Source organism: Nicotiana tomentosiformis, chromosome 4 (assembly GCF_000390325.3).
Source record: "Nicotiana tomentosiformis chromosome 4, ASM39032v3, whole genome shotgun sequence".
Lineage (NCBI taxonomy): Eukaryota > Viridiplantae > Streptophyta > Magnoliopsida > Solanales > Solanaceae > Nicotiana > Nicotiana tomentosiformis.
Genome location: NC_090815.1, coordinates 21,919,489 through 21,991,577, shown reverse-complemented (window position 1 = coordinate 21,991,577; position 72,089 = coordinate 21,919,489). Strand labels below are relative to the sequence as shown.

The 72,089-nt window shown below is 39.7% G+C and overlaps 1 protein-coding gene across 1 annotated transcript; it reads right to left on the bottom strand.

Annotated features, from left to right (window-relative positions):
- Nucleotides 1-43,583: 43,583 nt before the first annotated feature.
- LOC138909356 (uncharacterized) lies at nt 43,584-44,123 on the bottom strand. Its single transcript, XM_070200551.1, has one exon. The coding sequence runs from the start codon at nt 44,121-44,123 to the stop codon at nt 43,584-43,586; it is 540 nt and encodes a 179-aa protein (XP_070056652.1).
- Between the last annotated feature and the right edge of the window lie 27,966 nt (nt 44,124-72,089).

The window sequence follows — 72,089 nt, the reverse complement described above, 5'->3', positions numbered from 1 at the left end:
ACTTATTGTTGTTGAGAATAATAATGTTGGAATGTGGAAAAGAACTTGAATAATGAAATACGGCCTAGCACCAAGAATAACATTATAATTGGGGCCAATCGTGCCATTGCATTGAAAGTATGGGAAAGAAATATGATTTGAGATGACTGCTTGAATATGGTTGATGTCTCAAATGAGATGGCCTAGCCAATCAAGCCTCGATCAGACTCTGTGTAAGAATATGGTGGTATTGTAGATGTAATTGTGAAAATGGTTGATTTCTCAAATGAGATGACCTAGCCGATCGGGCCGTGATCGGACGCCATGCCGCACACATAGTGGTACTGTGCTGGAAATCATAATAAAATTGCGGTAATATCTCAAATGATATGGCCTAGCCGATCGAGCCGATATCGGACTCCGTATAAGAATACGGAGGTATTGTGAATAGTGGAATATGTGCACTAAACGTCACCCAACCTAATAATGTGGAAATTGTCTTGAAAACGTATATGATCCTTAACTCGTTGTTTTACTATTATTTGAAGCCCTTGTTAAATTCTTGACTGTTCCTCTTGTATTATTATTCATTCTATCGAGTGGGTGTTTAGCTTTACATACAAGTATTATTCGACGGTACTAATGTCCCTTTTGTCGGGGCATGTGGTTACATAGCAGACAGTGTTGATCATAGATAGTGATGCAGGCTCTTATTAGTGGACTCGGTGAGCCCCTTTCCATTCCAGGTCATGTATTGTACCTTTTGTTTATATTGAGGTCACCTTTGAGGTATAGTTGGGGCCTTGTTGCCGGCACCATCTTTACTCTCTTTTGTATCTTTAGAGGCTCCGTAGACACTATGTTTTTTATATGGGTGTTGGGAATGTTAAACAAGTATATGTTGTGTTTGCTCACTTGTTCCACCTAGACTATAAGAATGTGTATTTGAGACTTAAAGGCGCAATGGCTAATGAAACGATTTAGGATTTTATGAATGAGCTTCCTACTGTAAAATTAATGAAATCATATCTTTTCTTGATCATTGGTTAATTGCGTAGAAAGTATCTAATAGGCTTGCTCGGTCGGTTCACTTGGTTGAGCGCCGGTCGCGCTTCCCAAAGTTGGGGCGTGACATAAGGGTTTGACAAGATAGGTGCAAGATAGCTATTTAGGATTTAACTCTAGGTAATTCACTCTAATATTTTAATGATTCTCATGAATTCACTCGATGATTAGTTCAAACGTGTAGTCAAGACTTTTCTCTCGATTAAATCTCAACTCTACAAGGTGAACTAATATAAGCACTTTGAAAGTATGCAAGCATGCGTTAATGAATTAGTCTTTAGGAGAATGTCCCTCGAATATTCTCTTATCTTGATTTAATCAACAATTTAACAAAATCTTTCGATTACTTAAGAGAATCAATGAATCTTATCAAACAAAATAATGCAAGGATAACAACCAAAATATTCCTATTTCGATTAAATAAATTGGTGAATAAAGTTGCAACAATTCAAAATTCCATTAACGAATTCAAGTAAGAACTTGTTGAAATATTTATCAAATACCATATCTGTTAAACCCTAATGTAAACTACTCCATAATCATCGAGGAAGTCATGACACTTATGATTAAAGAGTAAGAATCGCTCTAACGTTACAATCCAAACTCCCATATTGAATTGATGGACAAATGATGAAATTATGTTTCTTGTAGCGTCCAATGCTCTCCCAAAGCTTCCAAGGTAAACAGTCCCTTCAAAAACGTCGTTTTGGGGCATTTATACCATGTAGGAGTGGGCCCGAATAAATCTAACCTTTCAAAGCCGAAACAGGAAAAATACTCTGAGAAATATGTACAAGTGCGCCGCCCCATGCGGGGCGCTAATGGGAAAGTTAAAAGAGCAACTTCTGACAGACAACAACACCAAAGCACTACCACGCCGCCCCATGCGGTGCGGCTATGCAGTTTTCACAGAGTAACTTATGTTCGTCAATTTTTTATATCGAGACATGACTTCCGACCTCCGAACACGATCCCGGTTTAATCCCTTGGGCTTTTACTCAGACTTCTAAGCTCCACATTATTCGATTTAGTTCCAAATTATCTTATTAAATCGGAATCACTTTCTGCACAGTATAAAACACATAATAAGTGCAATAAACTTATATTTAAGCTCAAACACAGGTACAATGCAGTAATTGGAGTGCAAACTATGACTAAAACATGAAATTCTAGCCTACCATCATGAAAATGCCCACACCATCGCGAACATGAATGCCATATCCCCCAGGCCTGGCTTCTTCATTGCGAACACATAGCATTTCTGTCCAAACCATCACGAACGCGATACTACAGTCGCGAACGCGGAGAACAAATCCCTAGCAGTCATAATTCCTTCTTCGCGAATACATGCCTCCCCTCGTGTTCGCGAAGAAAAACATCATGCACCAGCACCAGTAGTTGCCAAACAAGGAACAGTGGTCCGAAACCACCTGAAACAGTTTATTAGGCCGAGTATGTCGCGTTATGGTGCACCAGTATTGGTTTTAAAGAAGAAGGATGTGAGTATGCGGATGTGCATTAATTACCGCCAGCTGAACAAAGTCAATCAAGAATAAGTATATGTTTCCGTGCATTGATGATTTGTTTGATTAGTTATAGGGTACTGGGGTGTTCACTAACATCAAATTGAAGTCTGGGTATCATAAGTTGAGGCATCGTATTTTGGATGTTTTGAAGATAGCTTTCCGGACTAGATATGGGCACTATGAGTTTGTAGTTATGTCCTTCAGCTTAACTAACGCCCTGGTGGCGTTTATGGATTTGATGGATCGGGTGGTCATGCCATATCTTAACTTATTTGTCATTATCTTCATGTCAAGACCCCAATTTTCCACCGGAGGATATCGTGATGGAACTTAGTCTTTAAGCCTAGGTAAGCCTAACATGCATGGAAAAATAGTAGAAATAATAATAAAACTTCAAAACTAAACCATCTAAACTATTACTGTATCTATATTGCAAAATTCCTAGTACAACATTGTCTAGGTAAATAGTAAACAGTAACAAAATAAGGACAAAAGGTGACTCTGAGGCCTACGAACGGTGGGCAGGTATAGCATAAAGTCTCTGAACTGTATGATCCAATCACTGCCTAGCCTCAGTCGAGGTACCTGAATCTGCACAAAAATGTGCGAAAGCATAGTATGAGTACAACACAATGGTACACAGTAAGTGTCAAGCCTAACCCTGGTAGATTAGTGATAAGGCCATCAAGACATCTACTAGGACAAGAAAAACTGCGCATGGACAATATAGATAATAAAAATGATGAAATAGTGATGATAAAACAATACAACAAGGTGAGCTACCACTAAATTTAAAGCAATAAAGGTTTGGGAATTATATGTTAGCCTAATGAGAATGTGTATTCTATATCTAATAAGATTTTCTTGCTCTTGCACAAGTGCTAAAAAAGGAATATCATCAACCGGGATGCATGTTATTTGCGCCTTGGTCTATGTTATGTTTTTCTGTCTTATGCTATGATGGTTTGGGACAGTTACATGATTATTCGCATGCATATTGTAATTTCGTTTAAGCCGTATGTCATTATGGCCGAGATGGCCCTCATGATGTTGATTTTCTTATTGCACCATAGTTGTGCATGTCATTAATAGTATTGTCTGTGCCTAATCATCTTCCCACAATTATATTTGTGCACTTTATCGTGATTGATGTTGACACACATGTGATTAGTGAGCCCGAGCATTATGGCTTGATGGGTACCCCTATGTGGATTGCTATGATTGGATTGAGGTTGCGCGTTGCAATGGTACAGTGATGAGATGTAACTCGTGTGTTTTGCTTTTACTTTGTTGAAAATAGTTCATATAAAGATTTTAATATTACCCATCTGCTTAAATTGCTTAATAGCCTTCTTATTTAGCTTTCTTACTATTATCTATCATGTTTGAATTATCACTTGTTAGGTATATAAAACCACGTTGTGTGGGGATCCATATGGTTTTGGTGTGACTTGTTGGTTGGGCTGCTTGTATTGGCGGAGATGAGGTTTCTAGACATGAGATTTGGACTATCATATTTGGATGAAGAATGTTGGGAGAATGACACCATCTTTCCGTTTAGAATTTTGCTATAGTCCTTGTTGGATGTGAGAGCTCCATGACTTGTTGATATGATGAGTTGTTATGAATTTTTGTGTGTTTCTTTCCTCATCGGCATTGTACGAAAGTTTTGAACGAGGTTTTATTTGATATGAGGTTTACTACCGGTACCTGATTCATTTTTGGTCAACTATCATGGTCAGAAGTTAATGCTGTGAGTATCTGAGTTATGTGGTATATCATGTGATTACATCTTGGGTTATGGTTATGTCTTAGTACAGTTTGTTCAGACTTATGCAGTGTATGTATGTGAGAATTAGGTCATATAATGAATTTCGTATGTTCGAAATTGGGTTCCAAGGTTTATGGATTAGGTTGAAGGAAGAATTTTCAGTTATGTTGAGTTGGCAGACTTATATGCATTGGGGTGACGTGGCATCACCCACGGGTAAGTGTATGATTTGATGGCTTTGGAACGACTCTTGTCACGTTCGAGGATGAACGTATGCTTAAGTGGGAGAGGATGTAATGACCCAACCGATCATTTTGAGCATTTGCATTCCGTTCAGCTGTGCAAATCGTCGGCTTTGGTTTTCAAGATCGATTTGGAAGAATGAATCTCATGTTAGAAGCTTTAAGTTAGAAGAGTTGACCAAGTTTAATTTTTGTGTATTTGATATCGGATCGATTTTTTGATGGTTCCGTTAGGTCTGGGTGGTGATTTGGACTTGGGCGTTATGTCCGAATTTGCATTTGGATGTTGCTTGAAGGTTTTGGTGTTAGTTGGCAAAGGTTGGCAATTTGAAGGTTTGGAAAGTTCATAGGTTTAACTGGGAGTTGACTTTGATGATATCGGATTCAGATTCAAGTTCTTTTTTATGATATGGGAGAAAAATAATATTGATATATCTTGATGATGATATTAGTAATAAACTAATGTTCATGCAGTAGAGTAGTCCCAAAAGTTTAAATCTCCTAGTGGGAAAACAGTACCTGTCACAATCCCAATATCCAACTTTAGGATGTCTCATGGAACCTAGTTTATAAAACTTGGTAAGTCAAACATTCATTGATAGCTTGACAGAAATAACAAAACTAATATAACAGAATAAACCGATAAAGCTCAAAATAACTCCAAAATGGAACATCAGTAACAAAATTCCCAAAACCAGTGGAACCGCGTCATAAGCTCTATCGAATGTACAAAACATCTCTAATACAACACTCTTCGATAATAGGAAAAATAGTAGCAAAGGAAATAACAGAAGGTGACTCTGAGGCCGGCGAGCGTCGAGCAGATATACCTTGAAGTCTTCAAAAATAATGGTATGATCACTGGTGTTCAGCATGAGCAGATGTACCTGGATCTGCACATAAATGTGTAGAAGCGTAGTATGAGTACACCACAATGTTACCCAGTGAGTATCAAGCCTAACGTCGGTAGAGTTGTGATAAGGTCAGGTCAAGACACTTACTAGGATAAGAAAAACTGAACAAAGTATAGTATAGTCTAATAATGGAAAGCGAGGAAAATAAATGACAATATGGAAGTAGAATAATGTAAGCTAACAAGTGCAGAAGCGTAGCATTAGTACAGCACATCGGTACCCAGTAAGTATAAAGCCTAACCTCGGTAGAGTAGTGACAAGGCCAGGTCAAGACACTTACTCGACAAAAGAAACCGGAACATAATACAATAAAATCTTATTACGGAAAGCAAGAAAGAAATGACAACAAAGCAGTACAATGATGTAAGGCTAACAACGGATATTAAAGCAATAAAGCACAGTAAGAATGAGCATATGATAAGAGGAACAAGTAATCAAATACAGTCAAATACAAGTAAAAAAAATAAGGAATAACAGTAACTGTTCAATCAACAAGCCTCATCAACATAGAATGTACAACAAGAATTAAAACCGAGGCACCACACCTCATATCCACATTTCACATTTTACAGTCATGATCTTCCTCATATCGCCACGTGAGCCTTGCATTTATATTTTTAAAAACATTTTTCCTGAAGTATCTACACGTGCGTTAGCCCCCTTATGTCACCACGCGGCTTCAAGAAAATCCCTTACTAGCAACACACGTATAAATCCCACCTTATCTCTCCACATATACATAAACACCTATCCTTATACCGCCGCATGCGCATCAATATTACAACACAATAATGAACTCTTACCACACTTGCCCATATGCCACAACATTGCCAAAATCAACAATACCAATGTTACCACAATACATAGCCCATGGCTCAACCACAATTGTACAAAAATCTAAATAACAACAAAATGAATGAGAAACAATTCAATGAGGGAAGATATCTCAAAATCAACAACATCAACCTCAATGTGTTCATAGATTTCACAACTACAACTTCACTAACTCACAATGAAGGTATTCCATAAAATAAAAAATTCTAGTGCAAGTATATAACATAATCTTAATAATGAAAGAGATAGCATGAAATATCAACTAAGTCTAAATACATGAAAGTAACTCAACAATGATGAGGATAGCATGTAACCACATCTACGAATAAATGCATAGAAGAGTAACTTTGACAATGGAAAACTAGAACATGTATTAACAGCTTCAACTAAGGCATGTAAGAATAAAATTGACAACGAAAGATGGAACAAATAATAATAACTTCAATTAAGTGCTTATAAGAAGAGTTTAAACTGGTCAAATATCACATATAAGCTAGTGTACATACATGTCACCTCGTGTACACGTCTTCCACATAATTCAAATAGTACAGTCAAGCCAAATCCTAAGGGGTAGTTCCCTCGCATAAAGTTAGGCAAGATACTTAACTCAGCTAGACCAAATCAAAACTCCTAAATAGCTTTTCCATTAAAATGTCCCTCCGCACGTCTCTAATCTAATAAAAACAAGTTAATATCATCAAACCGTGCAAGAGAAATCAATTTTGATTAATAAAGCTAAGATCTTTACACAATTCTTCAAAAGTCAACAAAAGTAAACACAGATCTTGCCTGGTGAAAACCCGAGTCCAAAGGTAGCTCTCGACTACCCATAACCCCACGAGTCCATATATGTTTTTTATTATCAAATCCAAGTCCAATACGACTATCAAATTCCAAGATTTTATTTTTCAAAACATAGACAAACTCCCCTAAAATATCTCTTTGATTCTCAAAATTTTGATGTTAAATCATATATATAATCATGTAATATTGTTGAGAATAGATCAAAATCACATACCCTATGATTGTAGGTGAAAATCTCCTCTCCAAATCGCCTCCTACCAAGTCTAGGGTTCTAAAGTGAGATAAATGAGATCAAATCTTGACTTCTCATCCCTTTTGTTCAGATATAGATTCCGCAATTGCGATACCGGTCTGCATTTGCGAACCCTCGCAATTGTGAAAAATGGCTCACAATTGCGGCGCCTAACAACATAAAGGGATGTCACAAATGCGACATTGGCTTCACATTTGTGAAGCCTGCTCCCATTGCAAATGCGACAAAATATTCGCAAATGGGAACCTACCCAGTCTAGCCTACTCTTTGCAAATGTGATCAAGGTATCGCAAATGTGATCAAGGTATCGCAAATGCGATACCTGAGGCCCCTCTGGTATGATCTCAATTGCAATGCTGGTGCTTGCAACTGCGATACCTGAGCATGAGCAACCTGGCATTGAGTCCAAACCATTCTGAAACACGTTCAAAACTCACACGAGCCCTTGGGGTTCCACACCGAACATCCACACAACTCTAAAAACATCATACATACTCACTCGTGTGATTAAACCACCAAAATAACATCTATTACCACTAATAGGATATCGAAATGTATGATTTTAAAAAGAAAACTCAAGAACCTATTGAATTGCAATCAATCGTGCAAATCATATCAAACCAACTCCAATTGACACCAAATTTTGCAGACAAGTTGCAAATATACAAAAGGACATATTCCAAGTTGTAAAACAAAATTCCAAACCTGATAGCCATAAAGTAAATATACGGTCAAACTTGAGAAAACATCTAAATCTCAAATTTTGAACTTTCGGCAAAACAATTCAAATCAACTTAGGGACATCCGAATTCGATTCTAGGCATAGGCCCAAGACCAAAATCACAATACAAACCTATCGGATCCATCAAAACACCATTCTGGGGTCTTTTCATAAGATTCAAACTTCGGTTAGTATTTCCAACTTAGGCTTCTAAACCAAGAAACCAAAAGGTCCAAATCAACCCAAACACTTAACGGAAAGAAACTAACCAACCCTGTAAGTCATAAAACCACAAATGCTCATGTGTGAAGATTCAAAAGGGAAACAAGGCTCAAATACACAAAACGACCCATCCTCGAATGTGTATGGAGACATACCTGAAGTGCCAAAAAGGTGAGGTTAACGGCTCCGCATGTCGTGCTCGGTCTCCCAGATCGCCTCTTAGACCGGTTGATACCTCCATTGAACCTTCAATGAAGTGATGTTCTTTGACCTTATGTTTCAGACGTATCTGTCCAAGATAGAAACAGGCTCCCAACATAACTCAAATCCTTGTCCAATTGGACTGAGCTGAAATCTAATACATGTGACAGGTCACCTTAATACTTTCGAATTATGGAAATATGGAACACCGGGTGAACTGCTGATAAGTTAGGCGACAATACAAGTCTATAGGCCACCTCACCAACCCTCTCAAGGATCTCAAAAGGCCAATATGCCTAGGGCTCAACTTTCCCTTCTTCCCGAATCTCATCACACCCTTCAAGGGTGAAACTCTAAGCAAAGCTCTCTCTCCCACCGTAAATTCTACATCACGAGCACTCCGGTCAGCTTAACTCTTCTGCCTAGTCTGTGTTGTACAAAGTTAATCTTGAATGAACTTGATTTTCTCCAAAGCATCCCGAACCAAACCAGTTCACAACAACCTAGCCTCTGCGGCTCAAACCAACCAACTGGAGAACGACATCGCCTCCCACATAAGGCATCATAAGGAGCCACCTGAATACTCGCTTGGTAGCTGTTGTTGTAGGCAAACTGTACAATAGGTAAAAATTGATCCCATGTACCTCCGAAATCCTTAACACATGTACGTAGCATATCCTCCAAGATCTGAATGGTGCGCTCAGACTGCCTGTCTGTCTAGGTATAAAACGATGTATTTATCATGACCCGTGTGCCTAACTCACGCTGCATAGCTCTCCAAAAAATGTAATGTGAACCACGTGAATCGATTGGAAATAATGGACACCGGCACACCATAAAGATGAAAAATATCCTGGATATTGATTTGAACCAGCTGCTCTGAAGAGTTGGTAGTCACAACGGTAATGAAGTGTGAAAACTTGGTCAGTCTCTTCACAATAACACATACTGCGTCAAATTTCTTCATGGTCCGTGGGAGTCCAATAATAAAATCTATGGTAATACACTCCCACACCCACTCTGAAATCTCAAATCTCTGAAGCAAACCTCTCATCCTCTGATGCTCGTATTTCACTTGCTGACAGTTCAAACACCGAGCCACATACTCTACCATATATTTCTTCATTCTTCTCCACCAATAGTGTTGCCTTAAATTCTAATGCATCTTAGCGGCACCCGGATGAATGGAATACCGGGAACTGTGGGTCTCCTTAAGAATCAACTCACGCAATCCATCTACATTGGGTGCACAAATCCAACCCTATATCCTCAAACACCCTCATCATCTTCACTAGAAACCTCCTTAGCATCACCGTGTCCTTAAGGACAAGCAAATGGGGGTCATCATATTGACGTGCTATGATGTGCTCATACGAAGACGACCGAGAAACCATGCAAGCAAGAACCCGACTAGGCTCTCAAACATCCAGCCTCACGAACCGATTAGCCAAAAACCTTAATCCCCTCACATCCATCCTGAGCTACCTCCACCTTCTTCATATCCACCTTAATCCCCTCACTAGACACCACATGGCACAAAAAGACCATTGAATCAAGTCCAAACTCTCACCTTGGGAATTCTGCATGTAACTCCTTCTCCCTCATGGTCTGGAGCATGATACTCAAGTACTGCTCATGAACCTCCCAGCTGCGAGAATACACCAAGATGTCGTCAATGAACACGATGACGAAATGATCAAGATATGGCTGGAACACACTGCTCATCAAGTGCATAAATGCTGATGAGGCATTGATCAGATCAAATGACATTACTAAAAGCTCATAGTGACCATACCGAGTCATGAAAGCACTCTTTAGAATGTCTAAATCTTGAATCTTCAACTGATAGTGCCTCGATCTCAAATCAATCTTCGAGAATACCCTAGCACCCCGAAGTTGGTCGAATAGATCATCAATACGCAGTAGTGGGTACTTGTTCTTGACTTTAACCTTGTTAAACTACTTGACTTTAACGTTCTTAAACCTCTCAAACCTCTTCTTCTCCTCCTCGGATGCCTCTGGCCTAACTCAGGCTGAATCCGAATTATGGGTTGTGTTGGCATGACACCCGGAACCTGATCAATATGGAATTGTTGGTCTAGGGTGTGGTCCATGGGAGTATGACCTCCTCCCCCAGCCTGATATGTAGCTGGTGCAGTGGGAATCAGCCCCCCTGAGCTAAAGTGTCGATCATGCTCAAAACGTATGTTAGGGTTTATTGAAGCCCAAAGGTAACAACAGGCGCTTCGGGTGCATGTCCTCAGTCATTGCTCGGGCAAGTGCTTTGGCCGTAGCACGTGCCCCTTCTCGGTCTCTACGGATGTCTGATCATCGGATCCAGTAGTGCGTGTCCTCACCATCTGTGAGAGAATAGAAAGACAAAGGCTCAGATTTTGAAATCAACAAATTTGCACGATAAAGAATCAAAGAAGTAGAATTTTCCTAATAGTTATGTAGCCTGTCGAAGATAAGTACATATCTCTCTGTATCGATCGGCAAGACTCTACTAAACTGGCTTATGACTCGTAAAACTTATGAACCTAGAACTCTGATACCAACTTGTCACGAACCCAAATTCTCACCTTAGAATGTCGTGATGGCACCTAGTCTCTAAGACTAAGTAAGTCTAACACATAAGAAAATTTAAAAGAAATAGCGACTATGAACATTAAATTAACCGATAAATCTCATGATATAATTAATACTGAATAACAATCACAAAATTCCCCAAAATCGGTAAAACGGAGTCACAAGCTTGAAGAAGTACACTAGATATCTCAAAATTAAATATTGTTTGATGTAAAATAAATAGTAGAAAGGACAATAGTATAAGGTGACCTCGAGTCCTGTGGGCATCAAGCAGGTATACCTTGAAGTCTCCGGAATATCTTGTCCAATCACTAGCATACTGCACGAGCTAAAGTACATGCATTTGCATAAAAATTTACACAAGCATAGCATGAGTACACCACAACGATACCTAGTAACTGTCAAGCCTAATCTCGGTAGAGTAGTGACGAGGCTAGGTCAAGACACTTACTAGTCAAAACAAACCTAAACAGAATACAACAATAATAACAGTAACAACCCAGTAAATTCTCACAAGTGTGATCTGGGGAGGGTATAGTGTGCGCAGACCTTACCCCTACCCCGAGGGGGTAGAGAGGTTGTTTCCAGTAGACCCTCGGCTCAAGAAGACAAAAAGAGAGACAATATATCATTATTATCAACATAAAATAATAGAAATAATGATAGCAATATAAGAAACAGAGAATAGGTGCAAAACACTAAAAACAACTAGTAGATAAGGCCAGCACAATGAAAAACGGGAGAATAGTGTGAAAATAACATTAACCACTAGCAGTCTAAGACAAAATTCTATCAGACTAGCCTAACATATGTACAGAGTAGAAAAATGCTCAACTACCTCCTAACCTACAACCCTAATGCTCGACCTCCACACCTTCCTATCAAGGGCCATGTCCTCATAAATCTGAAGCCTCGACATGTCCTATCTTATCACCTTACCCGGATACTTCTTAGGCTGCCATCTACCTCTTCTCGTGCCCTCCACAACCAATCGCTTACACCTTCTTACCGGGGCGTCTGGACTTCTCCTCCGCATATGCCCGAATCAAATCTGAGCCTCGCTTCCCATATCTTGTTATCCATGGGAGCCACGCCCACCTCTCCCGAATTTCTTCGTTCCTAATCTTATCAATTCTAGTTTGCACGCACATCCACCTCAACATCCTCATTTCTGCTACTGACATCTTTTGGGTATGTGTTGCGACCCAAATTCCAACTAACCGTGATGGTACCTAACCTCACCCTCTAGGAAAGCCAAATAAAACAATCAGATTCAATTGATATTTAACTGACTCTAATACACTCCCCAAGGACTGGTATAACAAATCATGAGCTTCTAAGATTTAAAATTTACAAAGCTGGTGTGAAATACAAATATGTTATCTGTTTGAATTATACATGAACAAATTAAAATTTTAAAGCTACCATGAACAAGAGGCAGCAATAACTGGGACGCATGTACATCTTAAGATCCAGCTCTCACTGTAGGCAGCTACATCAGCATCCAAAATTTTTACGTTAGGTGCAAATGTGTAGTATAAGTTCAATCGATCCCATGTACTCAATAAGTAACAAGACTAACCTTTGGGATGAAAGTAGTGACAAGCTCAACAGGTATAGTCCAATATAAAATAACAGTACATAAATGTAGGCATTCTTCCAAGTTCAATAGTTAAACTTAACACAAGTAAAATAGCTCAATTCTAAATGATATGGGGAATATGGCATCTCTATATCTATATGCCAATGTACATACTGTATGTGATGCACTTCAGTGGAAAACCCGTATGCTCAAATCTCAAAATACTCAATCACTTAGTACTGTATATGGACAATCCAGTCCAGGGAAGATTCATCCCATATATATATATACACTTCGACTGATGGTCAGTCACTCAGTACTGTATAAGGCCAATCCAACCGAGGGGAAGATCCATCCCCAATATAAATGATTCAGACAAGCTCCATGTCCGGGGAAGATCCATGCCTAGGAAAGATCCATCCCTTTATATAAATGCTTCGGGCAATATCCATGCCCAGAGAAGATCCATCCCTCAATATAAATGCTTCGGACAAGATCCATGTCTAGGAAAGCTCCATCCCTTAATATAAATTCTTCGGACATGATACATGTCCAGGGAAGATCCATCCCTCTATTTATATCATATATGCTCATTGTGGGGGGTGCAGACTCCGGAGGGGCTCCATCAGCCCAAGCGTGATATAAAGCTAATATGGCATGTTGCAGGCAGGCATGAAACTCACAAAATCCAACAACACATTCAATTACGAGTTCAACCATACTAATTTTATTCAGATTTGACTCTGAATCGGTAATCAAAACTCAAAAATTTGTTTTGTGAAATTATAGAAATTTCTTCCGACTTCTTCTTGAAATATCAATAATCTAATGCTAATAATGAAGATTAATCCATGAAATATAGTCACAAGGGAGTCAAGAATGCTTACCCCAAGTTTTGTGGTGAAATTCCCCTCCAAAATCATTAAATCCCGAGGTTCCCAACTAAATATTCGAAATAATGGATCACAGGTCCGAAATAGAGGACTTATAACACTTCCCCGACTTCCTTCTTCGCGTTTGCGAGCCTCCAATCGAGGTTGCGGTGAACAAAATTCTCAAAAGCCATTTCCAAACTCTTCTTAGACAACTTCTAGTGTAATAGTCATAACCTATGGTACAAAACTCCAAATGACAAATAGTTTAAATTTCTAAAAACTAGACACCAAAAGATACAACTTTTGTTTTTGGATCATCTCTACATTCCTTATAGATTGTAAGATGTACATTTCCAAAGTCAGACGACGGATAGCAGGAATTCCTTCTTCGCGAACGCGAAGAATAAAGTCCCAGCAGCAAAATCCTTCTTCGCGAACGCGAAGAACAACACTTGACATCATAAATCCAGCAACTAAAGTAGCCCAAAATGATCCGATAACACCAAAAACATACCCGAAATACACCCGAGTCCCCTGAGACCCCAACCAAATATACCGACAAGTCTTGAAATATCATACAAATAGTCGAGGCCTCACATCACATCAAACAACGTTAAAAACGCGAATTACACCCCAATTCAAGCCTAATGAAACTAAGAAATTCCAACTTCTACATTCGATGCAGAAACCTATCAAATCAAGTCTGATCGACCTCAAATTGTGCACACACGTCATAAATGACATAAAAATCCTATTTCAATTTCCAGAATCGGATTTCGACCCCGATATCAAAAAGTCAACTCCCCGGTCAAACTTCCAAACTTAAATTTTTATTTTAGCCATTTCAAGCCTAATTTAGCTATGGGCCTCCAAATAATGTTTCCGATCGCTACTAAGTCCGAAATCACCATACAGAGCTATTGGAATCATCAAAACTCGATTCTGGAGTCGTTTACACATAAGTCAACATCCGGTCAACCTTTTCAACTTAAGCTTTAATGCTTGAATTTCATTCTTCCAAACCAACTCTGAAATACATGAAAACCAAATCTGACAACTCACACAAGTCATAATACATCGTATGAATTTATTCAAGACTTCAAATAGTTAAAAGGAGCTTAAATTCCCAAAACGGCCGGTCGGGTCGTTACATTCTCCCCCACTTAAACATACATTCTTCCTCGAACGTGCCAAGAATTGTTTCTAAGCCATCAAATCACTATTCCACCTTACCACGCACATACCCGGGGTGATCCCATGCCACCCTATTCTATATAGGCCTGGCAATACAATATAATTGAAGACCATTACTTTAACTTTAGTTTGTAAAACTTAGAACCCAAAATTCCAACATCCAGAATTCTTTTCAAGACACGATCTCACATCTACACATTGTATAAGTCTAAACACATTGCATAAAGCCATAACCATAACACCAGATATAATCGCATAACATACTACACAATTCACATACTCGCAACACCATTATTAATCACAGTAACTACTCAAAACCAACCCGGTATTGATATCCATATCAAACAAAATCTTATTCCAAAACCTTCATACACTACTGATAATGAAAGAAACACGCGGAATCTCATAACCCCTTAACAGATCAACATGTCATTGAACTCTCTTTCCCCAACAAGAACCACAATCACTTTCTAAGACCACTTTCAATATTATCATCCAATACACCAAAATAAAATCTGATAGTACCCATTCTAGGTCCAATTACCATATATTATTAAACACAACTATCCCACAGACACGCCACACCAATATAACTCAAGCCACAACTGCGCAATCCATGTACTCAAAATGGAAAAAATATCTCAAAGAAGAGAGTCGTATTGCATGTTCAACAAGCACTGCCACAACTGAAATGCTATAAGCTCATCATATATAGTAAAACAAAGAAACAAAAATCTAATAACGTTAACCAGCTCTTCTAGAGTTCACATTAACATCACCCGCACGGACAACTCACGTGCCAATAACATAATCCGCATGGCATGGTCACATTCCTCCAGTCCAAGCATATCATACAAGAGAAATCAAATAAGTACACATGTATATGATAAATGGATTAAGATTTATATGCTCCTGGACTGGTATAAACAACACGCCATAGAGTAGGCATGTGCAAGGTGTGCTATCACAACTCAAATCAGTAAGTTAACACAGAAATAGTAACTACCCAGTTTATTCAGGGAAATAGCCTCTTTGTAACATCAACTATAGCACAAAGGTATGAATATGAGAAATATTATAACTTTATGCTTAACAGTCAACTCTAGGCATATCATAGCCTAAGCATTCTTCCGAGTAGGAATACTTGCCCTGATACCCACATATAGTCTCAAAACATCACATATATACACACTTGTAGCACGCTACTATCACAAATAATTTACGCAACTAGTGCCTCCACTGAGTTTAAATAAAATATTCGCCTCAAACAAGCCGCAACCCAAAAACAATATGCTTTTGAGAACTCTCAGTCTCCACATTCATAGAATACATAAATCACCATAACCGATCCAAACTTTAGCACTCGAATGACTAACACATCTTTCACGCACGAACACCTCACGAGGAATACTTCTATAATTCTTCTGTGCCATATAGAAAAAATTCTAATACCAGTAGTCTATCAACCAAGTGAGTACCGCAAAACAAACGAACATACATAAGTCAAAACACAATGCGCCTTTTGAAATGCACACCATTCTCAAGGATTACCGAGTAGTTATAACATTCATCTAAATATCTGAAATTGACCATTCTGTCCAAATTTCATGATCTTCCTTTCAAGAATGAAATGCCACCTTGTACATGTAAATCTAAATCCCGCACAACACACTACATCTATCATGTGAAAAGCACAAGAATCTCATTATAAACTCTGAGTGACCAGCAAATTACATACCTGGTTAGTTAGAAATCTTTATCTTGCTTCTTTCTAGGAGGAAATCACAATACACAATACGTTCCCCACACCGATAGAAAATATCCGGCTCAAACCATGGTAGAAACCATCAAAAAAAAATTGCAATAAATTTGCACATAACCAAGCTATCAGAATTGAATTCCTCTAACTCGACCAAGCCACGCAAGTCATCAAATCCAAGAATATTCCACCAAATCATCTATAGCCCCACAATACCACAACCGAAACGCCCACTCTAAAAATATCTTATATGGATTTAAAATTCTTCCCTTTTCCTTTCTTATACTGGAACATAGAATACATAGTCATACAGAATTACCGCAAGTCCCGACACCATCAAATGTAAATCTCAAATTCTATTGTACACAAGTCCGAAAAACTTTTCAGTTGCTATATATAAATTTTGAATCCGTTATAACCCTTTTGAAAGTCATACACTCTGCTCAGATCTAAATTGCTCCGCCCAAACAGGCCGAAAGACACGTGCTCCTTTAGCACAATCAACCCTCAAAGAAGTTACCCTGCCTTAACACGATCAATAAAATTCATACTTCGTGCGCACAACATCCTTCAAAATAACAACTTAATTATTTTATAATTTTCATATTTTCATTAAGTGCAATATAACCCGTATCCAAGAATTTCCTTACTCGAGTCATCCTCGATCTCAATCTCTGCAGTCATAACTGGTCCACAAGTATGTCTCAGACCAAAACTAAAATCTAACATATAACTATGAAATTGAATTGTCAATAGCACTCTCCCCCACTTGGCTCAAAGCCATAGATTAAAACACTTGATAACTCACAATACTCATACTCTATTACTTCCATAATACTGGAGTCAGTTCAACGAAAATTCTTCTCAAGGTCATGCAACACCAACCACAATATACCTAAGTCATCCGCTAATCTCGCATTCATTCTCTTGACAATCAAGTCAACTTTCTCAACTAGAATCAAATTCAAATCTCAACACGTATACACCGCTGGTAGAAAAGAAACTCCCCACTCAACATTATAAGGGGCACACCTACGTAGGTTACTCCGCAGGAGACAACCCATCTGCATGGCCTCAAATTGGCATCTTGCTATACCCTTTCGCAACCACAATTACTATGCAATCACTAAATCTTCCTGGGTCTGAACTGACCACAATATATGAGAATTTAATTTGTCCCACAATTTAACAATGTAAAAGTTTCTTTAACACACTCACAACTCGAGACTATACATCAAAACGAAAATCAATAACCCAATGGCCTTCTATTTTTGTTTACATCTCAAGGAAACACTTCTCGTCACATTAAAACTACTTAAACACATCCCGCAGTCACATCATACTTCTCATCTAGCCATTCAACCGCTCATCGAGCCACAAATTCCACTCAAAGGGACATTACTGGACATATGAGTCCAAATGTACAAGTTTACCCAACTAAAGCTACCGAGCCTAAGCTGAGGTCTAAGCCTGGCCTCAAGTCCTGCAGACTGGTCCATCACCAAAACACAGAATACACATCTAGAACCTCGTTCATAGAATCATAAGCCGGCGATGCACATCTGATATCGAGCGCTCACATGCGCACACGAATGCGTGGAAGGAATTCAAGGAGTTATGCTTCAAGCTGAATCAATTCTGCATGACAAGTAAAGAAATATGGCAAATTATCCTAAATGCCCTGTAGTTTCTCGAAGATAAGTATGGACATCATCATACTAATCCTCACGAATCTACTAGACACTTGCTCATGACTTGTAGAACCTATGAACCTAGGGCTCTTAACGTCACCCGCTAGGTAAGCTAAATAACATAATAAGATTCAATTTATATTTAGATGACTCTAATACACTCCACAAGGACTGGTAGTACAAATTATGAGCTTCTAAGATTCAAAATTTACAAAGCTGGTGTGAAATAAAAATGTCATCTGTTTGAATTATACATGAAGATATTAAAATTCTAAAGCTACCATGAACAAGAGGTAGCAATAACTGGGACGCAGGTACATCTTCAGATCCAGCCCTCGCCGAACGCAACTACATCAACATCTGAAATCTGCACGCAAGGTGCAGAAGTATAGTATGAGTACAATCGACCCCATATAATCAATAACTAACAACACTAAACATTGGGCTGAAAGCTCAACAGGTATAGTCCAATATAAAATAGTAGTACATAAATGTAGGCATTCTTTCAAGTTCAACAGTTAAACTCGGTACAAGTAAAATAGCTTAATTCTAAATGATATGAGGAATATGACATCTCTATATCTATATGGCAATGTACATACTGTATGTGATGCACTTTAGTGGAAAACTCGTATACTCAAAACCCAAAATACTCAATAACTTAGTACTGTATATGGCCAATCCACCTCAGGAAAGATTCATCCCATATATATATATATATATATATATATATATATATATATATATATATATATATACACACACACACACATCGACTGATAGTCAGTCACTTAGTACTGTATAAGGCCAGTCCAGCCAAGGGGAAGATCCATCCCCAATAGAAATGATTCGAAAAGATCCATGTCCAGGGATGATTTATCCCTCAATATAAATGATTCAGGCAAGATCCATGCCCAGGGAAGATCCATCCCTCAATATAAATGATTCGGGCAAGATAAATGCCCAGGGAAGATCCATCCCTCAATATAAATGCTTCGGGAAAGATTCATGTCCAGGGAAGATCCATCCCTCAATATAAATGCTTTGGACAAGATCCATGTCCAGGGATGATCCATCCCTTAATATAAATGCTTCGGACAAGATCCATGTCCAGGGAAGATCCATCACTCAATATAAATCATCTACACTCACTGTGGAGGGGTGTACACTCTGGAGGGGTTCCTTAAGCCCAAGTGTGATATAAAGCCGATATGGCCTGCTTCATGCGGATACCCCCGATCCCATAATTATCGTCATAATGGATGAATATGACTGAGTATGAAATGTACATTAAAAACAATTATATTCAACAGCAATACGACCCTATGGGTCCCAAAAATATCGGCACGTAGCCTAAACATGATCTTTAATACGAGTCTCAGCTCAATTTCTCAAGCACGTGGAGGATATGCGGATAATAACATGATTATATAATTTTACAACTCCATCGAATTTATTCAAGTCACAATTTCTATGATTTACACCCACACGCCTGTCGCCAAGCATGCGCGTCACCTCTAAACAATTTATTTAATACAAAGTTTGAGGATCATACCCTTAGAACCAAGTTTATAAATGTTACTTTTCTCGAACAAGCCGAATCCGATGACGAGCAAGCTAAACAATACTCCGAAAATTCCATTCTGCGCGTATCAACCTCCATACGCCTTACTATCTCCTCAATTCAAGCCAAATGATCTGTACTCCAAGTCGATAGTGAGGGCCACATTTTGGAATCTAATAAAACTCACAAAATCCAATAACCCATTCAATTACGAGTTCAACCATACTAATTTCATTCAAATCCGACCCAAAATCGAAATTCAAAACTCAAAAATGTGTTTTGTGAAATTATAGCAATTTCTTCCGATTTCTTCTTGAAAAATCAATAATCTAACGCCAAAAATGAAGATTAATCCATGAAATATAATCACAAGTGAGTCAAGAATGCTTACCCCAAGTTTTGTGGTAAAATTCCTCTCCATAATTTCTAAACCCTGAGGTTCACAACTAAAAATACGAAATAATGGTTCAAAGGTCGGAAATAGAGGACTTATAATACTTCTCTGACTTCCTTCTTCGCGTTCGCGAGCCTCATATCGAGTTCGTGATGAACGAAATTCTCAAAATCCATTTCCAAACTCTTCTTAGACAACCTCTAGTATAATAGTCATACCATTTGGTACAAAACACAAAATGACAAATGGTTTAATCTTCTGAAAGCTAGACACCAAGGGCTATAACTTCTGTTTTTGGAACATCTCTAGATTCCTTATAGATTGTGAGATAGCTTCCAAAGTCAGACGACGGACATCGGGAATTCCTTCTTCGCGAACACGGGAGTCTCTTAGTGAACGCGAAGAATAAAGTTCCAGCAGCAAAATCCTTCTTCGCAAATGTGAGAGGCTCCTCTCGAACGTGAGAGGCTCCTTGCGAACGTGAAGAACAACACCAGACATCAGAAATTCAGCAACCAAAGTAGCCCAAAATAATTCGATAACACCCGAAACATACCCAAAACACACCCGAGGTCACCGGGTACCCAACCAAATATACCAACAAGTGCTAAAACATCATACGAACTTAGTCGAGGCCTCAAATCACATCAAACAATGCTTAAAACATGAATTGCACCCCAATTTACTACATTCGATGCCAAAATCTATCAAATCAAGTCCGATTGACCTCAAAATTTGCACACAAAACATAAATGACATAGCAGACCTATTCCGTTTTCCAGAATCGGATTTCGACCCCGATATCAAAAAGTCAAACCCCCGGCCAAACTTCCTAACTTAAATTTCTATTTTAGCCATTTCAAGCCTAATTTAGCTACAGGCCTCCAAATATTTTTTTAGAAACGCTCCTAAGTCCGAAATCACCATACAGAGCTATTGGAATCATCCAAACTTGATTTCGGGGTCATTTACAAATAAGTCATCATCCGGCTAACCTTTTAGACTTAAGCTTTAAACCTTGAATCTCATTCTTCCAAACCAACTCCAAAATACCTGAAAACCAAAATCGACAATTCACACAAGTCATAATACATCATATGAAGCTATTCAAGACTTCAAATAGTAGAAAGGAGTGTAAATGCCCAATACGACCGGTCAGGTCGTTACAGTATGTTAGTGCTTAACTGTCTAACACTCGGCCCTATACAACATTGGCAGTCTATCCACCGTTCTATAAAACATAACTTTGAGTAACAGAGCCACCTTCTTGTCACATGGTACTCCATATGCTTATCTCCATTTTGTCCACCCCACACCAATACGGTGTGTAACATCCTCGTCAATCTCCTCATCTGCATGGATGACCGACCCAAGGTACTTGAAACTGCCTCTTTTAGGGATGACCTATGATTCAAGCATCACTTTCGGTCCCTCCCTCGGTTCCACGCCGAACTTGCACTCTAGATATTCCGTCTTAGTCCTGCTTAACTTGAAACCCTTAGACTTAAAGGCCTGTCTCCAAACCTCTAACCTCTCGTTAACGCTGCTTCGTGTCTCATGATCTAATAACGGAAAGCAAGAAATAAATGACAACAAAGAAGTAAACTGATGTAAGGCTAACAACATATATTAAAGCAATAAACAACAACAAGAATAAGCATATGATAAGAATAATAAGTAATCAAACATATTCAAATACAAGTAAAACAAATGAAGGAATAACAATATTTGTTCAATCAATAAGCCTTTTCAACATAGAATGTACAACAAGAATCATAACCGAGGCACCACGCCTCATATCCACATTTCACAATTAACAATCACGATCTTCGTTTTATCGCCGCGTGAGCTTGCATTTATATTTTAAAAAATAATTTTCCCGAAGTAGCTACACGCTCTTTAGCCCCTTATATTACCACATGGCTTCAAGTAGTTCCTTTACTAGAAACACGCGTATAAATCCCACCTTATCTAGACGCATGCACAACAACCCCTATCCTTATACCACCGTATGTGCATCAGTATCACAACACAATAATCAACTCGCACCACACCTTCCCATATGCCACAATATTTCAAAAATCAACAATACCAATGTTACCATAATACATAGCCCACGGCTCAACCACAATTTGTACAAAACTTTCAACAGCAACAAAATGAATGAGAAACAATTCAACGAGGGAAGATATCTCAAAATCAACAACTTAAACCTCAATGTGTTAATAGCTTTCACAACTACAACTTCAATAAATCTCAATGAAGGCATTCCATAAAATGGAAACTTCCAATTCAAGTACATAACATAAGATTAACAATGAAAGAGATAGCATGAAATAGAAAATAAGTCTAAATACATAAAAATAATACAACAATAGGGAGGATAGCATGTAACAACATCTACAAATAGATGCATATAAGAGTAACTTTGATAATGGAAACCTAGAACATGTAATAACAACTTCAATTAAGGCGTGTAAGAATAAAATTGACAACGAAAGATGGAACAAATAATAATAACTTCAATTAAGTGCTTATAAGTAACCTAAGCCCGTGAACACACTTGTGACCTCGTTTACACGTCTTCGACATAATTCAAATAGTACAGTCAACCCAAATCCTAAGGGATAGTTTCCCTAGACAAAGATAGGCAAGATACCTCAACTAGGCCAAATCAACACTCAAAAATATCTTTTCCCTTTACATGTGCCTCCGCGTGGCTCAAATCTAACCAAAAATGACTTAATATTATCAAAAAATGCAAGAGAAATAAATTTCGATTAATAAAGCTGAGATCTTTACACAATTCCCCCAAAATGACGTAATATATGTCTTATTTTCAAAGTTGAGTCCAATTCGACTTTCAAATCCCAACTTTTTATTTTTCAAAACATAAACGAAATACCACAAAAATTCTCTTTGATTCACATAAATTTGATGTTAAATCTCATATATAATCATGTAATATAGTTGCAAATAGATGAAAATCACTTACCTAATGATTGTAGGTGAGAATCCCTTCTCCAAAGCGCCACCAACCGAGTCTAGGATTATAAAATGAGAGAAATGAGATCAAATCCCAACATCCTATCCCTTTTGTTTAGGTGAAATGTCTCAATTGCGACACTGGGTCCATAATTGCGAACCCTCACAATTGTGAAGAAGGACTCAAAATTGCAGTGCCTGACAACCTAAAGGGATGTCGCAAATGCGACACTGACTTTGCATTTGTGAAGCCTGCTCCCATCACAAATGCGACAAAATATTTGCAAATGGGAACCTACCCAGTCTAGACTACTCTTCCCAAATGCGATCAAGGTATCACAAATACGATACTTGAGACCACTATTCTATGATCGCAATTGCGATGTTGTTGCTTACAATTGCGACACCTAAGACACCAGCAACCTAGAATTGAGTTCAAACCATTCCAAAACTCACCCAAGCCCTCGGGGCTCCAAGATAAACATCCAAACAAGTCAAAGAGTATCATAGGAATGCACTCGCATGATCAAAACACCAAAATCAGACATCAAAATATATGAATTTCAAAAGAAAACTCAAGAACCTCTAGAATTACAACCATGCATCTGAATACTAGGTATGGTCATTACGAGTTCTTAGTGATGTCATTTGGCTTGATGAATGCTCCAGCAACCTTTATGGATTTGATGAACCGGGTTTTCAAGACCTATCTGGATTCTTTTGTGATCGTCTTCATTGATGATATTCTTGTTTACTCCTGCATTAGAGAGGAGCATGGGCAGCATCTCTAGATCGTACTTCAGACTCTGAGCGATCGTCAGTTATATGCCAAGTTTTAAAATATGAGTTCTGGTTAGCCTCGGTTTCCTTTTTGGGCCAGGTTGTATCCTCCTAGGGCATTAAAGTGGATTCTAAGAAGATAGAGGCAGTTCAGAACTGACCTTAACCTAATTCACCTATAGAGATTCGGAGCTTCTTGGGTTTGGCAGGTTATTATCCATGGTTCATAGAGGGGTTTTCATATATCTCAGCCCCACTGACCAAGTGGACCTAAAAGGGTGCTCTTTTCAGATGGTTCGATGAGTGTGACTTGAGTGTTCAGTAGATCAAGACTACAATGACTATAGCCCCAATGTTGGTATTGCCTAAACGTTTTAGGATCTTACAGCATTTATCGTGATGCATCACGTATTGGACTTGTAGTAGTATTGATGCATGATGGTAGGTTGATTGTCTATGTGTCTCGTCAGTTGAAGGTTCATGATAAGAATTACCTTGTGCATGATTTAGACTTGGAAGCTATTCTTCACGCGCTGAAGATTTGGAGGCACTATCTATACGACATTTCGTGTGAGGTCTACACCGACCATCGGAGTCTCCGACACATGTTCAGGTAGAAAGACCTTAATTTATAGGGATATTAACATATTATATCATTCGGGGAAGGCCAATGTAGTGGCCGATGCATTGAGTAGGAAGACTGAGAGTATGGGCAGTTTAGCGTATTTACCTGTAGCAGAGAGGCAACTAGCCATTGATGTTCAGGCTTTGGCCAATCAGTTTGTAAGATAGGATATTTCGGATCATAGCCGGGTTCTTGCTTGTGTTATGGCAAACATTCATCATTGTTGGAGCATATTTAGGATCACTAGTTTGATGATCCTCACTTGTCGGTGTTGAAGGATACGATGCAGCGGGGTGGTTCTAAGGAGGTCGTGATTGGTGATTATGGTGTTATGTAACTTCAGGGATAGATTTGAGTTCCAAATGGGTTGAGAGATTTGATCCTTCAGGAGGCTCACAGTTAGCGCTATTCTATTCACCTAGGTATCACAAAGATGTACTCTGACTCTAAACAATACTATTGGTAGTAGAGAATGAAGAAAGACACTGGTGTTTATATCACTCTGTGTTAAAAATGTCAACAGGTGAAGTATCAGCATTAGAAACCAGGTGGGTACGGTTAACTCAGATACTGGCGATACCGTAGTGGAAGTGGGAGCGCATCACTATGGTTTTTGTGGTAGGCTTACCACGGGCCTTGAAGAAATATGTGGAAGTCTGGGTTACTATGGACCTGTTGACTAAGTCTGCACACTTTATTTCGGTGATGACTTCACATTATTTAGAGTGGTTGGCTCAGATTTACATTCGGGAGACTATCCACCTGCATGGCATGCCCATTTCCATCATTTTTACCGAGGCACACAGTTTACATCGCATTTTTTTAGAGTCGTGCATTATGAGTTGGGAACACAGGTCGAGCTGAGTACAAAGTTTCATCCTCAAGCGGACCGACAGTCTGAGTGCACTATTCAGATCTTGGAGAACATGTTACACGCTTGTGTTATGGATTTCGGAGGTTCATGGGACCAATGTTTACCTCTAGCGGAGTTTGTCTACAACAACAGCTTCCAGTAGAGTATTCCGATGGCACCATACTAGGCCTTATATGGGAGGCGATGTTATTCGCCGACTAGTTGGTTTGAGCCCGGAGAGGCTAGATTGTTTGGTCCGTGATGCTATGAAAAAGGTTTAGGTGATTCAGGAGCGACTTCGTATAGCTCAGTCCATGCAGAAGAGTTATTCAGACAGGAAGGTCTGAGATGTAGCTTACATGGTGGGCGAGAAGCTTCTCCTCGGAGTGTCGCCTATCAAGGGTGTGATGCGGTTTGAGAAGAAGGGAAAATTGAGCATGAGTTATATTGGCCCGTTTGAGATCTTAGATAGAGTTGGAGAGGTTGCTTACAGGCCTATATTGCATCCTAGCCTAGCAGGGGTACATAAGGTATTTCACGTTTCCATGCTTTGGAAGTAGTATGAGGATAGATCGCGTGTTATAGACTTAAGCACGGTTCAGCTTGTTGAGAATTTGGCCTTTGAGGAGGAGCCGGTGGCTATTTTAGACCGACAGGTTCGAAAGTTGAGATCTACATTTTTTCCTTCTATGAAAGTGCAATGGAGAGGTCAGCCAATTGATGAAGCTACATGGGAGTCAGAGTCCAACATGCGAAGTAGATACCCACACCTTTATTAGTCCAGCCGCCTTCACCATCTCGCAGGTTCAACATGATTATTGTCAGCAGCGACGATGCATCTATCAACGACATCAAATTCACTGCCAACCACAAAATCAAAAGATTGATCACCCATGAATGGTATGACAGACTCGAAAAAAGTATCCTCTTCGATGAGTCAGATATCGACGATTTGAATTTCCCTCACAATGATGCACTTGTCATTACTTTACAAATTTTAGATACAAATGTTAGGAGAATTATGGTAGATGATGGGAGTAGGGTGTGCATCATCCATCCCAGAGTCCTCGCATAGATGAGACTCGAGGATAGGATAGTGTTACACTGCATTACACTAACCGGCTTTAGTAATGCAATTGAGCTGAATTCTTAAGATATTACTTTTCCTGTCCTCGCCGATGTGGTGACTCTAGAAACAACATTCTATATCATGGACCAGGACACCCCATACAATGCCATCGTGGGATGACCATGTATAAATCCTATGAGAGTCGTCCCTTCCAGCTTGTACCTAGCGATCAAATTCCCAACACCCTAGGGATTATTCAACATACAAGGGGTGCAACACACATCTCGGGAATGCTATCATACGTTAAGAAAACGCAACAAAAGAAAGAGAAGGAAGAAGAAGCATACCAATCAATAGGGTCGAGGTGGCCAACGATCGAAGCCAAACATACCATCGCGGACCCAGAAATGGTCGAAGTTGTAGGATCTACTATAGAGGACCTTGATCCCATTCAGCTGGATCACCGCGGCCCCAACAAAAAAGCTTAGATCAGTTGCAAACTCCGGGACCTAAGTAAATTAAGTAAATGCTTAATAGCTAACGCATATTTATTTGATATTAGCCATGTAAATATGCCCGACCTCCCCACCAAGATAGCCACGCACAAATAAAACATCAAACCCTACTGCCCCACAGTAAGGAAGGCCTGACGGAAATTTAACCCTGCAAACAATGAGGTCGTCCACGAAGAAGTAGAAACATTATTGGTGAGCAACTCTATTGGGGTGTCAAAATACAGTAAATAGATTACCAATGTAGTAATGGTCAAAAAGAAGAACGGGAAATGGAGGATGTGTGTGGAGTTCACCGACCTGAATAAAGCATGTCCAAAAGATACATTCCCACTACCACACATCGACCAACTCATCGACGCAACATCAGGGCATGAACAACTAAGTTTTCTAGACACCTACTCAGGCTACAACTAGATACTCATGGAAGAAGACGACCAAGAGAAGACAACGTTCATCACTCACAGAGGAACGTATCTTTATAAGGCATGCCATTTGGGTTGAAGAACGCAAGGGCTACTTATCAAAGGTTGGTCACAAAAATGTTTAATGATCAGATAAGCAAAACCATGGAGGTGTACATCGACGACATGTTGGTCAAGTCCGTGAAAGCTGAGGATCATATTGATCACTTAAAGGAAGAATTCGACATACTAAGAAAGTACAAAATGAAATTGAACACTGAAAAGTGCGCGTTTGGCATGGCATCAGAAATATTTTTGGGTTTCTTAGTATCACAGCAAGGAATTAAGGTCAACCTAGATCAAATTAAGGCTATCAATGAGATACCAGTTAAATTGACCACTAAGAAGCAAGTCCAAAGACTGACCGGCCGAATAGCCGCCCTTTCCAGATTCATCTCTCGGTTGTCTGATAGATTTCACAGGTTTTTCAATGTACTCAAAAAGATTAACAGCCTTGAGTGGACGGCCGAATGTGTACAAGCGTTGAAAAAACTTAAGGAACACTTATCGTTGCCACCCTTACTCTCAAAGCACGGGCTTAGGGAACGCCTCCTCGTTTACCTTGCCATCTCGAAAGTAGTAGTAAGTGTGGTCCTGTTATGAGAAGATGAAAGTACGCAACATCCAATTTATTATATCAAAAAACCACTTGTCCACACCGATACGAGGTATCCTTACACTAAGAAACCAGCGTTGGCCCTGGTCGTGGCTTCACAAAAGCTTAGGCCATATTTCCAGTGCCACCTGATCTCTTCCGTCACCATTTTTCTTGGAGAAGCATGTTGCACTAACCCAAGCTATCGGGGAGGCTGGCCAAATGGGAAATTGAATTAAGTGAGCACGACATCACTTATCATCCTCGCACAATAATAAAGTAGCAAGTGCTCGCCGACATTGTCGCAGACGTTAGCGCAAAAGTTATACATGAGGCTGAGAAAGAAGCTATTCAAGCTTCTCTAGAAACACAGGACCTTTGGGTCCTACACACTGAAGATGCATCCAACAACTGTGGGTCCGGGTTGGGACTCGTGCTCGAGGTTCCCACCAGTGAAATAGTTCGCCAATCCATAAGATGCCCAAATATGACTAACAACGAGGCCGAGTATGAGGCCATAATTGCAGGATTGAGACTATCGGTCGAATATGAGGCGAAACGATTGACGCTATGCTACAATTCTCAGCTCTTATTCAACCAAGTTACAGGAAATTACTAAATCAATGAGCATAGACTACAAAATTACCAGGCCGAGATATGAAACTTGCTACTCGAATTCGACGAATGCTAGCTCGACTAGTTTCCTCGAACCTAGAATGTCAAAGCAGACGGCCTTGCCAAATTGGCCGCTGCCACCAAAAGCATAACCCATGAGGATAAGAGCATGGTGCACCTTCTCAGCTCGACATTAGCTCACATCGAGGTAAAATTCATAAACTTAAGTTAGGACTGGCACAATTGAATTATAAATTATTTGCAGGACGGCACCGTCCCAAACGACAAAAAAGAATCTAAAAATCTGAGAATGCAAGTCGCCAGGTATAGGCTCCTTCACAACAACTTGTATAAAAGAACATATGGAGTCCCCTTAAGAAAAATTCTTAAACCCAAACCAAACCCAACGCGTTCTTGAGGAGGTCCGCCAAGGTCACTACGGTGACCGGGCACTTATTTGATGCCTCATACGAGCTGGATATTGATTGCCAACCATGAAGAAAGACACCCTACAATTCATTATGAAATGCAAGCAGTGTCAAAGATACGCCCCAATAATTGACCAAGCAGGCGAACACCTCCAATCTGTCACCTCTCTATAGCCGTTCGTCAAACGAGGAATGAATATCGTGGGACCTCTTCCACTAGGATGAAGTAATGTAAAATTCCCTTTAATTTTAACTGACTATTTCTCTAAGTTTGAGGAAGCAAGATCGTTCGGCAAAATTCACGAGCAAGATGTAATCGCCTTCATATGGAAAAATATCATATGCCGGTTCGGCCTACCTAAAGAGATAAGTTGTGACAATGGGCCTCAGTTCACGGGAAGTAAAATCACTTAGTTGTTAAAAGGATTCTTTCAACTCCTTACCACCCAATTGACAACGAACATGCAGAATCCTCCAACAAATCTATCTTAAAAATCATGAAGAAGAAACTCGTGGAGGCAAAGGGATTGTGGCCCGAAATAATCCCACAAGCATTATGGGCGCACAGAACAACCTCGAAAACGAGCACACAAGAAACACCTTATTCTCTAGTCTACAGAATGGAAGTAGTCATACTAGTCAAATCGGAGAACCCAACCTAAGGTACTCCCATCAATGCAGCACCAGTAATGACGAGAAAAGGAGACAAGACCTCAACGTGATCGACGAGCGACAAGATATGGCATACATAAAAATGGTCGCATAGAAACAACAAGCAGAACGCTACTACAATAGAAAGGCAAATGTTTGATTTCTCAAGATCGGGGACTACGTACTCAAAGACAAGACTCAAGCAGATAAGGGGCCCACGAACGGGCTAGTTAGGAACCAACTAGGATGGACCACACAAAATCATAGGCAAAGCGAACAAGGGTTCACTCTAACTAGACACTATTGAAGGTAAGCAGCTACCAAACAATTGAAACATCATTCATCTCAACTACTTCAACGTGTGAAAAATAAGAAGTGCCCTGTAAGTCGTACTTTTTTTCCCTCACTTGAGTTTTGTCCCGAATAGATTTTCTCAAGGGGGTTTTTAATGAGGCAATGAGTGAGAAACTTTGAGTTGGAGTACGCAAGAGCAGACATATTTTTCATTGCTCGATTCATCAAGAATCTCTAAGTCAAACAATGAAGGAACTAGATATACTAGGATTTGGATTGGAACGCCAGCCAACACCCAAAACTTGTAAGTTTTTCTAAAAGTTTCCTAAGGGCAAAGTGATGTAATCGAAGCAACGATGTCGAATTAATAAAGATGCATGTTAATTGAATTTGCTCTACTAAATGATATGTTCAATCATCTCGAACAACACCTATCGGCCAACGGCTACAACTTAGTCAAAGGTAAGTTTGATCAGTTCGAACAAGTCTTATCGGCCCACGTCCGCAACTTAAACAAATGGTACGTTCGATCAACCCGAATAATAACTATCGGCCCATGGGCGCAACTTAGTCAAAGGTAAGTTGGAGCAGTTCAAATAACTCCTATCGTCCCACGACCGCAACTTAACAAAAATGGTACGTTCGATCAACTCGAACAATACCTATCGGCCTACGATCAAACTTAGTCAAAGGTAAGTTCAACCAGTTCGAACAACTCCTATTGGCCCACGGCCGCAACTTAACAAAAATGATACATTCGGTCTACTCAAACAACACTTATCGGCCCACTGTCGTAACTTAAATGAAAACATAAGTCTGACTAGCTCGAACAATGCCTATCATCCCTCGGCCACGACTTAACAAAAGGAAAGTTAGATCGGGTCGAACAACTCCTATTGGCCCTCGACCTCGACCTAACTCAACAATAAATTCGACATGTGCGAACAACCCTTATCAGCCCTCGGCCAAAACACAAATAGAAGATACCGACGAACAAAGCACAAAAGTAAAAAATGAGTACAAAAAACAAGAACTCACAAAGGCAAAAAGGCGCATACAAAACCAAAACAAACTTTTGTATTTCGTAACTGAAGTCTTTACAAAGACGTTTAAAGATGCCAACATAAAGAATAATACAAAAGATGAGCAAAACTGAAAGCTAACAATTCAATGGCCATCGCCACCCTGATCTCCGTCGTCCCCCCATCCTCGTCTCGACCATAAGCACTAGCATACCAAGCATTGTCCGCGAGCTAGTCCACACTCACCTCACCGCCTTGCTTGGAGGCAGGCTGAGGTGTAGCAGGATCATTTTCATAGGCAACCCAGGGCTCACGAGGTTTAACTCGAGCCTCCTCAATGGACATCTCAAAGACAAACCCAGTCTTTTTCAACTCACGAATCACGTCCAATATAGATTCAGAGAGGATCCAATATTTGTACCTCTCTCTAGGAATGTTAGGAAACTCATAGGAATAAGATGTAGAGGGACGCTCGAGCAGTCAGGCATTTTCGGCCTTCGCAGCATAAACTTGCTCGAGCATCTCAGAGTTCTCCTTGTCCAACTATCCAATTCTCTCCTCATGCCTGGCCACTTTAACTTTGACCGTTGGCAGAGCATTATCCCACTCAGAACGGAGAGTCCTATTAGCCAACTCTAGCATGGCAACCCTCCTTCGAGTATCCATTCGGGAGGACTCCACCTGCTCAAGCATCTGTTGCTTCTTCGCGACCTCCCTTTTGAGAGCATCCATTTCAAATTTTCACCCGTCCAACGTAATTTGTAGTTGAACCACATGGCTCTGGAGGTCGCTGAATTGGTCCTCCACGCCCTTGCTCAGTTTGAGATCCTCCTCTTTACCCTTCAATGCTCCGTCAAGAATGTTAAATCGTTCTACAGCCGTCGTAAACTCCTCGTCTTTCTTCTTCAGCTCCTCCCACAAAGCATGCATGTCACCCTCTTGACTAAGCTGCCTATGTGCCCCTTTATACCTTTTGCGGAACTCAGCGTACTTGGTCATCAGTCTCCAGTATATCTCCATTAGCTTTTTATCTTCCCGTACGCTTTCAATATCTAGGATGATGAACTACAAACTAAAGCAAAGAAGAAATAATGAAACAAGAGGACAATTACCCAAAGAGCGAGGTTGGCGATGCTCTTCGACATGATGTTGTCCCTCAGTTCTTTGAGGGTCACATGTTCAGCTTCATAGCATAGAGGGCCAAGGGCGTTGACTATATCCTCAGGTTCGATGTCGGAACTGTACTCATCGCCCTTTTAAATGGGAATTTACCTTTTTCCAAATTAACGGGAGGAGCATCCCTAGCCAGCCTAGAAGAAGAGGCCTCCTCTTGCCCAAGAGGCGCAGAGCTTTCAGGTAGTGTCCCATTCACGACTGTCTCCTCCTTAGGACGCAAAAGTATGTCCACATTGGTCTCTATAGCTTAGGCACCTCACAGGTCACCCCAGCATCCTCCCCAAGAAATATCGCCGAGGTCTCCTGTACCATGATCTAATCCCCTAACATGGCAACGGCTGCGGGCACACCTCCTCCTACATCCACGCCCTTCCTTTTGTGGTGTCTCAAGTCTGCATCATGTGGAGAAACCTCCTCATCCTCAAAGATGAGGGAAACCGAGGGGGGAGCTGGAGCCGAGATGAGTGCAGAGATAGAAAGCGTAGCAACCCTTCTCCTCCCGAACGAAGGCATAGGCACCATGTTCCTTCTTGCAAGCCCCCTGATGGAACCTAGAGGAAATGTAAAAGGTAAGCACGATGATGTAAGCAAATACGAATGTGACGCCGGATAGAAGAATGAAATTACCTGTCTAGGGGAGGGCCTGTTTGAACTTCTAAAAGAAGCTCGGGAACTCATGAATCCCCAGAGTACAAGGGAAAACTTATTTAATCCAGTCGGCGACATACATCACCAACGGAAGAGGTCAACTAGTAGCTTCAAAAAAAGAATGATCATTCGACAAGCTCAGAATGAACAAATATTTGAAAAGGTAGAGGCAAGAGCACAAGTACTTACGATTGTGGTTCCAGGCCTCAGGGAAACATGTAACATCGTCCATGATGGCCTCAATCTTGATGAAACAATGGTCGATCCAGACTTGATGACTACCTTTATCATCCATTTTTACTACCAAGCACTTGCCTCCACTATGTCGAAGGTTCGACATCATCCCCCGATAAATGATGGGTGCAAACAGATGCAGCAAATGCCGCACCGTGACCTCGAATCCAGCAAGTTCGGAAACCTTCGATAGCATGTTGATTACTTTGTATACGTAACGGGCAAGCTGAGTAGGACAAGCCTTATAATGATGACAAAACTCCTCCACTAGTGTAAGAAGGGGCAACGAGTAGCCAATAGTGAATGGGTAGGCATAAAGAGCACAGTACCAGGAAAGTGGACGTGTACTTTATCGTTGTCAGCGAGAATTAGCTCCACGTGGTCGGGGAGGCCAAACGTGGCTTTGAATTCAGCCAAACACTTGGATGTCATCAAAGATTAGAATTTCTCAGTCATCACCTCCGGTGACCATTGAAGATCAGGTTTAGCATCAGGATTACGGGGGATGATCTCCTCCACTGAAGGAAGAGCCTCATTTTCAGTGGCGGAGATGGTTTCTTCCCCATGAATGGGAAACACAACAGCCAAGAGAATGGTCTAGATTTCCTCATTTACATCACAAGGGATGTTTGACATGGCTATGGAAGTTGATTAGGAGAAGAAAATTGGAAGTATGAAGAACATATATGAGTTAGCAGGAGAACAAAATTTGAAGGTGATTCTAAAGGGAAAAAAATTCGAGTTCTGGTAAAACAAGCTCTATTTATAGAGAAGAGGCAAAAAACCTGAAATGATTTATCATGATTTTCACTAAAATCTAAATGGCAGAGCTAATTTAGAGTCATGTGTGTATTGTTGTGAAGCGTCGGGGACAGGCGTCATTATGATGAATGACGTCAAGACATCATACCTTTTCCTTGACAAGATAGTTCAAATAAATCACCCGGGAAGTTTGAGATTTGAATATGAGGTCCGCAAAATGCCACGTCGCTCGTTTTTCACAATGACCGTTTTATCCGCTCATTGAAATCACCCACGAGGACGACCTCAACAAGCGGAGGCCCTAACTGTATGGACAGAAACTACCATATGACATGTGGACCAAGTCGACATTAAGGAAGCCTTCAAAGGCTTCCACATCTCGTAAATGCGATATAATGACCATGCCACAAAGGGTCGACGTCACGAGAAGATAACACGTCACCAACGAGGTTAAAGTGACTCAACAGAGGATGAGGATGAGGACGAGAACTCCTTTTATTAAAGTAGTAACGACTAGTTCTTGGATTACGAATTCATAGAGAATATTCCAGTCAATATTCCTCCCAGTTGTACTATTTAGGGTTTTGTGGCCAATGTACCCTTATAAATAGAAAGATATCTAGTTATAGAGGGGATTGGACATTTATTATAAAGAACAATACATTGACATTCTCTGTAGATTCTCCCTTTATCATATATATACAAAGTTCTCCTTTATCTTACATCTTTACCTATCTTTTCTTCCCCGATGCAAGAAGGGTCCAAATATTCAAAGGCTTATCATTATCCATCCTTGTCAGAAGAATAATTGAGAAATATCACCTTTGTCGAGTGGCCTCCATTCATTTATTTACTTAAATGTCATTTATTATTATTACTTATTACTATCTTTCATATTCTTGAGTTATTTTATTATATTGTTATTGTTGTCATTCACTGCCATTCAAGACCACACGTGGGATCTTACTATAAAAATATTCGATCTATCCTTTGGATATTAATATTGGCTAAGATTAACTTTATATTGTAATACATTTGATTTTATAAACCTATATCTAAATTTTGGGTCATACAGTGACACGGCTTTAGCCAACGTGCATCTACCCCTATCTGTTTACATGTATGCTTCCCATTCAGTTTGTTACAGCTAAGATTCAACAAATTGTCAAAGTCTTAAAAATTCATTTTACTTCGTGTGGGTTTGAAAGTTGAAATGATTTCTTGTTGAGAGAAGATGCTACTTCGTGTGGAGTTGATTTTCTTTCTAATTCAGCAGAAATGTGAATACTAGTCAACTGCGCACAAATACATCAAAAGGTACAAACTTCAGGACAAAATGAAATACATTACCGTTGTGTTTGACATATACTCCATGCTTTTTCATTATCTAATACTAGGAGTTCACTCTAATATACTTGTTTACCCATAAAACGGTACAGTTGAATTTATACATTATTTCTAGAGAAGTGAATTAATTTGATCCTAAAATAATAAAATAATTGAATAATTATGCAATATTTAGCCTTAGGATATAGATGAAATAGCAGAAGCAACAGTTTCGGGAACAGGATTTCCAAGCACAACAACAGCGAAATCAAAAAGTAAGAAGATGAGATTGTATTGAGCTTTATATAGAATGTAGTATAAGTTTTTCAGAAAATGTGTGTCCTTTACAAGGATAACTGAGCTCACTATTTATAGCTATGAAGGAGATCCTAGGATCGTGCTCTTCTTTAATGTCAAATATGAGGGACATTGATGAAGATGTAACGGTAAACATAAATGCTAAATTCCCTATAACGGGTAATTGCTTTTAATGCCATGGAATATTTTCTATTAAATGCTACCGGGAAAAGAGCATTTATCACATATTTATGAGCGTTATTCTTTCTGGTGACAAACGAAACAGTTGCCTTCGGTCTTTGGCCAACCCCCGTCTTGGGTTCCATGAGTCCCTTTTTTGGACGGCCATGTGTCATAGTAGTTTTTACCCTATACAGGTAGTCCCCCTGCTTTCCGATGACATAAATTTGTGTTACCAAGAAGTTGGTAAAAACACTCTTTTGGCAGGAATTACTATAATTCCCTATGAAGGCTTCTGACGGTTGATTAGACGCACGTCTCTCCACATTTAATACCCCGAACATGCGTCATCCCACAATTCAGCACAACTTTTGCCGATTATCGAGGTAATCATGGCCATGAATTTATCCGCCAAAACGTTTACATATACGTATAAACTTTCTCCCTTATACTTCATAATTGTTCAAGCTTTCCATATCTAACTTGCATCTTGCTCTTCATTTTTTCTGTAATTCTCTTCAAACAAAAAACCTTCTCTTTCTTCCATACAATGGCTTTTTCCTCGAAGCATATTGGTTTTTCAAAAAGCAAGAACAAGGTCGAGGACTCTGCTCCTCCAACAGTCAGCTCCATCATCCATAGAAGTCTTATTACCACAAAAGACTTCGGAGAGAAATTCCCTACTGCTAACTCTCGTACATGGATGTCAGTAAGTATCTTTATTCCATACGTCCTTCTAGCATTCCTACTGTGAAGGAAGACAACTGCTGCCATGACTTGGATATTACTGCTCCTGATCTATCATAGCAAGTCACCCTATCGAAGAAAGGTTTTACATATTTTTAGACATAACACTTTACTTTGGGTGCGTTCTTTTTGTGCGGAGAGCTTGACCACGTGATTGCGGAGTTATGAATCCGCTACCAAGTATGTTTGGCACAAGTAAGTCCTTCTATATGGAGGATCGTTGCTTACCTTCGGCATTTGTGCCAGGAGACTGAAGAGAAGCTAACTTTAGCTCATATGATGAATCTCTATTCTCCCAATGGAATGATAAACCTCTGCAAACGTGGCCACCATGCTTTGTTGTCCAGCATGGATGATGACAATGACCGTGGGTGGATGGAAATGTTCATTGCAGCTGCCACCAATTACATCATTCCGGCAATGAGTCCATCATTTCCGGTCACTTGGAACTGTACTCGTAAGCTCTTTGTTTCGTATTTCCTTTTACTAAATATTTTTCTATAGCTGTATTGATCCTCCATCCTTTGCCTGTTTGACTAACTCGATGGATCCCATCGGTAATTGAAGGTTTGGACCGTTGGGTAAAAAAGATCTTGGACGTTACAACGCCCGAGACTCGCTTATGGAAAGAAAAAGCCCCTAAATATGGGTGGAAGGCCAAGAATCATGGTAATTCAAACTCACCTTGTTTCAATTTTTCATGTGAAGAACTTGATTGATCCCTTCTAACTTGTCTATGAAATTAGGTCTACCCGCAGGCTCTATTGTTGTTCCCAAGGAGGATGTTTTGGCTGATCCTGCTGATGCAACGAGGCTGCTTCAGGAGGCACTTACTCAAACAGGTGTCTCTGTGCCTTCTTTAGAATAAAATGTTTCTTTATGGAGTACCCGGTTGAAACACAGACAACAAAAGAGAAGACACCCATCTGCTGCCGGGGAAAAGAATAAGAGGACGAGGATTGATGCCTCCGAATCATCTCCGGTAGCGATGGGGATTGGTACTCCTTCCGGGCCGGTCATAAACACGGTCACAATCGACGATGATGAAGAATCTAGTGATGAGTAAGATTCTCTACATAGAAGACGAGAATCCTAATCATCTCAACACGATGCTCGGCCTATAGTGAGAGTTACACCAACCGAGGACGATGCCTCAACACTTTAGGGAGAGTTTGATTTTGTAGATAATGTTACCTCCCATTTTTGGGCCCTAATTGTTGTTCCCGGTACTGCAGGATTGAATACCGGGTCCTTGACGTCTTTGGTTGGCGAGCTTCCTATAACCAGCACTATATTTGATGCAGCTGCTTCTCACTCCTCAACTCAATCAGCTTCATCTCCATCTTCATCAATGCAAGCAATTGCTATATCACTTCGATCTTCATCCACTCTACTACCAGGAATTGCTACATCATCTCCACCAGTCGCACCTGACAATGAAAAAGGTGTTCCTCTTCCACAGTCCACAGTTCATGGGAATTTGGGGCAAAATTGTCATGCCCCTTCTGAAGATCTGCAAAGGAGGAGGAATGTTACTCTTTCGGTCTCTACCGGATGCAACTTGCTATCCCGACCGGTGGAGCTTGCTAATTATCTGAATTCAGAGAAAGACTGGGAAAAGATTTAGGCACTCTCAAGAGAGTGTTTATTGAACAACGCCATGCACAATGCCGCAGTGGTACGTTCCTTTATTCCTTTATTACTCCTTCTATTTTTGGGTATGAACATATCCTGAATTTTACATTTCTTACTTTATAGGCCAACTTTCTTGCTTCCGAGGGGATTAGCTTTTGGTAGAGCAGGAGCAACATCCGCTCTCCTTTCGGAACTGGAAGCCAAAGCTGGTGAGGTTTTTGTATTTGAGGCTCATTTGCGGTAAAAAGAGCAAGAAATGGTAATCCTTAGCCAATAAATTGACCCGCTGAGGGTTAGATTTGATGAAGCCTGGGCCAAATGGGCTGAAGTCCATAATGTTGTTCTTGCTGCAACCGAACACGAGGCTGTCTCCGCTGAAAGAGTGATCAACTTAGAGGCAACCTTGAACTCCAAAATTGAAGAGCTTGTTGCTACGGGGGCGAAGCACGCCCAGCTGGAAAAGAAGTACATGAAAACTATCAAGCATAATAGGCTTTTTAATTCAACTGTGTGCAACATTGATGTTAGCCTCAAATATGCTAGGTCCGCCAGGGAAAACCTCTCTGATGAGGTAACCCAACTCAAAGAAGAACATAAGCACCGAGCGTCTTCCCTCATTGTTGAGAAAACTTATGTTATGTACAGCATGAGGAGAAAAACCTTGGAAGAGGCCAAAGCTGGTGTGATTGATTTAGATGCCAAAATTGCTAAGGCACGTGAGCTTGAATTGGCTGCTAAAAGTGGACTCGCAGTAAGGTCTGATGCACCTGGTCCTTTGGTTCCGGTTCCGAGTTCTCGAGTACTGAAGAAGAATCAGGGATGATGATGCTGAAGGCCAAACTGGTAAAATTGTTGAGCCATCGATGGGTCCGTCTACCTCTTCCGGGGGCACAGACACTTCTTTTCCTCCTAGTTTCGAAGATACTGCAGCTTAGCGCTTCTTTTCTTTTTCCAATTCTTGTGCCTGTGCGGTTTAATCGAGTTTTTATAAATACAAACATTTGTTGCTCAAGTATTGTTTGAGTCTTCCTTTCATTTGAATATTCATGCAAATCTTTAATCTTTGCATTTTCTTCATTTTGCTTAAGAATTTTGCACAAGCTTTTCTGTTTTACATCTTATTATGTGAAGCCTTGGGTGTATTTTCCCCGAAAGCATTTTTGGCTCTGAGAATCAGCCCATTTTCGTGATGGCTTTGATAATTATTTACCCAAGTTTACTTTGTGCGTCCTTTCGTATACGTCTTCGAGTGTATATTTCCCTGAAGGAATTTTTATTATGGGCATAAATTCTTCCAGAACCAACTCTTTAACATGAGGGTTTTTATATAAGAGGGACCTATTATGTTTACGTGCCCTTGAAGAGGATGTCTCTTGTTCATTACAGCACTAGCATTTGAAGTACTTGTTTATCTTTCAAATGACAAAGTTAATTCATCGTTCAGACAAGAAACAAGATAAAAACAAAAGGATTTCATTTTATTCCTTGTCTTTTCAAAAAGTACATAAGCATTTGCTATGCTGAAAATAAATTGCCATTACTTGTGGCTAACTTGTTTCTACGGGGCTAGCCGTGCAGTCCCTAGTCTTGATGATGCAATTATCTTCCAATTTTTCGTTTCCCAGTCGACATGTCAGTCATTGTTGTTGTATCCTCATATCACCCCCTCCCCTCCCCCCCAAGTTTTCGAATGCGAAAAGTGCGAATTGGAATACTGGAAGTCTTGTATCTTTAAAGATTGCACTAATGCATTGCTATATAATCCTTAAATTGGTAACACACTTTACTCCCTCTTAGGAATTTATGTTATCGAGTGAAGGACTATCTAACACCCTCTAATGGTTTGTGCTCGTGAACGATCAGGTAACCTTTGATCAATAGCAAACTTAACTTCCCGGTGGGAATTTGCTATAGAGCAAAAGATTATCTAATATCCCCGAGTGGATATTTACTTGTGTGGCTTTCTATTAAAGGTCTTATTGATGTTGTCTTCGTAGTATGTTTTCTGTTGCTGCCTCGTTGAAAACCTTGCCATATAAAACCCCAATTGGGACAAAACCTGAAGGAAGGGAAAAAGAGTGCAACACATACTTTCTGATCGGATAATGTTCATCAACAATAATATATTTTGAGGTGTGCCACGTTCCAATTTCGGGCAACTTTTCTCCATTTTGGTTTTCCAATTTGAATGAACCTTTCCCGGTGATAGTTGAAATCTGGTAGGGACCTTCCCATGTTGGACCTAGCTTCCCCTTGTTGAGATCCTGGGTGTTTTGAGTTACTTTCCTTGGGAACAAGTCTCTTACTTTGAAATAACGGAGGTTGTCTCTTCGATTATAATACCGCTCCAATCTCTGCTTTTGAGCTATCATTCTTACATGTGCCAAGTCCTTGCGTTCATCGAGCAGTTCCATGTTGACTAACATTGCTTCGTTGTTTGATACTTCATATGCCTGGAAATATCTCAAGGTGGGTTCCCCTACTTCTACCGGCATTAAAGATAATGCACCGTACACGAGAGAAAATGGGGCTCCCCTTGTGATTGACTTGGCTATAGTTCGGAATGCCCATAGAACTCTGGGAAATCCATCGGGCCAGTTACCCTTAGATACTTCCATCCTTTTCATGGGGTTTTGAATAATTACTTTGTTCATCTACTCCACTTGACCGTTTGTGCTCGAATAATAGGGTGAATATGTGATCCTCTTTATTTTTAAATCTTTGAGGAACTTTGTAATTTTTGCGCCGATAAACTATGGCACATTGTCGCATGCTATCTCTTTTGGTATTGCGAACCTACAAATTATATTTTCCCACAAGAAATCCACCACTTCGTGTTCTACGATCTTCTGATAAGGACCTTCTTCTATCCACTTAGAAAAATAGTCAGTCAAATTAAAAGAAATTTTAACTTTTCGGGAGCCGGTGGCAGTAGTCCGACGAGGTCCGACGAGGTCCATCTCCCATTTCATGAACGGCCATGGGGACAAAACCGAATGTAAGAGTTCTGCCAGTTGATGCACCAGTGTTGTGTAGCGTTGACACATTTACATTTTTGTACGACGTCTTTGGCGTCTTGTTACATGCGGGGCCAATAATATCTTGCCCTTACCAACTTCGGCACTAAGGAATTTGTGCCCGAGTGGTTTCAACATATCCCTTCATAAACCTCTTGCATGACATAGTTTGCTTCAGATGCCCCTTCGCATATCCCTTGAAAAGATTTTCTATAGAATTGGCCTCTGTTGAAGCTATATCACGCTCTTGGCGCGCAACACCCGGGATAGTTTGGGGTATTCAGGTAGCTTCCCTTGTTTAAGATAATCAATGATTTCATTCCTCCAATCCCAGACCAGATTAGTTAAATTTACCTCATAGTAACCATCTGTATCCAGGACTGAGTTAATCAGTTGTACTACCGTCCCGGACTACGATCTCTTTATTTCCATCTATGATCCTAGGTTTTCCAATGCATCTGCTTTTGTGTTATCTTCCCTTGGTATATAAGTAATTGACAACTCCCAGAATTGCGCCAATAGAGCTTGAACCTTTACCACGTATTGTTGTATGTGTTCATCTTGGGTCTCAAGGATCCCATAGACCTGATTTACCACCAGATGCGAGTCGTATTTGATTTCGATGACCTCAGAGTCAAGTCCCCGAGCCAATTAGAGCACTACAATCAAAGCTTCATACTATACTTCGTTGCTAGTTAAATGGACCGTCCTGATGGCTTGTCTTAGGGTTTCCCCCGAAGGCGTGATTAAGACTATACCAAGCCCAGACCCTTTTAAGTTAGAATTTTCATCCGTAAATAAGGTCCAAACCCCTGATGTCGATTCTAACACTATTACTGCCTCCTTGTATGCTAAAGACAATAATCCCGGACTAAAATCGGCCACGAAGTCAGCCAAGATTTGTGACTTAATTGTAGTCCTTTGTTTATATTCTATGTCAAATTCACTCAATTCGAAGGCCCATTTGAACAATCTTCCTGAGAGCTCGGGTTTATGGAGGATATTTCGCAAAGTTAAAGTAGTCACCACGGTTATAGGTTGGCATTGGAAGTATGGCCTCAGCTTCAGAGCAGCGACTACGACAGCGAAGGCCAGTTTCTTTAAATGTGGGTTACGAGTTTCTCCTCTCGTTAAAATTTTACTAACATAATAAATGGATGATTGCGTACCTTTATTCTCTCGGAATAAAACCACAATTATCGCAACTTCAGAGACCGCGAGATAAACCAGCAACGTTTCACCTTCTTTTGGTTTTGAAAGCAATGAAGGACTTGACGAGAATTTTTTGAAATCCCTCAAAGCCTGTTGTCACTCTGGGGTCCATTCGAAATTATTTTTCATTCTGAGCAATACGAAGAAACGATGACATTTTTCCTATGACCGGGAAATGAACCTGCTCAAAACTGCCAATCTCCCTGTAAGCATTTGGACTTCCTTCAAGTTTGATAGTTTGTCCAGGATATCTTCTATGGCCTTGATCTTATCGGCGTTTACCTCAATTCCACTTTATGATACCAGAAATCCCAGAAACTTACCATGGCTGACCCCGAACGTGCATTTCTCGGGAGTAAGTTTTATATTATGCTTCCTTAGGATGTCGAAAGTTTCTTGTAGATGTTTAAGATGATCACCTGTATTTAAAGACTTAACGAGCATATTATCTACATAAACTTCCATAGTTTTTCCTATTTGATATTCAAACATCTTGTTCACGAGCCGTTGATAAGTGGCGCCGGTATTTTCAACCTGAAGGGCATCACATTGTAGCAATATATACCAAAATTCGTTATAAACAAAGTTTTCTCTTGAACCTTCGAGTTCATCTTAATTTTGTTGTATATATAATAAGCATCAAGGAAACTCATTAACTCGTTCCCGGTCATCGCATCAACCATTTGATCGATGTTTGGCAGTGGGTACGAGTCTTTTGGGCACGCCTTGTTAAGATCTTTATAATTTACACAAATGCCAAACTTATTGTTATTCTTAGGAACATCACTACATTGGCTAGCCAGTCTGGATATTTTACCTCTCGGATCGAACCGATATTAAGTAAGCAGGTTACCTCTTCTTCGATAAATTTATTCCTTGCTTCGGCAGTCAGGCATTTGTTTATCTTACCGGAGGTGCATTGGGATCCAAGATTAACTTGTGTATGGATACCTCTATTCGGATGCCTGTCATATCCTCATGCGACAAGCCTAATTTCCTTTCTAGGAATTCTTTGGACATGAGTTCTGGCTGCAGCCCTATCCCCAAGTGGAATTTCCTTTCTAGGAATTCTTCGAACAATGCCACTTGCTCCAGCTCTTCCGTTGTAGACTTTGTTGCATCGGTCTCTTCCAAACCTTGGAAATATCTTGGCACCTGATAATATCCCGACGCCTCGGCTTCCAGGAGAACTTTATCTAGTTCGGGGTAGGTGCTGGTCCCTGTAGTTGCTATGCTGAGTGTTCCTTTCCTTTACTAATGGAGATCGAAATTGCATTCATCTCCCTTGCCGTCGGTTTATCACCCATATCTGTTTAATTCCTTTGGGTGTTGGAAACTTTAGCAATTGATGATACATTGATGGTACAACGTTCATCTCATGCAACCATGGCCTTCCTAGAATAATGTTGTATCCCATATCACCATCTACCACTTCGAAAATAGTTGTTTTCATTACTCCTTCAGTGTTCATGATTAACAAAATTTCTTCCCGAGTTGTCACACTTGTGAGGTTGAATACGGCGAGGATTTCTTTGGCTGGAATAATGCTTCTGGTGAGATTAGCTTGCTCCAATACTCTCCATTGTATGATATTAACTGAACTTTCTAGATCTACTAGAACACGTTTAATCTTATAATCTAGCACATTTAAATAAATTACCAAAGCATTGTTGTGTGGTAGCAGCAATCCGTTTGCATCCTTCTCCATAAAAGTGATATCGTCTTCTCGAAGCCTTTTTCTATGATTTATTGATACTTTCATCTTCTTTGCTACTAAAAAGGTGACCCCGTTAATCTCTTTCCCTCCGAAGATCATGTTGGTTGTTTGACGCGGGGGATCTTTTCCTGCTTTCGAGGGTTCCGCGTTGTCCCGGTTACGACCATAATTGTTCTTACCTCAGTCACTCAAGAATTTTCTGAGGTGACCATTCTTCAATAATGTTGCCACTTATTCCCGGAGGTTTTGCAAGTCCCCTGTACGGAGGCCATTCATCCCGTGGTATTCACACCATAAGTTGGGATCCCTCTAGCTGGGATTAGATCTCATCTGTTTTTGGAACCGTGCTTCCGATGTTTCTCATGGCCGACACCAACTCTACTACATTGATGTTCAAGTTTTATTCTGATAACTTGGGGTAACAAGGATCCCTCTACCCTAAGACCTCTTTATCCTGCAGTGATCAATATTTCCAACAGCGATCATTCCTCCTGTCAACGGCGAACTTGTCTGTTGTTCGAAATCCTCTAATGTGGCTTTCAGTTCGTTTGTAGGGAAAACACCAACCCCTCGAAGTCTGTCTGTCTGTGTCATAATCTTCCTTTGATTTTTCTCTGTTCTTTTTGCGTCCTTTGGTCGACGATCGAAAACCAACCCGATCATCTTTGATTCTTATTTTTGATTCATATCGTTTGTGCACGTCTGCCCCGATCGTTGCTTGAAAATCGAGTAGGTTTTCCTTCAATTTCCGGGAAGCATCTAAACTCCTCGGATTCAATCCCTTAGTGAATACTTCAACCACCCATTCATCCGGGATAGTCGGGAGCAATATTCTCTCCTTATGGAATCGGGTAACGAACTCTCGTAGAAGTTCGGACTCTCCTTGCGCAATCCTGAATATGTCATCCTTTTGGGCCTATACTTTTGTAGCCCCGGCATAAGCCTTGATGAAATAATCTGTGCGCATTTCAAAGTATTCTATAGAATTCTAGGGTAACAGTGAATACCACGTCAAGGCCCCCTTCGTGAGGCTTTCTCCAAATTTCTTTAACAACACAGATTCAATTTAGTGAGGAGCTAAATCATTTCCCTTTACCGTCGTTGTGTAGGTGGTAATATGCTTCTGGGGGTCTGAAGTTCCATCATACTTTGGCACTTCAGGCATTTTGAACCTCTTCGGGATTAATTCTGGTGCCGCACTTGGCTTGTATGGCAACTGAGTATACTTTTTCTAGTCTGGACCTTTCAGCACTGGTGGCGCGCTCGGAATCTGGTCCATGGGAGCGTACATTTCTCTCATAAATCATAAAACTTCATTCTTGAAGGTATCATTCTCGTTGTTGAGGCCGGATTTGTTCCCCCTGCCCCATTGGAGCCAATTTTACCCATGGGAGTGTTGTTAACGACCTTCTGCATCGTTTGATTTGTGCGAACCCCAGAAGGAATCGTATCTCGTCTGTTTGCACTATTTGAAGCTCCCGACAGCGCCTACTTCAACTTCGTCATAACCTTATCCTGTCGTGCGAGATGGCCTAGAATGATCGCTTGTTGCTCTTGCAAGACCTATACCGCGTCAATGACATGTTCCTCATCAGCATCATCGGGAGTGGTCTCCCGAACATATCGAGGATATTGCCTGTCATGCGCATGTGTAGCGGCATTCCCCTCATTATGGGTGTCACTAATTGAGTCCTCGAAATGAGGCCGATCCCCTCGAATCTCGGGATTGTGTATGTCGTTTATAGTGTTATCTGCCATTTCTTATGATTTTTTCTAAGACGGAATAATCAAAACATGTTAGTTAAAAAGGAAAGGATCAATTTAATTACATGACTGTTTAGGCCCCATAGTGGGCGCCAAACTGTTTACCCGTAAAATGGTACAGTTGTATTTATACGTGGTTTCTAGACAATTGATTTAATTTGATCTCGAAATAATAAAATAATCAAAGAATTATGCAATACTTAGCCTTAGGATATAGACAAAATAGTAGAAGCAATAGTTTCGGGAACTGGATTTTCGGGCACAACAATAACGAAATTAAAAAGTAAGATGATAACATTGTATTGAGCTTTGTATACAATGTAGTGTAAGGTTGCCATAAAATTTGTGTCTTTTACAATGATAATTGAGATCACTATTTATAAGCTATAAAGGAAGTCCTAGGATCGTGCCCTTCTTTAATGTCAATTTAGAGGGACATTTATGAAGATGGAACGGTGAACATAAATGCCAAATTACCTGTAATGGGTAATTGCTCTTAATGCCATGGAATATTTTCTGTTAAATGCTACCGAGAGAAGAGCATTTATCACATCATTATGACTTTTATTCTTTCCGGTGACAAACGAAACAGTTGCCTTCGGTCTTTGGCCATCCCCTCGTCTTGGGTTCCACGTGCCATAGCATATTTTATCCTATACAATACTTTAGTGATTATATCTATAATATACTAAAGGATCATTTGGTATAATGACGCAATATAGTGGAATATCCCATGAGATTATATATACCACCTTCTATAGAAGATAATCCATTGCACCATACAAGGTAAAATTTATCCCGTGATTAGCTAATAGGAATGGGAATGCTTGAACTATAAGCATATGTGAGGAAAAAGAGGATTTTAAATCTAAAAGAATTTTGAAGTGTAAGGCCCCGTAAAATTTCGCCAAGGAATTTAAGGTTTCGTGGTGCCAAGGTATGTCTATGTGTTTAGGTACTGTAGAAATTCTTCGCGGCGAAGTTGCTCGCCGTGGTACTGACTTTCTGGGTTGAAGAAGGGCACTAAGGAGTGGATGGAATTTTTTGACAGAAGAAGGCAATTATGCGTTCTGGTTCACGACCGCATAACCATTTTACTGGCTGCATAATCATCGCGGAGTTGAGCAGAGTTTGTTGATTTTTGCAGGTTGTTTTGCAGTCCATTGTGTGATCGCATATCCATTTTGCGGTCCACATTTTCCATCGCAGATTTGGCATGAAGAATTTTGTCGGCTCATTTTACAGTCCATTTTGCAGGACGCATATATGTTATGTGGTCCATTCTGCGACTGCAGACCTGAGTTTATAGGGTCCATTTTTCCTATTTTATAACCCGACCCCATTTCTTATAAAACTAGTTCGGGGTTATTTTGGCCAGGTTAAACACATACTTTAGAGAGAGGGGAGTGCTTTATAAAGGGATGAAAGAGGTGCATTGATCATCAATCTCTACCCCAATCTTGAAGATGGAAGGGAATCATTTACTAGACTACCATCTATCCGGGTAAGTTGTTGTCCTATACCACCCATGCAAGTTATTTTAGGGTCTAAGTATATTATGGGATTAGAATTAGGCCATGCATGTGCCAATATGTTGTAGTATGTGGGGTTAATAAACTATTTTGGGTAGTCTCTTGTTGAAATTGGTTGAGGGAGGAAGGGATTACCATTGTAGAGCTTTGTAATCTATTTTGCATACTAGGTGTTTGATAAAATTCTTAAGAGGGTTACACCATGATAATCCTTCTAATTATTATCTGTGTTTCTCTATCTTCATATAGATTGTTATTGCTAAAAGTGTTGGGACGTTGTAGTAACTTAAGGAAAGCTCAGACAATGTATGTTGGCTAAACTACTCTCTTAGAATTGAATTTCATGATGTTCCCGTAAGTTTCAAGTATGGTTGGATCAAGTTCCTTATTCCCACGTTCTGAGTTATTTTCAATATATTCAATTGTCCCGAGTAATCCCGTGTCGAGAATTATGTATTCAAAATACATTCTGAATATTCCTATCACATTATGTTATTCTTCGGGAATGTGTTCAAGAATGATAAATGTATTAAAATGTTACGGCTTGGGTCGTGTTTCAAATGAAAGTCCATTATGCATAACTTGGAAAGAATACTCAATGCGTCTACAAATCATATTTCTCATATATATACTTAAGGCCTTGATTTCGATTGCTCATATTATTGATAATCTATAAAGATTCTTGAAAGTGAAAGAAGTGAGTTGGAGATATAAAGTATGGCCAACGTACCAAGAATGAAAATTATATGTGTGGCCAATGGTGCCAAGGAAATGAAATTATGTGAGAAAGGTTAAGAAATAAGCCTTGATGCAACTGTTCCAAATCGACCTCGAAAATAGATATGCCTAAAAGCTTATGTACTCAAATCATACCCAAAAGTTGTTGTTTTAACTAATGCAGTGCTTTGTAAGTATTTACAATGTGTTTTGAGATCTAATATATTCATGGGTTGAAATTGTGTATTGCCCTTTGTGAAAAAGTACTTCAAGAATAAATGATGTATTAAAGACTTTCTATTGTGACTTAATTATGTTATACCCCTTTTTGGAAAGAAAATCTTGTATAAAATCAATGTAATCAAACACTTATTTCTCATTTAATGAAACCTTATGAACTTGCACGTGCTAAAGCCAAAGGTGCCAAACGATTGATTGGAAGAGAACTCTTTGTACAAACTATTATCATTTTGGGAATTTAAATTGTGGTATTGTGATTACACCTCCACCCACATACATTGGGGTGAGGCGGTAGGGCCGCTTTGTGTAGAGCTGTGGTATTGTGATTACACCTCCACCCGCATACGTTGGGGTGAGGTGTCAGGGTCGCTTTGTGTAGAGTTGTGGTATTGTGGATACACCTCCACCAGCATACGTTGAGGTGAGGTGACAGGGACACTTTGTGTAGAGTTGTGGTATTGTGGATACACCTTCACCCGCATACGTTGGTGTGAAGCGGCAGGGCTGCTTTGTATAGAGTTGTGGTATTGTGAATACACCTCCACCCACATACATTGGGGTGAGGTGGTGGGGCCACATTGTGTAGAGTTTCTGGTATTGTGATTTCATCTCCACCCGCATACATTGGGGTGAGGCGGCAGTGCCACTTTGTGTAAAGGTAGTTGTAGATGATCCCCGACTTAAGAATTAATAAATGTTATTGAAAGTTCTTAATAAATTTGTTTTGACTTTAACGGCTATCTAAGCCCTTTATTTGTTACCATGATTCATCATATCCATGTTGTATTTCCAAGTCCATGAATAGGTATTTTGGTTTTCATACTAGTACTATTCCACATGTACTAACGTCCCTTTTGCAGGGAGCGCTGTATCTTTAATGGATACAGGTGGTTCATCAGCGGGCGGTCTTAATCCTCGATAGCATTACATACTCCTCTCAGCTGACTTGGTGAGCCCTACTTCATATCGGGGTCTTGTATCTTTTGTTTCTCATGTATTGTGTATTGAGGTATAACCGGGGCCTTGTTGCCGGCATTATCCTAGTACTCTTTTGTACCCGTTAGAGGCTCCGTAGACTTGGTGTAGGTTGTACGTTGGTATTGGGAATGTCAAACTAAAGATGTTGTAATTGTACCACATGTTCCACTTCTAAACTATGGATGTGTAATGTAATATATTTGGGACTTATAAATTAAGTAGCTAATAGTAATGAATCGGTGTTGTATATATGATCTTCTTATTATTTAATTAATAAAGAAATATCTTCTCGTTATTCATGGGTGAGTTTGGGTAGAAGGAAATCGAGCAGGCTTGCTCGGCAGGGTTATCCTGGTAGAGCGTCGGTCGTGCTCCCCGTGGTCGGGGCGTGACAGGAAGTTGGTGAACCTTTTATGGAGATTTTCCTATTTTATTAATTTTTTAAAAGAATATGTTAATATATTGCATAGTTTAAATAATGAAGGATTTAAAATAAAAACAAGTAGTTGATTTTCAGGTCATAAATAATAGAAAAAAATTAAATTTCTATTCCTAAATATAAAAAAATAACTAAATGATTATTTTGTCTAGTGTAATAATAATTTTAAAGGGTAAAATATGCAAATAACATTTCGGGAATGTCATGCCCCAAAACGCTAAGTGTCACACTTCCGTTTGTACCCCAACCCTATTAAAATGTTGAGTTAAAAGAGTTTTTTCATTTGAAGTGATATTTGGATAGGGATTATTTTAGTTATTCATGAGTCGCCACTTGGAATTAAATTTTTAGAAGTTGTTTGGAGAGGAGAAGTTGTTATGCTTTGGAACTTATCTTGTTTATTTTGATATTTGTCTTACACTTGCATGAAAAATGCCCTGAGCATAAAAGAAATTGTCAATTTGTTTGTGTTTCTTGAAGTTGGAAAATGAAAAGGACTTCCATCTTCGAGGTAATTTTAATTTATTATAAAAAATAAAAGTGTCACGGCCCGGAATCACACCCTCAGGATTGTGATGGTGCCTAACATTTTATTTGTTAGGCAATCCAATATTAGCTAAATTACTTAACCAGTTTTAACTATTCAAAACAAAATGTTAACAATAATAACTGTAATAGTCTTAAATAGGGTGATATAGTGATGAATAATATAATCTAAACATATCCCAGAATCTGGAGTCACGAATACATGAGTGTCTAGAGTGCTACAAATAAAGTTTGAACAAATATAATTGTTTGAATCTAAATATATAGCAATGATGAAATGGAAGAGGACTTCAGGGATGCGGACGTTGTGCAACTATACCTTAAGTCTCCATAAGTAGCTGATTATTAGTTGTCTCACTACATACCGCTTGGATCAACTCCAGTATCTACACAAGAAGTGCAACATGTGGTATGAGTACATACGACCCCATGTACTCTGTAAGTGTCGAGCCTAACCTCAAGGAAGTAGTGACGAGGATAAGCCAAGTCACATATAAATAACCTATACAAAATAATAATAATTATTATTATTATTATTATATTTATAATTATAATTATTATAATAATAATAATAATAATAATAATAATAATAATAATAACAGGAAAACTAGAAATAGAAATAGAATATTTAACTCATGAAAACGAACCCGAACTTCAACTACCAGAGAGCCCAGAATAACAAAGTCTCAAGTCTCATATCACAATACTAGGGTAACTCAACAATTACAAACAATTACAACATATACAATCCATTGCGGCGCGCGACCCGATCCCACCAAGCATCATCTGTTCATATCATTTTAATACCTTTAAGTTTATGTTGCGGTGTGCAACCCGCTCCACAAATAATTTCAATCGTCAACATGAACAATTCAAAAACGATATTTACAAAGTATTTACATCAAGAAAGTAAATGTACAAGACAGTAAAGAGCCACAGAATAATCGGAGAATCTCTATCATCTAGAAATCTCAAACTTTACCAATTCATCGGTACATACCAGTTAAACAGCTCACGCAAGTGAAACAATATTTTAGAGTAAAAGAAATGATATAAAGATAATATAACATGTAAAACATATGATAATTAAGATATGAAATTAAGGCAGGTAGAAATAGTTATGAAATAAGTAGAAATCATGTGAGGAACGCAAATTAAGGTAAAGTAACAATTAAATGACACATAACAAATATAGCATAGAAGTAAACTAAAGACATGTAACAGTTTTAGCATAGTACAAGAGACATCATGAAATAGATGAAAACATAGAGATACCTATCCAAATCCGGAGTGCTAAATCCCATGATACTGTATATACACTCGTCACCTCACATATACGTTATTTTCCCACATAATTCACATAACAAATAACTCAAAAATCCTAATTCCCTCAAGTCAAGGTTAGACATAATCAACCACGGCCTTGCATTTTGAACAAGCTTCCAAACCAACCAAATCTAGAAAATTATCGATCAAACGGTTCAAAATAAGCAATAGAAACTACCCATTAATGAAACAGATTCAATTTTGATCATTTTAGAAAAAGTCAACCAAAGTAAACCCGGGCTCGCTTGGTCAAAACCCGAGATCCAGACCAAAACCCGATTAACCATTCATCCCTGAGCCCGGTTATGTGATTTGTTTCAAAATCTGACCTCAGTTTGAGGTCAAAATCTCAATATTACAAAATCCCCAATTTCTACCCAAATCCTTAATTTCTACCATGGAAATCCTAAATTTGATGTTGAAATCTTATGAAAAGTAATTGAAAATTGAAACAAAGTGGATTAGAGTTGCTTACCAATAATTTTGGGAAGAAAAGTCTCTTGAAAAATCGCCTCTAGAGTGCTTAGGGTTGAGAAATGGTGTAAAATGAGCTAAGTCCCAATTTTCCCCTATTTTACCCAGTTGTTGATATCGCAATTGCGATGTCTTGTTCGCAAAAGCGAGCATCGTAAATGCGAAGCAAAGGTCGCAAATGCAAACTGTGCATCAAAACCCCATATGTAGCAAATGCGACAAAATGAGCGCAAAGGTGAAAACCCAACCTTCGCAAATGTGGCCATTCTTTGCAAATGCGAAAATGTTCCATTTATACCAAGTGTCACAAATACGACCAAATGCTTGCGAACTATTTTCTCGCAAATGCGAGGTTACACAATCCAAAATCCAACTAGTCATGATGCCACCTAACCAAACCCGCTAGGTAAGCCAATTAACAATAATCCAATTCAAATGAGATTTATTGAAAAATTAATGTTGAATTAACTGAACGTTTATACAACAACCTAAGGACTGGTAGTACAAATCATGAGCTTCTAAGATTTACAGTTCACAAAGCTAGTATGAAATAAATATATCATCTGTTTGAAATATACATAATAGATTTATGAATCTAAAACTACCAAAAACAAAAGGCAGCCAACTGGAGCACAGGTACATCTTCAATGCTAGCTCTCATCATGCACAGCAACGTCAACTCCAAAATAAGCACGCAAGGTGTAGAAGTACAGTATGAGTACAACCAACCCCATGTACTCAATTCGTAAAGAATCTAACCTTAGGTTGAAAGTAGTGACGAGCTTGGGAGAAGGTCGGTGTACGACACCAATAACCAAAATTAACTCATAATGATATAATGAGAGCAGTACAAGTAATGACTCAAAAGATATTATGCTCAGCCCGTTCATAGTTACAGAAAAGTAGACACGTTTTCCAGGTATAACAGCCAAGTCCACATATTACAACTGAAAATCAACAAATCATGAGTTTATCAAAAGAATTGTATTTCCAATTCACAACACCAGATAAGAATTTTTGTTTACCAATTAGCTTGAAGAAAGTACGTCTCTATTCCTACATGACATAAGCCCCTCACCAAAGCACATGTATATATATATATATATATATATATATATATATATATTTATATATCATTGTGCCTGCACTCACTGTTGGTATGTCAGACTCTGGAGGGGCGGATCCTGCCCAAGCGCTAATATAAAGCCTACTGCGACGTGTAGCTCGATCCACAATAATAAATAAGGCAATAAGGCATGTTGCGGTGTGCAGCCTGATCCATAAAAATAATAATAGTAATAAAGCCAAAATGTCGTGCTGCAGTGTGCAGCCCGATCTACAATAACACTCACAACATGACTCTCAGGTCCACCTCAGTCATCAATCTCTCATATCTCAGGGACTCACAATCTCGTAACACTCAGGCCAATCAATGATAACATGTGATGTAACAATGAATGATGAAAAGAGACTGAGATATGTCATGCAAGTGAAAAATCATGACTGAGTGTATAATTGCAATTAAACCAGATAACCCAAAACAGCAGAAATAGCCTTCTTAAGTCTCAACCGAATAAGTACACAGCCTAAACATGATTTATAACATGAATTACAGCTCAATTACTCTAACTAGTAGGAATTGCACGGATAGAACAAGATTTAACACTAAAAACAAGTTCGGTCATAGTCAAATAGTCAACTTGAATCATGATAACTCTGGTGCACGCACACACGCTCGTCACTTAGCATGTGCGTCACCCCAATACATCTCTTATAACATAGTTCCTAGGGTTAAATACCGTCAAATCAAATTTTAGATATGTTACTTACCTCGAACAAGGCAAATCCAATACCGAGAAAGCCAAACAATACTTTAGAAATGCCATCATGTACGTATCCACCTCATAAAGGCTTGAAACAATCCAAAAGCAACTCAAAAACATCAACTAGTGCCTAAGGAAACAATCCCAAATGACAAAGGTCGAGTCTTTACACATTTACTCAAAGTCAACCAAAAAGTCAAACCCGGACTCGCACGTTGGAATGCAACAAAACTCACAAAATCTAACAATACATTCAATTACGAGTTCAACCATACTAATTTCACTCAAATACGACTCTGAATCGATGTTCAAAAATCAATAATTCGCTTTAGGAAAGTTTAGAGAAAAACCCACAATTTCTCTTTAAAATTCATAATTCAAATGCCAAAATCGAAGATAGATTCATGAAATATAATCAAAGCCGAGTCAAGAAAACTTACCACAATCAATGTGGTGAAATGCCTCTCCAAAATTGCCCAAAAGCGAGCCCCAAATCACAATTATTTAATAAAATGAACAACCCTCGAATTATATAGAGTCTGCCCAGCATTTTCACGTCTGCAATATATCGGCCGCTTTTGTGGCGTCGCTTTTGTGACACTTCCTCCGCTTCAACAAAAATCACATAATGCCCAACCTCTCGCACCTACGGACCATGTTACTCTTCTGCGATAATTCAGGTGCGAGGCATCATCGCTTATGTGGAAAACACAACCAAACAACCTTTCCGCTCATGTGCAAATGATACCACTTCTGCACGCACTTGTGTGCGCTTCACACTCCGCGTCTGCGATCACAGCCCATCTCCAGCCTTCTTCATAGGTGCATCAATGACCTTGCTTCTGCAACCACCGCCCCTGCATAAAGCCAGCCTCATGTGCACAACATCAGTACCGGCAAATGCCAGCAACCACACATGACGAGAAACATTGTCTGAAACACGTCCGCAACTCACCCGATCCCCTCGGGACCCCGTCCGAATATACTAACAAGTCTCAAAACATAATTCGGACCTCCTCGAGGCCTCAAATCACACATAACAGTGTCAAAACCACGAATCGCACCTCACATCAAACTTAATGAACTTTTAAACTTTCAACTTTCAAAACTTGTGCCGACTCATATCAAATCAACCAGGAATGATCTCAAAATTTGTACACATGTACCAAATGACATAACGAACCTATTCCAACTATAGGAACAACAATTTGAACCTGATATCATCAAAGGCAACTCTCGGACAAACATATGAACATTCCAAACCTTTAAATTTCCAATTTCAGCCAAATAGTGTTAAAGCCTTCTAGAAGCATCAAAATAAAAATCCGGGCATACGCCCAAGTCCAAAATCACCATCTGGGCCTAACGGAACCATCAAATCTCCGATCCGAGGTCATAAACACAAAAGTAAAACTTGGTTAATTCTACAACTTAAAGAGTCCTAGTTGAGAATCATTCTCCCGAATCACTTGAAAACCAAACCCGACAATTCACACAAGTCATAATACATCATATGAAGCTACTCAAGACTTCAAATAGTTGAACAGAATACAAATGTTCAAAACGACTGATTGAGTCATTACAGCGAACTTTGGTTCGCAAAATCAAGGCTCGCAAATGTGAGATCTGCAATTGAACACCAGAACTAGAAAGACACCAACAGATTTCAAACCGTTCAAACTCATCTGAAACGCGTCTGAAACTCACCCGAGCCCCTTAGGCTCCAAACCAAACATGCAGACAAGTGTATTAACACCATACAAACTTACTCGGGTGATCAAATCACCAAAATAACATCTAAAACTACAAATCTAACATCAAAATGAATGAAATTTCAAAGGAAAACACAAGAACTACTTGAATCTTAATTAAGCGTCTGAATCATATCAAACAGACCTATCGGGTTGTCACATTCTCCACCTCTAACAGAAACGTTCATCCTCAAACAGATATCAAAAAGTACCTGGGATGGTCATAAGGTGTGGGTATCTAACCCGTATGTCAAACTCAGACTCCCACGTAGCTAACTCAATCGGCTAACCTCTCAATTGCACTCTAACAAAAGGATAACTCTTAGACCTCAACTTCCGGACCTGCCGAGCTAGAGTAGCCATCGACACCTCCTCATAAGTCACCATGATACTTCCAGATCATGGAAACATAGAATACCGGGTTAACTACCACTAAACTAGGTAGCAATGCAAGTTGGTAGGCCACGTCATCAACTCTCTCAAGGATCTCAAAAGGAACAATATACCTAGGGCTCAACTTTCCCTTCTTCCGAACCTCATAACGCTCTTCATGGGTGACACCCACAACAAAACCCTATATCGCACCATGAATGCTATATCATGAGCCCTCCGATCAGTGTAACTCTTCTGTCTAGACTCAGTTGTACGAAGCCTATCCTGAATCAACTTGAATTTCTCCATGGTATCCCGAACCAAATCATTACCCATCAACCTAGCCTCTTCACGCTCAAACAAACCAATTGAAGAACGACACCTCCTCCAATATAAGGCCTCATAAGGAGCCATTTGAATAATCGATTGGCAGTTGTTATTTTAGGCGAACTCAGCAAGTCATAGAAACTAATCCCTTGATGCCCCAAAATCCATAACACAAGCACGTAGCATATCCTCCATGATTCGAATGGTGCGCTCGCATTGTCCGTCTGTCTGGGGGTGAAATGTTGTACTCTACTCAACTTGTGTACCTAACTCATGCTGCACGGCCCTCCAAAAATGCGATGTGAATTGCATGCCTCGGTTGGAGATCATATATACCCGCACACCATGAAAGCGAACAATCTCCCGGATATAGATCTGAGCCAACTTCTCTGAAGAATATGTGACAGCCACCGGAATGAAATGTTCAGACTTGGTCAACCTATCTGTAATAACCCACATTGCGTCAAATTTCTTCAAAGTCTGTGTGAACCCAACAATGAAATCCATAGTAATACGCTCCCACTTCCACTCAGGAATCTCAAGTCTCTAAAGCAAACTGTCCAGCCTATGATATTCGTATTTCCCCTGTTGGCAATTCAAACACCGAGCCACATACTCTACTATATCTTTCTTCATTCTTCTCCACCATTAATGTTGCCTCAGATCTTGATACATTTTGGGGCACCCAGATTAATGGAATCTCCTGAACTGTGGGCATCCTCGAGAATTAACTCACGTAGCCCATCCACATTGGGTACACAAATCCGATCCTACATCCAAAACACCCCATCATTTCTAATAGCATCCTCCTTGGCATCGTCGTGCTGCACTGTGTCCTTAAGAACAAGCAAATGAGAGTCGTCATAGTGATGCTCTCTGATGCGTTCATACAAAGAAGACCGAGAAAGCACGTAAGAAAGAACCCGGCTGGGATCCGAAATATCTAACCTCATGAGCTGATTGGCCAAGGCCTGAACATCCAATGCTAGCGATTGGTCGCCAACTGGAATATATGCAAGATAACCCATACTCTCGGCCTTTCTGCTCGAGGCATCGACCACCACATTGGCTTTCCCGAGATGGTACAAAGTATGATATCATAGTCTTCTAACAGTTCTAACCACCTCTGATGCCTCACGTTTAGGTCATTTTGCTTAAACAAGTGTTGTAGACTCCGACGATCTATGAATACCTAAACGACACATTGTAGAGGTAATGCCTCCAAATCTTCAATGCATGAACAATATCTGCCAATTCTAAATCATGAACGAGCTAATTCTTCTCATAAACCTTCAGCTACCGCAACACGTAGGCAATCACCCTACCATCCCGCATCAATATTGTGCCAAGCCTAATATGTGATGCGTCGCAATACACGGTATAAGACCTCGAACGCCTAGGCAAAACCAACACTGGAGTTGTAGTCAAAGTAGTCTTGATCTTCTAAAAGCTCAACTCACACTCATCAAACCACCTAAATGGGGAACCTTTCTAGGTCAATCTAGTCAATAGGGTTGCGATAGATGAAAACCCCTCCACAAACCGGCGACATAACTCGCCAAACCTAAGAAGCTCTAAATCTCTATAGCTGATGTAGGTCTAGTCTAGTTCTAAACTACCTCAATCTTCTTAGGATCCACTTTAATGCCCTTGGAAGATACAACATGGCCAAAAACGTCTACCGAATCCAAGAGATCCTTGATCAGGGAGAGTTGGTGTGCTCCATTTGATCAGGGAGCTGCTATTGGGTTTTGGTACGATACAAATGAAAGGACCAAATGCGCTACTTTCATAAATGCCTCTATTCATAAAAGCACTAGGAGTGCCTATGTTGTTGATTCCCCATGTGTCGTACTATTATATCTTTTGTTCATGGGTCTTAGAAAAATATGTAAGTTGATAGAGTTTATCCGAGAGATCTTATTGACTTACTTCATTATGCATTGCATTCATTTATACACATACATTGACTCATGACAAGATGGCATTATATACGTGTATATTATATGTATATGGGATATGGGGAAAGGTTATGGCATTATATACGCACCTCCACCTGATCAGTTGGTATACGTTGATGATTTCGCCCACAGAGCTCTAGATGATATGATGGGATGCCCTCAGAGGCTTGATGATGTTATGTACGCATATACCTAAGCATGATATGACATTTTTATGCATATGCATGACATTATACAAGTTTCATGATTCACAAATCTATTCAAACTCACATGTTGAGTCCTTTACTCCATGTTTCCTTTATATCTTTTACATACTACTTTCCATGCTTTACATACTCGGTACATTATTCGTACTGATGCCCCTATTGCTTGGGGCATGCGTTTCATGCCCGCAGGTGCAGGTAGATAGGTTGACGGTCCCCCTTCTTAGGATCCTTGCTCAGGGAGAGTTGGTGTGCTCCATTTGATCCGGAGTTGCTATTGGGTTTTGGTACGATACTTTTGTATACATATATGGGTATGACGGGGATAGTCCCATCCTTTATACAGTTGTATACTCTATTAGAGGTCTGTAGACAATTATGTATAGTTGGATAGTATGTGGCCTTGTTGGCTCGCCCTACCGTATTTCGTATATATATATATATATATATATATATATATATATATATATATATATATATACATACATACATATGTCTTTTGGGCATATTCTCTCATGTATTATTCACATGATTCAGTAGTTTATTGCCAGATGTTATGCATGACCTACACTTGTTCCATGTTTTATCTTAGATGTATGCTTAGGGGTATTCGATAGGTAGGCACGGGCACTCGTCGTGGCCTATCGGTTGGGTCATGACAAAAGTGGTATCAGAGCAGTTCTGTCCTAGCGTTGTCTACTGGCCGTGTCTAGTAGAGTCTTGTTTATTAGTGTGTTGTGCACCACATTTATAAATATGAGGCTACAGGACATGTAGGATGTTACCCTCCTTTTTTATCTTAAATCGTGCTATATAAGGATTCATTTCCTAACGATATGTTATATGTTTAGTGATGCCCAAGAAGGCTACAGCCGCCCAGAAGGGCAAGTCCGTGGATGATGAGACTACAAGTTGAGTGCCACGTTTTACCATGACTCGGGGAGAGTCGCATAGTGAGACTCCATCTCAGACTTCACATAACCTACCCTTTCCAGAGGAGATTAGAGGGTCACCAGCTCCAGCTCCAGTGCCCGCCCCAGTACCCCCAGTTCCTCATCCAGATGCCCCGGGTTAGGAGGTTATAGATGTTATTCAGCTATTGACTCGATTAGTGGCTGCATAGGCTCGGCGCCAGAAGGTAGGTATTGGTCATGCAGATAGGTCCATCAATGCGAGGGTTCACGATTTCATTAATTTGGATCCTCCGATATTCACTGGAGCAGATCCAAACGAGGACCCTCAGGTATTTATCGATAGGGTGTAGAGAACTTTGAGGGTAATGAAGGCCACTACAACTGAGTCAGTTGAGCTAGCTTCCTATAGACTTCGGGATGTTGCAGTTAATTGGTGCGAGTCTTGGGAGTTGTCCAGAGGTGAGGATGCCCTTCCAGCAGTATGGCAGGAGTTCGTCATTATTTTCCACCAGAGCATAGACGGGCTAGAGTTGAAAGATTCTTGACCTTTCGGCAGGGTAATATGAGTGTTCAGGAATACAGCCTTCAGTTTGATTCTTTGGCTAGGTATGCTCCCACTATTGTAGCAAAGATGGAGGATCGGGTTCACCGGTTCATGATAGGGTTGGAGCCGTACCTTCTTAGTGATTGTATGTCAGTCTCACTTTAGCCATGCATTGATATTTCTCGTATTCAGGCATACGCTAAAGGTGTAGAGGAGCGCAAGCAGGAGTAGAGGGTCGATCGTGAGCATGATAGGGGCCAGAATAAGAGAACGAGATCTTCAGGCCCTTCTAGTGAGTTTCTAGGTGGTCAGAGACAGCAATACCCGATGTATCCAGCCTAGCCGTTGGCTAGTGCACCCCCTCAGTTTTTCGATAAGAGATTTGATTGTTCCATACGTTCAGGGTCCAGTCAAAGTTCCAGGGCCTCTAGTTCTCAATATAGGGGTGATTCAAGTTATATGACTCCGTCTTAGCCATGATGTGCTCAGTGTGGTAAGCAGCATGCTAGGCAATGCCTTTTAGGGTTGGGTGTTTGTTATACTTGTGGTTATCCTGGCCACGTTATGAGAGATTGTTCGACGAGAGGTGGTGCGGGTGTAGTTCAGCCAGCGAGATTTGTAGATGGTTCGTCATCATAAGTACCGCCCCCTGGGTAAGGTTCACAGGCACCAGCTAGTCGTGGTAGAGGCAGAAGTGGAGCATCTAGCTCGAGTGGTCCTCATAACTGTATTTACGCATTAGCGGGTCGACAGGATCAGGAGTCGTCACCCGATGTTGTTACAGGGATATTACTAGTCTCCTCATATGATGTATATGCATTTATTGATCTAGGTTCCATCTTATCGTACGTCACTCTATTGGTTGCTAGTAAGTTTGGGGTAGAACCTGAGTTGATTGAACCTTATGACGTGTCTACTCCTGTTGGGTATCCAGTGATAGCTAGACGAGTATATAAAGACTGTATAGTAGTAGTTCATAGTAATTCAATAGTAGCAGACCTAATTGAGTTAGATATGGTGGAATTTGATGTTATAATAGGTATGGATTGGTTGGATTCTTGTTATGCTAGCGTTGATTGTAGATCAAAGATGGTTCGGTTCTAGTTTCCAGGGGAGCCAGTAATGGAGTGGAAAGGTAATACTACATCGCCGAGAGGTAGGTTTATTTTCTTATCTCAAGGAAAGGAAGATGATCAGAAAGGGCTATATTTATCACTTAGTTCGGGTACAGGATGTGAAAGGAGAGTCACCGACCCTTCAGTCTATCCCAGTGGTAAATGAGTTTCCCGATGTGTTTCCCAATGAGCTTTCAGGTCTTCCGCCAGAGCAGGAGATTGAGTTTGTTATTGACATATTACTAGATACTTAGTCGATATCTATTCCTCCTTATAGAATGACACATGCAGAGCTAAGAGAGTTGAAAGAACAACTGAGGTATTTGCTTGAAAAAGGCTTTACAAGACCCAGTACATCACTGTGGGGAGCACCTGTGTTATTTGTGAGAAAGAAAGATAGTTCCTTGCGGATGTGTATTGATTATAGGCAGTTGAATAAGGTGGCGATTAAGAATAAGTACCCGCTCTCGAGGATTGATGATTTATTTGATCATTTGCAGGGTGCCAGGTGTTTCTCGAAGATAGACTTGTGGTGTAGGTATCATCAGCTAAGGGTTAAAGAGAAAGATATTTCCAAGACATCATTCAAGACCAGATACAAGCACTTTGAGTTTAGAGTTATGTCGTTCAAGTTGACCAATGCCCCAGCAGTATTCATGGTCTTGATGAACCGTGTGTTCAGACCCTTTCTAGATCAGTTCGTGACTATATTTATAGATGATATTTTGGTTTAATCCCGTTCAGAGACTGAGCATGAAGATCATTTACGTACTGTGCTCAGAGTTCTACAAGAAAGGAAGTTGTAAGCAAAATTCTCTAAATGTGAATTCTTGTTCAATTCTGTAGCTTTCCTTGGACATATTATTTCAGGTGAGGGTATCCAGGCTGATACACAGAAGATTGAGGCAGTGAAGACTTGACCTAGACCCACGACACCGACAGAGGTTCGTAGCTTCCTAGGTTTGGCAGGTTATTACAGAAGATTTGTAGAGGGCTTTTCTTCTCTTTCAGCACTATTGACAAAGTTGACTCATAAGGCAACTAAGTTTTAGTGGACTAATGCTTGAGAGCGGAGTTTCCAGGCATTGAAGGATAGATTGATTTTAGCACCGATTATGTCACTCTCAGAGGGGACCGATGGTTATGCTATCTATTGTGACGCTTCAGGCACTGGATTGGATTGTGTATTGAAGCAGCATGTTAAGGTTGTAGCTTATGCTTCTAGACAACGAAGAAAGCACGAGAAGAATCCGACCCACGATTTAGAGTTAACCGCGGTGATTCATGCAATAAAGATGTGGAGGCATTATTTGTACGGCAATGATATTGGTATCTATACGGATCATAAGAGCCTTCAATATGTCTTCAAGCAAAAGGAATTAAATTTATGTCAGAGGCGATGATTGGAGCTACTAAAAGAATATGATGTTGATATTTTATACCATCCAGGGAAGGAGATGTAGTAGCCAGTGCCCTCAATCGTAGATCAATGGGTAGCCTATCATATTTACAGCCAGAGAAGAGTGAGATAGCCCGTGAGATTCATCAGTTAGCCAACCTGGGAGTTCGATTACTAGATTCAGGTGATACCGGAGTTATTATTTAGGACACGGTAACATCCTCTTTAGTAACTGAAGTGAAGGAACTCCAGTATGAGGATCCTTTCCTAGCTCATTATAGGGATACAGCTCCTCAAAAGGAGAAAACACCATTCGAGATTACAGGAGATGGAGTCCTCAGATATCGAGGTCGATTATGTGTTACTAATGTGACAGGGCTACGCTAGCAGGTTATGGGAGAAACCCAATATTCTCGTTATTATGTTCATCCAGGAGCGATGGAGATGTATCATGATATCAAAGAGATATACTGATGGGAAGAAATGAAGAAGGATATAGCAGAGTTTGTTGCTCAGTGCCCTAATTATCAGCATGTTAAGATTGAGCATCAGAAACTTGGTGGATTATTGCAGGCTATAGAGATACCGACTTGGAAATGAGAAGAAATTAATATGGACTTCATCGTAGGCTTACCTCATACCCAGTGGAAGTTCGATTCTATATGGGTGATTGTTGATAGACTTACAAAATCAGCCCATTTTCTGCCTGTCAGGACTACGTATTCAGCATGGAATAAGCAAGGCTTTACATTAAAGAGATAGTACGACTTCATGGTGTCCCTATATCTATTATTTCAGATAGAGGTGCTCAGTTTACAGCTAATTTCTGGAGGTCCTTCCAAAAAGGATTGGGGATTCAGGTAAGTCTTAGTATATCATTTCATCCCCAGACAGACGGTCAGGCTGAGTGTACTATTCAAACACTTGAGGATATGTTACGGGCTTGTGTGATGGACTTCAGGGGTAGCTGGGATGATCATCTTCTGCTTATTGAGTTTACGTATAATAATAGTTATCATTCCAGCATTCAGATGGCTCCATACGAAGCTCTTTACGGATGGAAGTATAGGTCACCAATTGGATGGTTCGATGTTGGGGAAACCAACTTAGTAGGACCAGAGTTGGTATAACAGACAGTTGAGAAGATTAAGCTTATACGGGAAAGGATATTTGCAGCTTAGAGTCATCAGAAGTACTATGCAGATAATCGACGACGAGACTTGGAGTTTTAGGTAGATGACTGGGTATTACTAAAGGTATCACCGATGAAAGGCGTTATGAGATTCGGTAAGAAAGGCAAGCTTAGCCCTCGGTACGTTGGACCTTATAGGATTATACGTAGAGTAGGCCAATTAGCATATAAGTTAGACTTACCTTCCAACTTGGAGTATGTACATCCAGACTTTCATGTGTCTATACTTTGTAAGTGTATTGGAGATCCTTCTAGAGTCATTCTAGTTGACGATGTTCAGGTTGCAGAGCAACTATCATATGAGGAAGCTCCCATTGCTATACTAGATAGACAAGTTCGGAGATTTAGAACTAAGGATGTAGCTTCTAATAAAGTACTTTGGAGAAACAATAATGTGGAGGGGTTGACTTGGGAAGATGAAGAAGACATGAGGATTTGGTATCCTCACTTGTTTCCGCTTCCGGAGGAGGATTAGACTGAGACATCACAGCCTTTAAGTACGTATATGATACTAGATTCTTATGTTAGTTACTGTCATTGGTCGTGTGAGGCCATTGGTGTTATTAATGATTGTGACCCTGTGTGGCTTTGTATTTTTCACTTTTTTACATGACAGGTTATGACTAGTACCATTATAGAGGAGACTCTTCCTGAATTTCTATAAATCTCTCGAAGTTTAACATTCAAGAACGAATGTTTCTAAGAGGGGGGAAGATTGTTACACTTCGTGCTTCCCAAGGTGACGTAATAAATATGAGACTTGTTAATCATGATTTAATTTAGTTTAAAGTCATAATATTATTATATATGATGTTTGTAAATAAAATATAAAGTTTGGGAAAAATCAGATTTAAGTTGCGAAAAAACCAACTAAGGATTTGCCTTGGAATGAAGCTTTTTGATCAATACATTTCATGTGCTATATGAGGTATTTTTGGGACATATTATATACCATATTTAAGGTCTTGAAATGTAGTTTCCAACGCTTTTAACAGTTTGTTCATACGACATCCGTATAAAAAGATATAAGTGTTGGAAGAAGGGCCAATGCTAGGGTGCCAAGTAGCACATTTTTGACTTTACAACAAAATGCATATTTATATCCCTTATGTCGTCTCTTTATTCATTTTTTCAGAAACCACAACCAAATAAGACCCATAAACTTACCCTTAAGCTCTCTACAAGGGTTTCAAATAAGATTACATCTCGGGTACGAAATGAAGAAGCGATAACATTAGAACGATCCATACGCGTAAGTATCGCTATATCGCCTCTTTTTGTCTTTGTAGTTTGAGTTTTGGAAGGTATTTAATACTTAAAAAAATTCCTAATTTCTGTATTTAATATTTTAAATATCAAGTAAGGTTGATAAATTCATTTCCTAATAGTTAGAACTCATGGGACGGTGATCGGAAGTCGTGAGTTCAAGTTATTCGACTTGTAGTGGACTGTTGTGTGGGCTGTTTTCTTTCGTTTTTGGGCTGTCTATTTTGATACTGTTTAATGGAGTTTAGGGGCATAAATTGTGTGGATAAATACCACATAATGGCAAAATGGTGGATTAGTCGTTCTTTGTAATATTTTCGGGGTGTTTGACACTACTATAATTATCGTTTTGGGAATGAAGTGATTGGGGTGTGATGGGATGTTGTAAGCTAAATATAATATGAATTTCGATTTGAATCCACTGTAGGAGGTAACTATATTGTGTTCTTGCATGTTCTTAATGTTATCTTGATGTTGATTAAGTGAAGTGGATGGGCTAGACATGAACTAGTGAATAAAGTTGCTAATTGAGAATAGTTGGAGCTGTGGATTCTTTATTTGTTATAAATATATGGTATAAGGCTGGAATCATTGATGAATGACTTTATTATCATGTTAATGGTACTTTTAAGTTAGATTAAGAAGTCTATAAGGAGTGATATTGGGTATACAGGTTTCAATCGAAGCTTGCCGCTCGTCGTGAAGTAGTTGTGACTTGTTGTTGTTCTACGGTGTCTTGTTATTGATAATTATGTATTGATGGATTGCTCTGGTCATTTTTTTGGTATATGGTATTGCAGGAGGCTCTTGTTATAGGGGAGATGCTGCCCAAATTTACATAATTGAGCTACTAGTTTAAGTTGTGGACTTTGCCTTTACTCAACACTGATTTTGAATCTCTTTATGCTATGGTAGATTGAGTTGAGTTTTTTGAAGAATGGCTTGGAAGGTATTAAGGACTCAATGGAGTTAAGGTATGTTAAGGCTATCCCTTCTTTCCTTTTGTCATGATCCATACAATACAAATAAAATGAACAAACACGTAACTTTCATAAATGAGTCTATTCATAGAAGCACTAGGAGTGTATATTGACCCATGACCAGATGGCGTTATATACATGTATATTATTTGTATATGGGATATGGGGAAGGATATGGCGTTACATACGCACCTCCACTTGATCAGTTGGTATACATTGATGATTTTGCCCATAGAGGCCGAGATGATATAATGGGATGCCCTCAGAGGCTTGATGATATTATGTACGCATATACCTATGCATGATATGACATTTATATGCATATGCATGACATTATAAAAGTTTCATGATTCACAAAGCTATTAAGACTCACAGGTTGAGTCCTTTACTCTATGTTTTTTTTATGTCTTTTACATACTACTTTCCATGCCTTAAATACTGGGTACATTATTCGTATTGATGCCCCTATTCCTTGGGGCCTGCGTTTCATGCCCACAGGTGCAGGTAGACAGGTTGACAGTCCCCCTTCTTAGGATTCTTGCTCAGCGAGAGTTAGTATGCTCCATTTGATCTGGAGCTGCTATTGGGTTTTGGTACGATACTTTTGTTTACATATATGGGTATGATGGGGCCTAGTCTCATCCTTTATACAGTTGTACACTCTATTAGAGGTCTGTAGATAGTCATGTATAGTTGGATAGTATGTGGTCCTGTCGGCTCGCCCTACCGTATTCCGTATATATATAAGTACATATGCCTTTTGGGCTTATTTTCTCGCGTTTGTTATTCACATGATTCAGTAGTTTATTGCCAAGTTTTATGCATAACCTACACTTATTCCATGTTTTATCTTAGACGTATGCTTAGGGGTGTTCGACAGGTAGGCACGGGCACTCGTCATGGCCCATCGGTTGGGTCGTGACACCCTAAGACTAGGTAAGCCTAACACATACTGAGTTATTAACACATTTAAACAATTTAACCATTAAACATGAACAAGTAATTTCCATACATAACGAGAAACCATCAATAGATATACAATATCCCAAAACTGGTAGTACGAAGTCATAAGCTCTACTGAGTTCTCTAGAAATCTCTAAATACATTATTGTTCTGGAATAAAAATAAACAGTGGTAATGAAACACAACATATGGTGACTCCTAGGCCTGCGAACGCGATGACAGGTATACCTTGAAGTCTCCGCAGCAACTCACAATCAGCTATCTAACAACCGGCTTGCTCCGAGATACCTGGATCTGCACAAAAAGAGTGAAGGAGCTAGTATGAGTACACCACAGCAGTACCCAATAAGTATCAAGACTAACCTTTGTGGAGTAGTGACAAGGTACAGTCAAGACACCTACTAGACATAATAACTTTTGCAAGTATTAATATAAAGCTAACAGAGGAACGAATATCAATTAAAGGCTAAACATGGAAAAAATAACAATATAACGCTAGCAAATGGAAAATAGAAGCCACAAATAGAAACAAGGAGTAAACAAGTGATAACGTCGCAAGGTAATCAGAACACATTTAAAGTACATGTGAAGCAATTAAGGAAAACAAATGACACCCAAATAATTGACCATTCTTTCACAAAGGTTATACAAGAATCACCCTGAGGTACCACTCCTCATCATCACAAATCATGGGTCCCAAATCACGAATCATAATCACATGGTATTTCATGACCACATTATCAATCACAACCGCACGAAAAACTCAGGTGATGCACGGATAACTCACGTGCCAATACCATTAATACCTCAGATCTGCACGCTCGACTCACGTGCCAATAGTAACAATACATCATATCCACACGGACCACTCACGTGCCACTAGTCCAATCCACGCAAAAAAGGCATGTATACAAGAATACATGTACATGATCAATAAACATCGAGATTCTTACTCCAGGATTAATATATGTGACATATTACGATGCATGCTTGTGAAAGTGTATTATCACAACGCAATTCAACAGATAAAAGTCAGAGACACCAAACAGCACATTGGAAACAAAACAACAAAACCTGTAATAAGCATGCCACGCAGAAGAAAGTCACACCATCACACAAATACCATCAATAACAATGCCCCTGGGCCATCATAAATCATCCCCGACATAGCCCGCCTTCTCTCGACGTTGAGCAATAGTAAAGTAAATGCCGCCTTCTCTCGCCACACGCGCATCAATAATTATCCCACCTTGTCTCGTCACATGCGCAAATATAAATAATAACAATAGCACAGATAACTCACATGCAAACTCCCCGACAATCCTCTCAATAATTTCACATGTGCCAAAAAACAACACCATAACATAACAACTCGCACCGCAGTGTCCATATGCCATAACATTTCCATAACAACAATACCAATACCACAATAATACATAGCCCACGGCTCAACAACACTGAGTACAATAACAACAATAACACGAGAGTACGGTAAGTAGATCAACACAAGAATTACAACAACACAATGAAATGGAAGAATAAGCTCAGCAATGAAAGAGATAATATGTAATAATGACTTGAATTAAGAATAACTCAACTAGAGATAACATGTAATAACGACTTCAAATAAGAATAACTCAACAATGAATGTGATAACGTGTGATAACGACTTCAAATAAGGACAAATCAACAATAAAAGGGGTAACATGTAATGCAACTTCAAATAAGAATAATTCAATAATAAGAAGAGGTAGCATGACAATAAAGGAGGTAACAACTTCAATTAAAGCATATAAGAGTAAGCTTGACAATAAAAGATAGAAGTTGTACGAACAACTTCAATATAGCATGTAAGAGTAAAGTTAACAATGGAAAACATATCATGTTGTGACAACTTCAATTAAATGCATGAAAGAACCCTAAGAGTCTAAACCGGTCAATTTTCACATATAAGGTCATGCACATACTCGTCACCTCGTGTACATGTCTTTCACGTAATTCAATTTGTGCAATTAAACCAATCCCAACAGGGTAGTTCTACCACACAAAGTTAGGTAAGATACTTACTTCAACTAGGCCAAATCACCACTCAAAAATAGCTTTTCCTTTACAATTCACCTCCACTCGACTCAAATCTAACCAAAATCGACTTAATAACATCTAATAATGCAAGAAAACCCAATTCTAATAAGTAAAGCTATGATCTTTGTACAATTCCTTAAAAGTCAACCCCCGGCATGTCCGGTCAAAACCCGGGTCCAATGGTAGATCTTGACTACCTATAACACCACAAGCCAATATATGTGTTTTGTTTCAAAATCTGAGTCTAATCCGACTCTCAAATTCCAAATTTTTATTTTTCAAAACATAGGCAAAAATTCTCTTAGATTCTCACAAATTGGATGTTAAATCTCATATATAATCATGCAATATAATTGAAAATAGATCAAAATCACTTACCCAATGATTGTAAATAAAAATCCTCTCTCCAAATCGCCTCATACCATGTCTAGGGTTCTAAAATATGAAAATGAAACTAAAATCCCGTTTTTCAACACTTATGTTCAGGCGCAGGTATCGCAAATGCGACTAGGGGTTCACAAATGCGAAGGATGATCGCAAAAGTGACATCCATCACAGTCCTGCTAATGTCACAAATGCGACAATATATTCACAAATGTGAACAATGAATATTTCGCAAAAGCGACCTCATGATTGCAAAAGCGAAACTCCCCAGCCCATAGCACCATCGCAAATACAATTAAAAGTTTGCAAATGGGAACCATGCAGTCCTCCATCCAACCTCACAAATTCTATCCCATCCTCGCAAATGCGAACTGTATCTCGCAAATGCGAGACCTGAAGCACCTCTGCAAAAACCATCAGAACTGAAACTCTTCCAAACACTCTGAAATGCATCTGAAACTCAACGAGCTCTTGGGGCTCCATACCAAACACCAAAAAAATCACACAAACTCGCTTGCACGATCAAAACACTAAATTAACAACCGAAACTATGAATCAGAAATTAAATCGACTCGAAATGACGCTAAACTTTGCAGACAAGTTCCAAATACCAAAACGGACTTATTCCAAGTCCCAAAATCAAAATCCGAACTTGATAGCCATAAAGTCAAACTATAGTCAAACCTAAGAAAGTTCTAAACCTTTAAATTGCCAACTTTAGGCAAAACAAGCCAAATCAACCTAGGGCCCTCCGAATTCAATATCAGGTATAAGCCCAAGTCCAAAATCATTATATGTAATGACCCGACAGTTTGTTCTAAGTATTTGTACTTTGATCGGTAGTTTAAGGGCATGAATAGCTCTGTATGATGTGTTATGACTTGTGTGAATCGTCAGTTTTATTTTTACAGGTTATTCAGAATCGATTTCGAAGAATAAATTTCATTGATGAATCTTTAAGTTGGAAGAGTTGACCAAGTTTGACTTTTATGAATTTGACCATGGAATGGAGTTTTGATGGTTCCGTTAGGTCCGGATATGGATTTTGGACTCGGGAGTATGCCCAGATTTGCATTTGGATGTTTCTAAAGGGATTCGACACTAATTGACGAAAGTTGGAAATTTAAAGGTTTGGAAAGTTCATAAATTTGATCGGAAGTTGATTTTAAAGATATCGGATTTAGATTGTGGCTTAGGGAATTGGAATAGCTTCGTTATGTTATTTGGGACTTGTCTACAAAATTTGGGTTCATTCCGGGTTGATTTGATATGTTTCGGCGCGCGTTTTGAAAGTTGAAAGTTCATTTGTGTTCTAATTAAGGTGTGATTCGTAGTTTTGATGTTGTTATGCATTATTTGAGACCTCTAGTAGGTCCATGTTAAGTATAGGACGTGTTGGTATATTCGTACGGGGTCCCGGGTGGCCCGGGTGAGTTTCGGATGAGGTTCAGATTATTTCGTTTCATGTTGCATTGCTGAAAAGGAACTGGATCTGGTGTGATCGCACCTGCGGCTGGTTTGCGCAGGTGCGATGGCCGCAGAAGGGATAAAGGAGTCGCAGAAGCAAGGTGAGAGCTGGGTGAGGAAGATCGCAAAAGTGGAATTAAGGGCGCATATGCGCGTCTGCAGAAGCGTAATTTTAGCCGCAGAAGCGGCGTGTGGCGCAGAAGCGTGAGTTGGTTGGCACACCTGCATGTGCATAGAAGTGAAAAAAATCTGCAGGTGAGTAAGGGGTGGTCTTCATAGGGCTTCGCAGAAGTGAGATTTTTCTGCAGAAACGGAGGTCGCAAATGCGACAATTTGACTGCATATGCGAAAATGTCGGAGCTATATATCGAGATTTTGGTCCTTTTATCATATTTTGAGATTTGGGGGTCGGATTGAGGCAATTTTTGAAGCAATTTTTATCACATGGATTGGAAGTGTTCTACACTTGATTTTGGTTATATTTCGCGAATCTATCTTCATTTTTGCATTTGGTTGATGATTTCAAAAGAGGAATTGGGGGTTTGTGCCTAAAGTTTCATATAGTGACTTTTTGAGTTTTGAACACCGATTTGGAGTCCGTTTTGAATGAAACTAGTATAGTTGTACTCGTAATGAAATGAGTTATCAGATTTTATAAGTTTCATTGGGTTCCGAGGTGTAAGCCCGGATTTGACTTTTTGGTCGATTTTGAGCTTTTGATTAAGGATTCGACCTTTATCATTTGGAATTGTTTCCTTGGGCTTTATTTGATGTATTTGAATATCTTTTGGAGCATCGCTTGGCTTGCTCGGCATTGGATTTGGCTTGTTCAAGGTAAGTTATACTTCTAAACTTTGTGATGAGGGTATGAAACCCCGAATTACGTGTTATGTGATTGATGTTGAGGTGACGCGCATGCTAGGTGACGGGCGTGTGGTCGTGTACCATAGTAATTGTGACTTAGTCAATTTCATGGAATTGTGTAGCTACCTTATCTGAACATTTTTACTGTACTTTATGTGTTAGAGCATCTGAGCTGTAATTTATGCTAGAAATCATGTTTAGGATATATGCTCGCACTATTGGGACCCACAATGGTCGTTCCTTACTATTGAGTTATTTGTTTAATTGCAGTTATGTAGACAATCGTATTCATAATTACATATCATATCTCAATCTCTGTTATTATATATTGTCATATCTCATATCATTGGGCTGCTTAGTATGAGTGTTGTGAGCCCGAGATATTGGTGAGATTGATGACTAAATGAGGTTGAGGGCCTGATTGTGAGGCTATCGATACTAT

Excerpts from the sequence above, each read along its gene's own strand:
- LOC138909356 (XM_070200551.1), bottom strand. The coding sequence starts at position 44,123 with ATGATCTTCGGAGGGAAAGAGATTAACGGGGTCACCTTTTTAGTAGCA.